This window comes from Manihot esculenta, chromosome 14 (genome assembly GCF_001659605.2).
Source record: "Manihot esculenta cultivar AM560-2 chromosome 14, M.esculenta_v8, whole genome shotgun sequence".
Lineage (NCBI taxonomy): Eukaryota > Viridiplantae > Streptophyta > Magnoliopsida > Malpighiales > Euphorbiaceae > Manihot > Manihot esculenta.
Genome location: NC_035174.2, coordinates 17,998,457 through 18,070,545, shown reverse-complemented (window position 1 = coordinate 18,070,545; position 72,089 = coordinate 17,998,457). Strand labels below are relative to the sequence as shown.

General features: G+C 30.9%; 5 protein-coding genes and 1 long non-coding RNA gene across 8 annotated transcripts; 3 read left to right on the top strand and 3 right to left on the bottom strand.

The window, feature by feature from the left end:
• Positions 1 to 4,683: 4,683 nt before the first annotated feature.
• Positions 4,684 to 5,819, top strand: LOC110600628 (auxin-responsive protein IAA33). Of its 2 annotated transcripts, none has more exons than XM_021737499.2 (2): positions 4,684 to 5,255; positions 5,545 to 5,819. In XM_021737499.2, the coding sequence occupies exons 1-2, from the start codon at positions 4,842 to 4,844 to the stop codon at positions 5,563 to 5,565; spliced, it is 435 nt and encodes a 144-aa protein (XP_021593191.1). In that variant the 5' UTR covers positions 4,684 to 4,841; the 3' UTR covers positions 5,566 to 5,819. The 2 variants fall into 2 exon arrangements, with proteins under 2 accessions (XP_021593191.1, XP_021593189.1); XM_021737497.2 differs by having other exon boundaries at positions 4,685 to 5,251.
• A 2,432-nt stretch (positions 5,820 to 8,251) lies between these two features.
• LOC110630690 lies at positions 8,252 to 9,431 on the bottom strand. The gene is made up of 2 exons (XR_002490409.1): positions 9,090 to 9,431; positions 8,252 to 8,960 (listed from the first exon to the last, which is right to left on the bottom strand). It is a non-coding gene; the product is annotated as an uncharacterized LOC110630690 (long non-coding RNA).
• An 8,485-nt stretch (positions 9,432 to 17,916) lies between these two features.
• Positions 17,917 to 31,168, bottom strand: LOC110630708 ((DL)-glycerol-3-phosphatase 2). Of its 2 annotated transcripts, none has more exons than XM_021778256.2 (6): positions 30,822 to 31,168; positions 29,270 to 29,549; positions 28,198 to 28,258; positions 27,942 to 28,089; positions 27,733 to 27,812; positions 17,917 to 18,284 (listed from the first exon to the last, which is right to left on the bottom strand). In XM_021778256.2, the coding sequence occupies exons 2-6, from the start codon at positions 29,529 to 29,531 to the stop codon at positions 18,152 to 18,154; spliced, it is 684 nt and encodes a 227-aa protein (XP_021633948.1). In that variant the 5' UTR covers positions 29,532 to 29,549; positions 30,822 to 31,168; the 3' UTR covers positions 17,917 to 18,151. The 2 variants fall into 2 exon arrangements, with proteins under 2 accessions (XP_021633948.1, XP_021633947.1); XM_021778255.2 differs by having other exon boundaries at positions 29,270 to 29,494; positions 30,822 to 31,159.
• A 10,968-nt stretch (positions 31,169 to 42,136) lies between these two features.
• On the top strand, positions 42,137 to 43,631 carry LOC110600557. Its single transcript, XM_043950101.1, has 2 exons — positions 42,137 to 42,697; positions 42,779 to 43,631. The coding sequence occupies exons 1-2, from the start codon at positions 42,434 to 42,436 to the stop codon at positions 43,583 to 43,585; spliced, it is 1,071 nt and encodes a 356-aa protein (XP_043806036.1). The 5' UTR covers positions 42,137 to 42,433; the 3' UTR covers positions 43,586 to 43,631.
• Positions 43,632 to 46,368: 2,737 nt separating this feature from the next.
• LOC110600556 lies at positions 46,369 to 47,965 on the bottom strand. Its single transcript, XM_043950719.1, has 2 exons — positions 47,698 to 47,965; positions 46,369 to 47,651 (listed from the first exon to the last, which is right to left on the bottom strand). The coding sequence occupies exons 1-2, from the start codon at positions 47,963 to 47,965 to the stop codon at positions 46,369 to 46,371; spliced, it is 1,551 nt and encodes a 516-aa protein (XP_043806654.1).
• Positions 47,966 to 64,030: 16,065 nt separating this feature from the next.
• Positions 64,031 to 66,428, top strand: LOC110599971. Its single transcript, XM_021736623.2, has one exon. It carries the CDS (start codon positions 64,312 to 64,314, stop codon positions 66,226 to 66,228), a length of 1,917 nt encoding a protein of 638 aa, XP_021592315.1. The 5' UTR covers positions 64,031 to 64,311; the 3' UTR covers positions 66,229 to 66,428.
• The last annotated feature ends 5,661 nt before the right edge of the window (positions 66,429 to 72,089 follow it).

The window sequence follows — 72,089 nt, the reverse complement described above, 5'->3', positions numbered from 1 at the left end:
TATTTTTTAAATATAATATAAAATTATACTATAAAAATTACTTCAGTATTTATATTTTCATAATATATATTTTATAATTTAATTTTAAAATAAAGTATTAAAATTATAATATTATATTAATATGAAAAAATAAATAAAGTATTGAAATTATAATATTATATTATTTGTACATATATAAATTAATTTATAATAATAAAATTTAAAAAAAATTAAAAAAATGGAGAGAAATATTTTAAATATAATATAAAATTATATTATAAATAACATATCAATGTTTATATTTTTACTATAAAATTATAATGTATATTTTATAATTTAATTCTATAATAACATATTAAATTATAATATTATATATAAAAAACTTAAATATATAATTAGTTCAATCAATTTCTAATTTATTATTTGTATATAAAATTTATAAAATAAAAAAAAATCATGTTTCCACTACAATTCCTAAAAAAAAAATAATCAATAAAAATTTAAGATTACAATTAACAAAAGAAAAAATAAAGAAAAAACATTTTTTTATCTTGTATGGACATATAAAAGCCTTTTGTTCCTATTTAAATTTTTTTTAGAATTTTTTTTTAAAATTAATGTGAAAGTGTTATGATCTATTATTTTGAAGAATTCATTTTCTTTTAGCGAATAAAAGAAAAAGAATTATTTGATCTTAATATAATTGATTTAATTTAATTTAGGGATTACAAAGATTACAATAAATAAATCTTATTAATTTTATAATTAATTTTAAATAAAAATTTTAAATAATAGTAAATTTATTTATTATTTTTAATCAATCAAAATAAAGATAATTTATAATAAATATAAATATGAGTATTTTAGATAATTTGATTATTTACTGCATTTCTCACTTTCATATATTATATAAATTATATATAAATTTATTATAGATAATAATTCAGTCAAATTAATATTTGATTAAATAATTTTTATTTTATTTCTAAATATAATTTTTACTTAGTATATTAAATTACGGTATTCTTTATTAATATTATTATAAATATTTTAATACTTTTCAAAAAAATCTACTTAATTAAAAAGAAAAAAAAAATATGGACCCGTTATAGTTTTAATGAATTAGACTCACTTTTTTCTTTAAAAAAAATGATTTATAATACAAATTTAAACAGAAAAAGATTAAGAATTTAAATTTTATATAAAGTATGCGATTAATTAATTCATAAAATTTACTATTATATGATTTTTTTTTATTTTTTAGTTATGATTTTCTTAATTTTTTTTAATTTTAATTATATCTACTGTTAATATAATATTTTCAGTACTGTATGATTTTTTTATTATTTATTATTATTATATATTTATTTCTAGGATAGAAAAAATATTGAACATATACCTTTCAACCAGAAAACTTAAAAATTCATAGTGAGACTGAATTATCGGAAAAAAAATTAAAAAAAATAGTAAAATATAAATAAAAAAATAACATTTTCTTATTGATTTGGAATAAACAGCAAAGAGTGAAAAATAAAAATAAAAACATAAATTTTTAAAATTTATTTGTGCTTTATTTAATTGTTATGAATAAATGGTGTATATTAAATTTAAGATATAGTTTATACACCTATTTATATAAGAAGAAAAAGAGAAAATATAATCTAATTAAAAATAATATAAAAATATCGTATTAAATTTACATTTAATTATTATATTCTATATAATATAATAATGCTATGATATTATAAAAAAAATTTAAACTATAAATATTATTATTTATTTATTTAATTAATTGTTAATAAATAAACCCTTTCAATATATATTTATAAAAATATTTAATTTCATACTTGTTGTGAATATTTAAAAATTTATTTTTATATTTATTTTATATTAATTTTATTAAACAATATAATTTTATAATAATTATATTATAGCTTAATATTAAATAATTTATAGCAATTTATACTACATATAAAAAGAGAAAAGACTTGTACAACAAAATCATATATATATATAATATTTTTGAAATTTAATCTTATTATATCTTGTATATTTTTGAAAATTTCCTTAACTAACTAAAATTAATATAAAAAATAAATTATTATCTATTTTAAAAAATAAAATAATTAAATATTATTATAAATAATTTAAAAGTTTTATAAAAATTCAATTTTATTATATTTTGTGTATGTTTTTTTATTTTTTTTAATTAACTAAATTTAATATAAAAAATAAAATATCCAAATATCAAAAATATAAAAAAAAATATTTTCTGTAAAATACGGAGCTTTATATCAATTAAATTATAATTATTTAAATATTTATGAATTCATTTAATTTTAAATAATTTTAATTAATATAAAGATGTATTTTCTACTAATAATTTATGTATTAAATTTAATACTCTATATTTTTGAAAAAAAATAGAATATATAAGAAATTTATTATTATTATCATATATATATATATTTAAATAATTTCTTATATAAATAGCTTTAGTTAGTAGATAATCAAGACAAAATTCGAAAATCACTTGATATAGTAACAATTATTAAATTTTAGACTCAAAAATATGATAAATCTGATTATATATTATTTAAATTCATTTTAATAGAGTTTAGTCAGATTAGATATATGAAAATATCTAAGAAAATTATATTTTTTAAATCATTGTAAAAATAAAAATTACTAATTTAGGTATAAGGTAGTAGCACTCAACCAAATTATTTTTCCTGAAAATTGATTAACTAATTAATTTTTTTGATTAATTATGATTACGTAATTCATGCACCATGATTTTATTATAGAGGGCCATAGAGAAATGTGAGTCTCCGACCGCCTCAGAGTCAAAGAAGCGAAGTGTTCGGCGACCGTAGCGCGGTCGTCTCCACAGCCCATGCATTTCAATTTACAAGATCTTTTATTTTTTAATTGATCTTGTTGTTTTTCAAGTACAATTTTTACATTTTTCTTTCAAGCTTTGCTTTTGCTTCACGCATTTTATTATGATTCCCATAAATATATGTATAAAATTTTTAATTTAAAATTTACTTTTAAATTATTATTAAAAAATTTAAAAATGTTAAATAGATTAAATAGAGTATACTAAATAATAATTTTATTTAATTATTTAATAATAATTTGAAATTAAATTTAAATTTAATATTATAGAAATACAATTTTAAAATTTTAGCCTTGATTTTTTTAATTACAATATTACCATGCCACTAGTTAATAATTAATTAATAATTCATACAACAATAATTTTTTAAATATTTTTTGGACAACCCTTCTTTTGCTTTTGCAAGCAAACATCCCTTTATTTTTTTTCTCTTTCTCAAAACACATATGGCACACCTAGTACTTCTAGCTAAGTATGGGATTTGTCGGTTTGGGTTATATTTCAAATTTCGCCTATTTTAATTTTTTAAATTATTAAATAAAAATTATTTTTCAATTAATATATAAATTTGAGTTGTTTTGAATTATATATTGTTTTAAAAAAATAAAAATAAATTATATTAATTGATTTTTGAATCAAAATAAGATTATAAATAAAAACTAAATTTAAATAATTTAATTGTGATTAAATATTATGAATTGTTAAACTATCTGCCAATTAGATTTATTTTATATTAAGTATGAATAATAATAAACCACGATTATCTCAGTTGAAAAAAAAAACTTATTCTTCCGGTCTCATGAAAAAAATATTATTTAATTTTTCTAATAGGATGAAATTCAATAGTTAATTCTTTTATTTTGAAAAGTATATTAAAATAATTTTAACGTTTTAAAAAGTCTATATTAATTTTTTTATTAAATTTTAAAATTATTTTATTATTTAATTTCTATAATTTTGAAATCTTATTAATCGATACCTTAAATTTTTAAAAAATTTATAAATTAATTTTTTTCATATTAAAAATATTTTAAATTTTTTTATAATATTTAATTGATAAAATTAACGAAATGACTAATTAATTGACGTTTTACGAGATAAATCAAAAAATTTCATACCTATATTCATTTGGTTAATGTGTTTTGGTTTTGTAATTAATTTTTATATTTTTTTGGCCCTACAATTACCACAAAGACAAGCAAAGTGCTTAAAGACAAAAAAAATAGATAAAATATTTTTTATTTAATCTTAATTGGAATCCAAGATCTAGATGATTCTAAAATTATTAATTAAATCAAATCAATTAGTAAAATCAAATCATATTTTAGAGTCAATAGATTCAAAATTTAAATCAATTGTTATATAATTATTCTTATATTTTTAAATAAATAGAATCACAAATTAACTATATTTCAAAAAAAAAAGTTACAAACTATATATTAAGCAGTATCTATTGAATGCATTTAACCTTTTTAATGTAAATAGTTTTACATGAAATTTAATTTTAACTTCAACAATATTAAATTGAAATTAGAGAATTTTTTTAAAAAATATATAAAAATTTAAGCATTCATAAACTTTTTCAATATTATTTTTTTATATAAATTATTTGATTTTTAAATTTAATTAATTTAAATTCGAGTCGACGAGTAAATTTTAAAAATATTTCATACTTAAAATTTAATTTGAAATTTTTAATTAAGAGAAGGACAGACCATCGCATCCTACCAATTTGTTTATACATCTGCTTGCGTGTAAGTTTTTTCCTGTTCAGGTTCTTCTCTTTCTCTCTCTCATTCATTTGTATAATTTCACCAAAAGCTCATCAAACCTCACACAAAAATTCCACCCTACACTCTCTCTCTCTCTTACACACTATCAAAGACCAAACTCTCCTCAGTTTCTTCACTAAACAGCATATTTTGTCTCTCTACTTCCCCTAGAGAGAGATAGAACAAACATGAACAGTTTTGATCCTCAAGAAAGATCACAAGAACAACAATCCCTGAAAAGGAGATGGCAAGAAAGAAGACTCATCTCGAACATCAACACTAGACCACCTTCTTCTCTCCCCTTTATCCCTCACTCAAAAAGCTTCCCAGGCCTTGACGACGATGATCTTGTTTCCGCTGTTGTTCCTCCGGTGACAGTCGTCCTGGAGGGCCGTTCAATCTGCCAACGAATCAGCCTCCATAAGCATGGAAGCTACAATAGCCTCGCTAAGGCTCTCCGGCAAATGTTTGTGGATGGTGCAGGTGGTGACGTAGCAGAGACCGCCGATCTTGATCTAACAAACGCTGTTCCTGGTCACCTCATTGCCTATGAAGACATGGAAAATGATCTCCTCCTCGCCGGCGACCTTAACTGGAAGTATGTACGTTTCTATTTTTTACTAGTGCTTTGCGTACATGCATCTCCCACACGTGTTTGAGCATTGCAATTTATATATTATTTATGTAGAGTGTGCGATTGGTTGATTTTCTCTAAAAAATCCAACTATTAGCGACGGATTTAGCGACGGTATTATTTACTTAAATGACTTCCTTCGCATATAGTTAGTAATATATTTTCTTATGTGATTTGCTTGTGTGTATTTTTCTTGAAATTAAAAGGTTATATGCTTATATTAATCAGAATTTTATTATTTATATGTGAAAATATAGGGATTTTGTACGTGTGGCTAAGAGGATTAGGATACTGCCAGTTAAGAGGAATTCAAAGAAGGGAAGAGAAGGGGCATAGGTCCATCAAAATCATGAAAATTAATTACTATTAAACGGTGTTTATTTTGCTAGCTGTGGAAAAAATTCTGGCAAACTAGCCAGCAGCCAGCCTAGTCTTTGCAAGGATTATATATGCAATCTTGTAATTGCGTACGTGTAAAATTCATCATTTTGTATTTTAATTTCTTATCTTTTAATACAACAAATTAGACTTCAATCTCCAAAATTATAATTTCTTATCTTCTCAATAAGTTTTAATTTAATATAATATTAAAATTATTTTAAATAAATATATAATATTATAAGTTGAAACTCTAATTAATTATATACAACCAATTAATTTGATTATGCGTAGAGTGAGTATTCGGTCGGTTCGGTTTAAAACCGAATCGAATCGAATAAACTGAAAATCAAAATTTTAGTGTTTATGAAAATCAAACTGATTTTGGTCAGAAACCAAATCGAACCGAACCGGTCTGGTTCGGTTTGATTCAGTTTGATCGGTTTCGATTTTTAATAATTTTTTTTTATTTTTTACATTTTATTTTTAGTATTTTAAAATTTAATTAAAATATTTTAGTTTTAGATTTAATTTCTCTATATTATTGAAAAAAAATACTATTATCACTAATCGGTTCGGTTCGGTTCAGTTTTTTCGATTTTTTCTAATTAAAATCGAACCAAACCGAAATAACCGAAATTTATGAAATTAAAAACTGAACCAAATCAAAATACATAAAAAATTAAATTAAAATTTTAAATTAATTTAATTCGGTCGATTTTTTCAGTTTGAACTGAGTACTGCGCAATTTTTTCCAAAATGGCTGACGGAAGTTGAACCGAGTACTGCGCAATTTTTTCCAAAATGGCTGACGGAAGTTGATTTAGGCTACACGCCTTGCAAGGCTTAGCTGTTTGGCTTAGCGTATGCCTATCATAACTCTTGCCTTAAAATGTACAAACACATGGCCATCTATTCTATTTAAAACATGTTTGTGACTTTGTTTACCTTTTCGCTTTTTTTTTCTAAGCTTTAAAATTTATTTTATTATTTTTATTTGATTTTCTAAAAATTTATGTTTAACTTAATTGAGAAAAATGAAAATTTCAATTCTATCGTTTTTTTAGCTCAATTCAATTTAGAACTAATCAGCACAATTGAATTTAAAATGGAGCCAATTGATTGTGCAACCTTACAAATAGTAATTACTTAAAAGGTATGAAAAAGACATTGACAAAAGCAATCTTGTAACCCTAAATAGAGAGAAGAGAGAAGAGAGTGGAGTTGGATAGAGTGTTTCGTAGTTCTCACGGACAAGTTTTTATTGGGATCCAACACTTGCATGCTGAGGCCATGGGAATTATATTTAGGATCATGTTATTGTCTGTATCCCAGGTTCAGCTTCCCATTTTATTTTATTTTATTTTTTAATAAATTTTATTACAGCTGCAATTGCATTATGTCTTTATGATATAATGGTGCTGTGTGTTGAGTAGTTTCAGGGTCTATGTTCATTGCCAAAAGCAACGCAGCGCTGTAATGCACATGCCTTAGCTTCTTTAGGCTTAAATTTACATCAGCAAAAAGATTAAATTTATTTTAAACTAAATAGCTAGAGTTAAAAATATGAAATTTATTTTTTAATTTAAATTTATTTTAAACCATGATTAAATAATTAAATAAATTTAAATAAAATAAAATAAGTCAAACTAGATAATCACATTTTATTTATGAGAAAATTAACATAATATTAAACTCATCGGACATCTTTGCTAAGATAAAGACCCAATTAGATTATCTAACGAAAGCCAAACCGATCAAGCCCATCATTCTTATAAACTTATTATTCGGAGGAACCAAAAAGCCCAAGCACAAAAAAATACTGCTTTGCAAGGGACTTACAAAGTAAGTTAGTATAAGAACTTGCAAATGAGCTAAGCATGTTAGTTTGTTGAGAAAGTTTGTTGTTTTCTCACTCTAAGACACTCTCTCCACTCTTATTCTTCTCTAATTCTCTCTTGGATTATCTGTAATTTCTTAATTCTTGGAACAAATCCTTTGGATCATTTCACAACTTGAAATTGAAAATGCAACTACATGATCAGAAGACAACAATAAATCCACTCTCTTGCAAAGATACTCATAATCGCTGGATCTCTTCCCCTCCCAGGCCGGGTCAGAGCCCATGATAGAGAAAGTCGACCCAGAGATCGGGGCACCACAAGGAAAGTCTGCCCACAGCAATGGACCGGACCTGAAGACATCAGCCGACCTGGGCCGCCTTCGAGCTCAGAACCTGCTGTATTGAAGTCAGCCCCGTGATGGGATCCAAGGATGGGTAGCAGGCCCGGTCTTTTCACAGCCCTTCTTGCACGCGTTCTGGAGGAATTAAAGAATTAAATGGCCATCTGACATGAGTAAGGGAAACTGACACAATTGTACGTACGAAACTGAATGATAGAGACAGACGTCAGTGTAAGAGAAAAGCCGTTAGACGTCACTAGCAAGCCAAGAGAAAAAGGATAAAAGGAAGGGGAGATCCTTTTAAGGTAGGTTTTTCCAATTATTATAAACCCATTTTATTTTGGATCTCAAGATATCAAATACCACTGGAAACTATATGTATTACAAGAGAAAAATGTTCAATGGCACTTGGTTAAATTACATGAGCATTTTTTATCCTAAGATATGAAGTTCATTGAGGAGAAGTCCAAGGCTCAAGATTACATTTAAAGGTCCAAGGCCTCAATAACAACAAAGAATCATAGGGCCCAAAAGATTAAAATATACCGTCCAAACACAAACCTAAAGAATCAAAAATCCACTTGATCCATACCTCGACCTGGTTGCAACAAACAACGGAGCCTCCGACTTTTGTCAAGAAACTCCATCACCATCGTCGACAAGAAGAAAAGGATTTCTTTCCAAACAGTAGCCTTTGAAAGCCTTAAAACGCGAATTGAAGAGCGAGGAAGGGACCCTTGTCGACCTCTAGCAACCAAAGCAATAGATACAAAGGGCAGCACCAAGTAAAGGAAATGTATGAAAGCCTTAAAACACGAATTGAAGAGCGAGGAAGGGACCCTTGTCGACCTCTAGCGACCAAAGAAACAGATACAAAGGGCAGCACCAAGTAAAGAAAATGTATGTAATCCCAGCAAGGTTGAGAGATAAATGACGAATGCAAGAAAAAGAGAAGAGAGATTTCTATGATCGAGTCTACCGACTACCCCTAGAGCCAAGGAAGGAGAATTCAAGACAAAAGCGTCGACTGCGAGATCGAAAAGTATGGATCTCCATCGTTTCCTAATAGTGGAAGAACAAATTGGGAACAGCACCGTCAAGGATCCTCCATCTGCAAAACACGAAGGAAGAAAAAAAAATAAACATACAACTAAACTATCCGGCAGGAAAACAAAAACTCCCTCACAAATAGCCACCTCCTGCCAAAAAACCACAGGTCAAAATCTATTTACACCTTCACCTGGAAGGGTAGGGAGGAAGAAACCCACTTCTGGGTGAGGTGGAGGGAGCCACCCCTGCAGGTCGTGACATGAGTAGCCGCGAACCGGCACGAATCGAGGCCCTTCGCCTCATGAAGAAAAGCAAAAAAACAGAGAAAAACTCTCTTAAAAACAAAGAGAGAGAGTTTGAAAAGAGAGAGCAGAATTACATGAGCATACGTATGAACATGTGCTAAATATACATTCTCTTCTCTAAGAACAAAAGGCTTTTAATCATAAATAGATACTAGTCAGAAACCAACTTCCAAACAATTATAATTTTCTACGCACAATGTAAATACCATTAAGAGGATAATTAGCTAGCTAGTTTATTTTCCGCCTAGTCTTACTTGGTTCAATAGTTAAAAATAACTCGCCTAATAAATTTAAGTTCAAACCTCTATTCCCCTAATCCCTTAGAAAAAAAAAAAAACTTTGTTATTTTCTATAGAGATAAATTGATCTTTTGTATTTTTAAGCATTTCTTGGCTCTTTTTAGGTAATGAGTCTTGCAATCAACAAGTATCTACAACTAGGAGCTTCAAAAGAGCATTTTTTCAAATCATGCAGAAATAGAGAAATATTTTCAAAAACATGCAGGATTCAAAAATATTTTCGGATTCTGTGTGTCAACGCAGCGTGTTCGCCAGTCATACTGGCGAACATGCTTGTTCGACACCCATAGTGTCGAAGAAGGAAGAGTTCGACACCATGGGTGGCGAACTCTGCCTTTCTGAGCTTGTTCGCCACTCTCTGCTCCCGTGGCACGCCAGCTTGGCGAAAAGAATTGTTCGCCACTTAAAGTGGCGAACAATTGTGCTAAGTGGCATGTTCGCCACCTTGAGTGGCGAACATGCACAGAAAGAGGAAAAGTGTTCGCCACTATAAGCGGCGAACAGTTTTCTGTTTATATCACATGCATGTGTATCACAATGCATGCACATGCATGTGTATCACAATGCATGTGATACCTCAGTTGCATGTGATACCACAAATTTGTTTGATAAATAAAAATTAAATATATAAAATAAATATAAATTTAAAAAATTTATAAAAATTAATAAAATATTATATTAAATTAAAATTTATTTATTGATATTAATTAAAAAAATATTAATATTAAAATTATTTTTATATTTAAAATTATATATTTTTTAATTATCAATCAATTAATAATTCATTTGTAATTTTATTATAAAATCAATTTTTAATATTATTTAATAATATTATTATTATAATATTTAAATTTAAATTATCTAATTTATTATGTAGTATTTTTTAAATTTAAATAGTTTATGAAAAAATTTTTTATTATTAAAATATTATATATAAATTTTTTTATTTTTAAAAATTTAAATTTATTATACATTAAAAATAAAATTTAATATTTTTAAAGTAAATATAAATTAAGAGATAATAAAATTTAATAATTATTTAAAAATATAATATTTTATTTTTTAAAAATATTTAATATATTTTATTTTTTTATTTTAAAATTATTTTAATAAAGTAGTTATATTTTTTATTTTAAAATTATTGTAATAAAGAAAGCTCTTCTGCCGAGGAGGAGCTGATGCATGGAGGCCTAGCCCTGCATGCATGTGCAGGGGTGCAGGGGCATTCAGCGGGCATGCACGAGAAAAGTGTTTGCCAACACTTTTCCTCAGTTTTCTGTGCATGTTCGCCACCTTGGGTGGCGAACATGCCACTCAGCACAATTGTTCGCCACTTTAAGTGGCGAACAATTCTTTCCGCTAAGCTGGCATGCCACGGGAGCAGATTGCACTACTCCCGTGGTCCGGACGAGCTTGTTCGCCATTTATAGTGGCGAACAAGCTCAGAAAGGCAGAGTTCGCCACCCATGGTGTCGAACTCTTCCTTCTTCGACACCATGGGTGTCGAACAAGCATGTTCGCCAGTATGACTGGCGAACACGCTGCGTTGACACACAGAATTCGAAAATATTTTCGGATCCTGCATGTTTTTGAAAATATTTCTCTATTTTTGCATGATTTGAAACAATGCTCGCTTCAAAACATTGAACTAGACACATTTCAATTCCTTGATTATTCATATCCCAGGTCTCTAAATGGCTAAAAAGCTAAATTTGTCTCTGAATTATATAAGGAGGATTAAAAAAAAATCATTTTTTGGTTCAAATTTACCCCTCAATTATTATAATAAGACAAATAAGACTATCAATTGTGAAGATTTAAAAGTACGAGTTGTGCTCTCCTCAATCTATTTAGCTTTATTTGATATTTTAATGATAGTTTAGAGATAAAATTAGACTAAAAAAATAAAATTTAGCATTTAGTCCGACTGTGTAGTTTAAAGATAAATGTGATCTTTTGTCAGCCTCTAAAACATACATTTGTATTCATAATTTTGTTCAATTGTAATTTTTTATAGAAGCAAGCTTTTATTTGATCTATTTTAAAAATAAGATCAAAATCAAATTGAATCATATTAAAATTATTTAGTATCGAACTAATATTGAAATTAAAATTCAATTCCAAGTCTAATGCCTAAAAAATTGAATAGCCGAACGTTTCTTAAGTATGACCATAGTGAAACCAAACCGAACGCACATACTATTTTGGGCATGTCAATGATCGATCTTGATGTATTAGGAGGCTGCAACCTAATTAGAAGTAGGGATTAGGATTAAAAATGCAGGAAAGGAGAAAGCTAGCATGATTATTTCTTCATAATCCTACAATTTTAGAGCATAAATTCATAAGCAAGTCTACTTCTAACTTCACATTAAAAAGGATTAAAGGCATATATATTAGAGGGTTGGTCCCTCTTTCAATGAACTTGTTAATTATTGACGTCTTGCATTCCGTGTGACCTATTAAATTAGTTTACTTAAAAGCAATGAAGCAACTATTTCTAACAATCCTGTTTGGAATAAAAAAATTTTTGTAAAAATTTAATTTAATTTATTTATTTTTATTAATTTTCTTATTTGTAATAAAAAATTTTAATTCTTTTAACTTAAAAATTTTACTATAAAAGAAATTAAAATCATACATAAATTGATAAGAATTCATTTGAATTATTTGAATCATTTTAAATGAAGGGTCAGAGTTCAAACACCTATAAAACTCAGGTAGCTTGCCTAATTAATTAATTATTATAATATCATGTAGACTTCCATGCCACCTTATGTATATATATATTGTAGAATCAAGGTCCGTCTACAGTTGCTACAGACTATGAACGAGAGTAATTGGAGATCAGCTATTGTCCCTAACTCATTTGTGATACTTTATTGTTTGATTAGGCATTTAGACTTTGTTTAATTTAGCTTGGCCCCATTTTTCTGCTCCCTTTGTGCTGCATGTACACTTAGCTTCACTTTTTTGTTTCTTTTGTGCTGCACGTACACCTTGTCCTTGATTATTTCGTGTTTCTCCATGTTTCGTGGTCTCCATTCAGAATGATGCCACTTCAGTACCAAATGGTGTCATTGCTTCTAAGCGTTTACATTTTGTCTATTTTCCTCCGGTGTTTATTTTTTGTCTATTTTCCTTCTCGCATGTATCGCCAAATTGCAGTGGTTTTCTTTGTGCTGATAGTCTCACATTTATGTCTTCTTGTGATTTTCTTTGTTTAGGCCACGATAGTCTTCTCCACTATTCATAGGCAACGATTTATGTCAGTTTATACTCGCGTTCGCCATTCCATTTTCATATAGTACTGTCGCTATTGAGTTCTTATCTTTGGTGTGTCTCTTTTCCCGCATGTCCTTAGAGAATTGAAGGATATAAAGTTGTCTCCACTTATCATAGGAGGTGAGGGATGGACAAATTAGGTTCTCTCAGTTTCAAACGTTATCACTCGAAATATCTAGGAGTACGTTTTTGTCTTGCTCTATTTTTTGGAGTTGAGTCCAAAACGATGTGTCATTTTTTCACAACAAATGTTCTGTTTCTTTCTTTACTGTTTTTGGGGGAGAGGGGGGAGATAATGCCTAAAACAATATTGTGCGATTAATGGTCTTTAGTCCATATCTCAAAGTGAAGTTATTTACTTGGATTGTACTTAGTTCTAATTTGAAATGGTGTTGTGTGCTTCAACTAAATTTACTGTATGTTGTTGTATTGTATCATCTTCATGTTTCTGTATTGACGCCATACGTGCGATGCATTTGCCTCTCTACTATCTTCTACTACTTATTTTGAGAATTTTCTTTTATGTTGTTTTTAGATCGGGGATAATTGTGGCAAGTTTATTGATTTTTAAAGAAGTCAATTGTAATAGCTATCAAATTATTATGTCAATCTATTTTTCATACGTTGCTTTGTTATTCAATAATATAATATTATATATCAATTATGATCAAGTCTCTTTAGTTTATTTTTTGTTACTTTTATTCTTTTCTATTCCAATATTTTGGAGATTAAGGATTGAAGTGACTATTTTGCAGCTTTTGTCATAATACTCTATTGTTTTTTATTAGATTATGCTTATTTAGTTATTAATATTACTATTTAATTTTTTGTGATTGTTGCAAATGGTGATCTATTTTGCTGAGCATATTTACTTTTTATTGAATCGCTTGCTCATGGATTGCTCCTACTCTTTACTTATTACACCACTTTTCATTGGTTCAAATTCAATTAAATTACGTCTTAGATTTAGAGTTAATATTCAATAACACAATTTTTTTCTTCTAAATAATAATGCTTTTTTTTTTCTTCTATAAATAGACAAGTAGCTTGCCTTTGTTTAAATATCTTACTTTTAGAAGGTAACTTCTTGTTGTGTGTTTTTTTTTTTTTTATTTACTCTTCTTCAACTTTGTTTTCTATGGCTTATTATTTATTCATCTTCTACCACTTCTCTTTTCAAGTATTAGTCTTTATTAATCGCTTTGGTATGATTTTTGTATTGCGGTTTATTTTGATTTGTGTGTCTTCTTCCTATTACTTCATATTTTGGTTAGTTTGTATTCCATCTAAATCTATCAATTCATGGGATTGTGCCCTTCTCAATTGTTATTCATTGATATCTAAATGGAATATGAACTTGATGTGTAATTAACTCCTATTTAAGAACAGAATACCTATCGAAGAATTATCATATTTATTAATTAATTTATATTTTTTGTATTTATAGTTAATAATTTAATCAATTAAAATTTAAAGTGAACATATTTACTAATTAATTAATTTTTTTTAATAGGGTATATGCTCTCTACTGTTTTGTGTGCTTAATCGATTAAATAAACTTTTTATTGTTTTATGTGATTAAATCAATTAAAATTTAAAACGAGTATATTTAATAATTAATTTATGTCATTTTGTTTATTTTTATTAGTTATAAACTTTTTATTTTTTTTTATTAAATGATATTTGTTAAAATTCTGTGACTGAGATATCAAGTATTATAGCAATTTGGCTTACCAAAACTCCACTTCCACACAAAAACTTCACAACCAGGTGTTTATATTGTTAATATAGCTTTTCCTCACGGAAGGAGCTAGGTTAGTTTTGAAATGAATTAGCATTAGCAATGTTGATGTTCGAGATGCCACGTATTACGTATAAGCAATGGCTTCTTTGAGAGTGCTAAATCAATTTGATGTAGTTAGTTCATTTCAAGTCAATGTATGAGTTATGGGTTGGGGTGAACAGTATTTGATTCAAACTGAAAAAATCGATGGAATCGAATTGATTTAAAAATTTGGTTTGATTTTTTATACATTTCGGTTCGGTTTGATTTTTAATTTTAGAAATTTCAGTTATTTCGGTTCGGTTCGGTTTTGATCAGAAAAAACCAAAAAAAACCGAACCGAACCGATTAGTGATAATAATATATTTTTTCACTAGAAATTAAATCATATTAAAATTAAAATATTTTAATTAAATTTTAAAATATTAAAATAAAGCGTAAAAAATAAAAAAATTAGTAAAAATCGAAACCGATCAAACCGAACCGAATCGAACTGAATCAGACCGGTTCGGTTCGATTCGATTCTCTGACCAAAATCAGTTCGGTTTGGTTTTCATAAACACTAAAATTTCGGTTTTTGGTTTATTCGATTCGGTTCGGTTTTGAACCGAACCGACCGAATACTCACTCCTAGTTATGGGTCTTTATTTTTGTATTTTATGTTGATTTTATTTTTAAAAAATAATTTATTTTTTTAATATATTTGGTTTAATTCTATCTTACAAGACTATATGGAATTCAATTCAATTTTAAATAAAATTTATTTAAAATGATTTCCATTATTTGATATGACACAAATTAAAAATTTTAAAATGCAGAATTCAATTCTAATTCATTTTTTGATTTTTTAAAATACCTTTAAGAATAAAATTTTAAAAAAAATTACTTTATCAAGAAAATTTTAGATGTAATAAATTTATAATAATTAACAAAAATATAAATTCATTAAAAATATAAAATAATTTTTCATGATTTAAAGATTTACGTAAAAAGAAAATAAACTTAAATATTATAAAATTTTAAAAAAATATATTAGATAATTGTTTATATACAATAATAAATAAATAAATAATTAGTTTTATAGTTTTATATTTTATAACTAATAAAATTTATAAGATAAATTATTGAGAAAAAATTATTTTAAAAAAATATTTTAGTCAAAAGATGTTAGTTATAATTAATTCCATCAAATTTAATAGGAATTAATTTTAGTTATAACTAATTTCATGAAATTAAGTTTTTAAAATTGAATTCTAATTTTTTTTAATCAAATATAAAATGCAATTTAATGTCATAAAAAATTTAAAAATTGAAATTGAACTATAAGTTATATTTAGATTAATTACATTAAACGAGCACTTATATATATTTTTATTTTATTTAAATAATATTATTTTTATTAATAATTCACCAATTAAATGAATTCATTTTATTTCAAATTTATATATCATTCGTTTGAAATAAATAATTTTATAGAAATTCAATTCAATTAATTTTTTTTAATAATTTTCTTATTTTAAAGGAAAAAATTCAATTTTTTTTAACTTAAAATATTTTTATTTTAAAAAAAATAAATTTTTATATAATTTTGTAATAATTTATTTAAAATTTTTTTTATAAAATAAATTCTGTGAAACGAATTCAATATAATTCATAAAATGGTTTGTTTTGTTAAAAAAAAAAACTAAATAATATTATATTATTAAAAATAACATTATATTATATTAAAATTTATTTATCCATAATAAAAATATAAAAATTGAATTAATCTAAAATTTTAAATTAAATTTATTGAGTAATTAAATACAAATTAAAAAAATTTAAATAAACTTATATTTAAAATGTTTTTTGTTTTTCACATTATGTTATATTTGCGTTACGTTTTCCCAATAACCAAACAATAAAATATTTTAAAAATTTTAACATAATGGATCATCGGAGCCATAATTTGAAACCTTTACTCCTCTTTTCCTCCTCCTTTGTTCAATTTTTTCTTTTCTATAATTAGCTTTCTGCTTCACTTGGAGAAATTTTATTTTAAAATTACTTTACCCTTTTCTATGGAAGGTCTGATCAAATTCTTTATTTTGATAATTCATTGAAAAAGAGTAGTTTGCAAGTAGAGGAGGCATAGTCATAACAAGGGACTGAGTTTTCAACGAATCAACTGGTTACCTGATTTGAATAGATGGAAAACTTAAATTGAAATTCAAGAACTGTCTACTTGGATAATTAAGTTACAGGTTTACACCTCTGAAAAATATAATTTATTAAAATTAAATAATCCAAATACTTGAAAAAATATTTATAAAAAAATTCAAATAAATTTATACACATGATATAACGGCAATACCTTGTTATTATTTGTATCGTTAAAAAACTAACAAAATCATCACCATACTCACCACGTCAATGTAATATTACTGTGCCATATTACTAAAATTTAAAATTAATTACTCAAAAAGATTTTATATTTTATTTATAATTTTACCTTATCCTTTTATTTCTTACCCATTAAACTCTGTATTTTAATATTCCATCAAATATATTCTACTATTATTTATATAGTTAGAAATTTACAAAATTTTCAAATTATTCTTTTTCACTATTAAATTTATTTAAAAATTACTATTTATATTATTATTTAATTTTATTTTTAATTTTTATCAATAATTTTATAATAATAATTTATTTTAATTTTATTTTTATTAAAATTATTATCGACCAATTTTTCTTGAATTCATATAATATACTTATTATTTAATATCACTTTTAAAACTATAGTTACAAAAATAATATTATTAAATATATTAATCATGAAATATTATTTAATATGATTCAATATAAAAATATTAAAAATAATAAAATATTTTTTTAAAATATTTTTTTAATTATTCTTTTAATTCTTAAATATAATACTAATCCATTATATTTTTTTAAATTATATTTAGAGTAAATTTAAAAAAATTAATAATATATAAATTAAATATTTAATTATCCCGACTTAGTTAAATAGCTAAAAGAATATGTATTTCATCTGAATTTTAATTCTTTCATCTCCTAAAAAAATAATTAATAAAATAAATAATTACTAAAAATTTCTATATTTTTAATTTTATTGTAATTCTAATTTAAAATTTAAAATTATTATTAATTTTAACTTGAAATTTACCACTAACATGAAATTGCGTGGTGGTGATATAACCATTCCGTTAATTTTTAAAGGCACAAATAACGATAAAATATATTTGAAACAATTTTAAAAAATTAAATTTTAATGGAAAAAAAATATAATGTAATTGCATAAGATTTTTTTACCATTATTTTTTTTTCTTTTCAACAAAATAGAAGTAAATGTAATATTTTGATAAAAAGGTGATAGGTATAGGTTTCCTAACATGTAGGCTTCTGCCCTTTGCAAGAATAGGAAATCTGACCAAAGTTGAGGAATACCACCTAGAAATGTAATATTGCAAACCAACAATGAGAAAATGCAAAAAACGCAACCAGAAAGGGCAGATGCCTAAAATGAGACGAATAGACGAGAATCTAAAGTGATTCGTTTAAAAATCTTGCAAATTTAGTTTTCCCCTTTTTCGAAAGAAGGCAAGCCCCAGTAACCTGGATCAAATTCCAACAATGAGCTCAAAACTTGATCTGCAGTTTCATGATGAGATCTGTCTAGCCTTGGATCTGGAACCATTACAACATTCCTACACCATGTATGCAACAAGAAAATAAAAATGAAATTAGTAGCCAAGCCATTGATTCCAATATTTAAAAACTTCCAATTAGAGAACGTAGCCACTCCAAACTATTTTAAAAATGTAAATGCTCAGACATCAACGTTCATATAACTATGTTTTCCAGCATCAACACAAAACCAACAAAAAAACATATTTCCTTTGACAAAAACCGGACAACCATCAAGCCTCATCCTACTCGCCTTTTTTAAAAATAAAAAAAATAAAAAAAATACTTGCATATTCAACAAGTTGTCTCAAATTAAACAAGTATATAATGCAAACAAACACATCAAATAAAGACAATGAATTCAAGATTTATATTCTAATAAACTAATGTAAGATATCAGTAGACCTGTAACAAATTTGCCAAAACAAAATTCAAAATTTAGGAGTTTAAAGTAGTTATTGCCTTTTTTCAAGGAACAGTTTAAAATCCTAAATACTCTCCTTAGGTGATTTCTTAACTTATTTCAAAGTGAATAGTGTACACACGCACTCACACGAGAGTTTACAGCAGTAAGTAATGAGATCTGCACTTACAGCTAAAATTAGAAAGGACACATGCTTTAATCACTTGACAGTTAACAGCCATTATGACTCAATCTTTTCTACCCATAATTTATAAGGGATAATTAGGGGGTGCACAGTATTCGGGTCAAACCGAAAAAATCGATCGAATCGAATTAAACTTAATCGAACCGATTAGTGATAATAGTATATTAATTTTGATAATATAGAGAGATTAGGCTATAAACAAAATTGAAATATTTCAATTAAATTTTAGAATACTAAAAATAATGTATAAAAAATAAAAACCTCATTAAAAAGGCCAACCGATCAAATCGAATCAAATCGGTTTGATTCGGTTCAGTTTCTATTCAAAATCAGTTTGGTTTTCACATATACTAAAATTTCGGTTTTCGGTTCACCCCTAGGGATAATATTAACAGTTCCTCAATTTTCAGTTAATAACAGATTGACTATAATATCATCACAAACCCTACCAAATTGACAATGCAAGTAATAAGAAAGTAGAACATCTCCATGAGAGGAAGGAAAAAAAAGATGATGAACAAGGAGATGAGACATTGGAAGGAAAAGATCGCAACAAAGAGTCGCAGCCTTCTATTGCCTCCAAATTACCAAACACCCTAAGATTTAGCATAATAACACTTGAGCTCCAGTTGTTTCAAAACATGAATCCATGTAGTACAATTGATCCAAAACTTGAGAATTTTTTAGAGTCTAGAATTAGTTCATTGCAAGGAATAAGGAGCAATCAAATTTTAAAATTTCCAGAAACAAGCAGTCAAATTGTAAGAGTGAAGAAATATAATGAAAACCTGTGATCTCATCATGTTTAAAGGGCTTTTTCTACTGGTGTTGTTTCTTCAGTACGAGAAAAAAGACATGAGAAAAATACTAGGTCATAAACAAAGGTCTTCAAGAATATTTTTTTCCAGATTCAATATTCCAAGTTCATTGTTGGAAGATCACTGTTTCCGCTAAGTTCATATTATTTGAAAATATTTTGTTGCAAGGCTCACTCCACAACTAAGATTGGCAGTAAAGTATCACAGTTGTGTTGGAACTAGGAAGGGTACTACAATGTTTAGGTCAACTCAAACACAACAGTGCCAGTGTGCTTTTAAAAAAATAAAAACTTAATTGTATTCGTTAATTGAAAAAAGGCCCAAGCACAAACACAGCAAATACATATAATTATCAGAATCTCTCATGTTCTCTGGATTACAGTTATGCTGCTTAACCCAAGCTATGAGTTAAGAAGTCTGGTAAACTATATTAGAATGATAGAATAGAATGAGAGGAGAAGAAGAAGAGAGTGAATGGGGATGAGAGATCATATCAAAATTGAGAGAGAGAGAATTGAGAAGGAAAGTTGTTATTTAGTAATTCCATACCAAACAGCTTTACAACTCAATCCTATATACCCGAATACCTCAGGCTGTCATTTAACAGAATGTGTCTAGAATCCCTATACTATCCTCCCAGCAGGTTCTAACAAACTCCTTCCACCAATTATTTCTTATTTCTTTAAGAAGATGTAACAATACCCTCCCCAGAAGATTCTTCTTGTCCCCAAGAAGATCTAAATTCAGGAAACTGCTTAAAAATGAAGTGTTGATCTTCCCAGGTAGCTTCCTCTAGTGGCAGATTGCACCACTTAATCAGGCCCTGTTGAAATCTTTTTCCATTCCTTAAAATGCTGCGAGTCTTTAAAACTGCTTCAGGCATAATAGTCACATAATCTTCACTAAAGGAAGGGAGATCTTGAATGATAATAGTCTGGTCCCCCACCTTCATCTTCAACAAGGAAACATGGAACACAGGGTGGACAATCAAATCTGAGGTCAGCTGCAGTTTACAAGCCACAGGACCAACCTTAGCTATCACCTGATAAGTGCCATAGAACCTTGCAGTGAGCTTAAAATTCTTTCTGAGAGCCCAAGAAGCTTGTCTGCATGGCTGTAATTTTAAGTAGACCATATCCCCTACTGTAAATTCTCTTTCAGATCTCCTATCTGCATATTGTTTCATTCTGTTCTACACTTTCAACAAATTTTCTCTAATGACATGGGACGTGGTCAGGTCTGAAGAAAATCTGCCACTGTTCCCACTGTATAATCCTCAACTGCAATTAAGGCCAGAGGGGGTGGTTTATACCCATATGAAGAATTTTGGGAAATTTTGGAGTATTCTTGTGTTTCACTCTTAATCTTTATAATTGGTTTACACGACTATTTATACACAAAGAATTATAACTACACAGGAAGCAAATAATCAAATAATAACTATAGAGATAATTAAGGATCCTAATCAAATCAAATCATAATCCTAAAATCAGCATATAAATCAACACTCCTCTCAAATTGGTGCATAGATGTCACACATGCCCAACTTGCAAATCAGAGATCTTATTGTTGAGCCTTTTAGTAAACATATCTGCAAGTTGCCCAGTAGAAGTCATATAAACTAAACTCAAGACACCGTCTGTTAATTTTTCTTTAATGAAGTGCCGATTAATCTCAATGTGCTTCATTCGGTCATGTTAGACTAGATTTTGTGCTATATTGATGGCAGCTTTATTGTCACAATACAAAATTATCTTGTCTCTCTCGGGCAACCTTAGCTCTTCCAATAACTTCTGCAACCACAAGAGTTCACACACACCTTGGGCCATTGCTCTGTATTCTACTTCAGCACTTGACCGAGTAACAACACTTTGTTTTTTGCTCCTCCAGGTGACAAGGTTCCCTCCCACAACTGTGCAGTAGCCAGAGATGGATCTCCTGTCATCGAGAGATCCTATCCAATCTGCATCTGTAAAAGTTTCAACTCGGAGGTGACCATGTTTTGAGTAAAAAAGCCATTTTCCTGGAGCAGACTTTAGTTATCTCAAGATGCAAAGTACAGTCTGCATATGAGTCTCGCGAGGGTCATGCATGAATTGCCTGACTAAGCTAATAGCATAGGCTATATACGGTCGAGTGTGTGAGAGATAAAACAACCTCCCTACCAATCTCTGGTATCTTCCAATATCCACAGACTCGCCAGTTCCTACTTGCATCTTGTGGTTACTTTCAATGGAAAATTCTACTGGTTTACACCCCAACATACCAGATTCTTGCAAAAGATTCAGAATGTACTTTCTTTGGGAGATGAAAATTCTTTTTTCTAATCTAGCCACCTCAATACCTAGAAAATATCGCAGTTTTTCTAAATCTTTTATTTCAAAATCTTGAACCAACAATCTTTTTAGTTGATTCATTTCCTCTTCGTCATCACCTGTCAGGACTATATCATCAACTGTCAGGACTATATCATCAACTGTCAGGACTATATCATCAACATACACAATAAGAAGGGTAGAGGACCTCATGCTTAGGAAGATTTTGAGTGAGAATTGTGTATGAGATTTGGAGAGCAAGGGTTGGAAGACATTGTGGAAGAATTCATAAGGGTTGGAAGACATTGTGGAAGAATTCATGAAGATGAGGCAAGAAGGGAGTGTAGATGAATATTAAGATAAATTTGAGGATCTCAGAATTAGAATAAAGAGAGTAATGCCTTATTTAGGAGAGGATTATTTTCTTTGTGAGTTTATTAGGGGCTTAAGGGATGAAATTAGACCAATGGTAAGAATGTTAAAACACATATATCCCTCTCATGCCTTTGAGATTGCTAGATTTTAAGAGCAACTCTTAGGTTATGCAAAGAAAACTCCTTATTTTCATAAATCTATACAGTCCTATTCTCAACCAAACACTTATAACCAAAACTTTTCTTCCCATAAAACCAACCAAACACCTTCAAATTATCCCCATCCACCAAAACCACTCAATCAAGACATTGGTAACAACCCAAAAACACTTACTATAACTCCCAGAAACCAATCAAACAACAACCAAAGCCAAACACCCATGAGCAATCAAGCCGCAGTCAACCAAACACTTACCAAAACCAATAATAATTTATTCCCAGAAGTAATAATTCAGGCAACCCAAACCCTATTATAGATGTAGAGAGAAGTATTTTCTAGGTCACCAATGCAAACAAAAACCTATAATGGCCATGCAAAGAGAGGAACTTGAGTTGGAGGTGGATAAGGAATGGCATGAGATGCTAAAGGGAGAGGAAGGAACTGAAAAAGGAAGAGATGACTTTGTCCTTAAATGCTATAGAGGGTAGTGAAGGAGAAGCAATTATGAGGGTTTTGGGACAATATAAGAATAGGTAGTTCATAATATTGATGGATAGTGGGAGTATCCACAGTTTCATGGATGCTAGAATGGCTGCTGAGTTAAAACTACCCTTGATAGAGGTTCCTGAGATGGCAACAACAGTGGCTGATGGTAGAAGGATGACCAGCACTCATATGTGTCTTAGATTTACTTAGTGGGTTCAATATTTCAAGTTTACATTTTATTTGAGGGTGCTAGATATAGGTAATTTTGATATCATATTGGGAGTAAATTGGATGAAGCTATTTGATCCTTCCTATTTGATTTTCACTACTCCACTGTGACCTTTAGGAGGAAGGAAGGCTGATTACTTTGCAGGCCATAAGAGATTTGTCTTCTACAACCAAGCTGTTGCTAGTAACAATTATGAGCTATTACTAAATTGAAGTGGGGCAAATTTTCAGTTTCTTCTTGTTTACATTGTTGTCCCATCAAGTGAGGAGAACAAGTCAGCTCCTGAAGATGATATACCCAATTATGAATTACAGTTACTCCTAAACAAGTACCAAGCTATATTCTAAACACCTTCAGCCCTACCACCTTTCAAACATTATAATCATTATATTCCATTGCTACCCAATACTCAGCCTTTCAACATAAGACCTTATAGATAACCACATTTTCAGAAAAAACGAGATTGAAAAATTGGTTACTGAAATGCTGAAAAATTCACTCATTCAGCCTATTTCCAGCCTTTCTCCTCACCTATTTTACTAGTAAAGAAGGATGGCTCATTGCTACCCAATACTCAGCCTTTCAGCATAAGACCTTATAGATACCCACATTTTCAGAAAAACGAAATTGAAAAATTGGTTACTGAAATGCTGAAAAATTCACTCATTCAGCCTATTTCCATCCCTTTCTCCTCACCTGTTTTACTAGTAAAGAATGATGGCTCATGGAGGTTTGTGTAGACTATAAAAAGCTGAATAGTCTCACAATTTAAGATTAATTTCCCACCCCATCATAGATGGTTTATTAGATGAGTTACATGGGACTAAGATTTTCTTTAAAATTGACTTGGCTAGTTATTACCAGATAAAAATGGACCCACCAGACATCTCTAAAACTGCCTTCAAAACTTATCGTGGCCATTTTGAGTTTAAGGTGATACCATTTAGACTCACTAATGCCCCAGCTACCTTCGAAGCTCTCATGAACCATATTTTTCAACCCCATTTTAGAAAATTTGTACTAGTACTTTTTTTATGATATACTAGTATGTAGCTCATGATGGGACAACATTTGCAACATTTGGCTGTTGCCTTTGAAGTTCTACAACAGCAACAATTGCTTGCAAACAAGAAGTGTTTGTTTTGGAAGAGGCAAATTGATTCCTTGGGACATGTCATTTCTGCTGAGGGAGTAGCTACTGATTCTGCTAAGATAAGAGCAATGTGCAGCTAGCCTCTGCCTAAATCTACCAAAGAACTTAAAAGCTTTTTGGGTTTGACTGCATATTATAGAAAATTTATGTATCATTATGGACTTATTAGCAAACCTTTAACCAATCTGCTAAAGAAGGAAGCTTTTCAATGGCGTGAGGAAGCCCAAACAGTCTTTGAAACTTTGAGGGAAGCTATGACCAAAACTTCAGTGCTACCCTTACCAGATTTCAGCTAGCCCTTTATAGTGGAGAGAGATGCCAGTAATATGGGTCTGGGAGCCGTTTTGTAGCAAAATGGCCATCTAGTTGCTTATGTATCCAAGGCATTTGATCCTAGAAGTCAAGGATTGTCAGTCTATGAAAATGAATTATTGGTCCTGTCTTCCATATGTACTTGCTTAAAAAGAAAATTGGGAATGATACTATTCCTTTGCAAGATTTTCAAGTCATGTCCAATAATTATTTTTTTGTGGTTTCAAATAAACTCATGTAGCAAAGGACCATTTTGAGGCAAGGAAGAAAAGTGCTCCAAGGCCTGGTCAAATGGTTCAATCTCCCTAGTGAAGATGCTACTTGGGAAGACTAGACCTTCCTCACTGCCCAGTTTCCAAATTTCTAACCTTCTTGGGGACAAGAAGTTCCTGGGGAGGGTATCGGTACGTATTATAGGAAGAAGAAGAAGAGAGGTAAATGTAATTAGAATTGGTGGAAACTAGGAGAGGGTATTCAAGGTATATTTTCATAAAGTAGTTATATAGCTGGTTAGTTTGTTATCCAGCTGTATTGTATTTTGAAACAGCATATATGGGAGAATCTCAATTGTATAGGGGCATTCTAAATGAGTTAATGAAATCTTAGTCTCTATTCCCTCTCAATTTTGTCTCCTTCTCCTCTTTCTCTCTAATTCTTCTACTTTCTCCCTATAGATTCTTTCTCTGTACTGTTTGGCAATCCGCCACAATAAAAACTCCTCATCCAGACCACTCCCAAAGTTACATAAATCCTCCTATGTCCAGCACCCTTAAGTCAAAGTAGAACTGCTGGCTTTGAATCTTTCAACAAAAAGACTGACACAGATGCTTGCAAGTTATTTTCCTTTCATCTGCACTATAGCAGAACATGAAATCCGAATGAGAGGCAGCACAAGAAATCTGAATGAGAGGCAGCCCCAAGTCCTCCACCACCTTCTTATCTATAAACTATTTGTACTTCCACTATCCACCAAAATAACTAATTGTCCATTCTTATAAACCCCTAACATCTTAATTGTTTCCATTTCATGAATTCCTTCCACAGCATGAATAGACAATGCGGCTTTTTTAAGTTGTTCCCATTGCTCCATTACTTTTGGAGCCTCATGCCAAACTTCTCCATTATCATCCAGCCCTCCCCCATGTACTGCCATCACAGTTTTAAATTTACATTGGTGCCATGGAAAATACCTTTCCCCACATTTATAGCAAGGTATGGAAGTGTTTCTGTTACTGGTATTAGTTGGTAAGGTGGTGCTGGAGGTGGCTAGTGTTGGGCAGTCACAGGTGTGCCGGTGACTTTGTGATTTAATGTTGGAACTGGAAGGTTTATGCATGGATGAAGTGTATGTGAGAGGCGGTTTAGATGGGTATGGATGTGTTTGGCTGAATTGAATTGAGTGGTTTTGTGGGTATTTGGATAAGAATTGGCAAAAGAGCTATGTGTTTGGTAAGTATTTCTGGGAGAATTTGGATAGGAATAAGGCTTGTAAGGGGTCTAGGCTTCTTACTATTCTCAAACAATTGCTCCAGCAATCTAACTACCTCAAATGATTGATATAAATTTGCAGATTTCATCATTCTTACCATGGATCTTATATCATCTCTCAACCCATTTATGAATGCTGACACGAAATATGCCAGTTAACTCAGGCATAACTCTTTCCATCCTCACTCTCAACCCTTCAAACACATCTTAGTACTCTACCACAGAATTCTCTTGTCTAAGTCTCATAAATTCCTCTACAACATCCTCGACTCCAGCTCCCCATATCTGTTGCAAATACCCTTCACGAAATTCTTCCCAATAATTGGATCCATTCTCAACCCAATTCTGAAACCATGCATCAGCACTTTCAAAACCTAGCAATATTCACCCTCTGTTCTCTCGAAACACTATACACCTCAAACTACTTCTCACATTTTCTAATCCAGGACCTTGAATCTACACCTTCAAATGCAATTAATTCAATTTTAGGCAGTAATTTGGACATACCTTCAGAATCTATAGTAGATCCAAGGCTCTCCTTATCTGGGGTGGGTAGAATACCTTGGCTCTCCCCATTTTTACCACTTTCGGCCGATGTCTCCCCTTCCGTCCGATTCCTTTCCCGTTATCTCTTAGCAGATGCACCAATAAGGATTGCAATTCACCCAAGATGGCATCCTTATTTTCTTTTGCAAATTGTTTGAATTCATTTCGCAGCTCCTGCAATTCACCACTGAACTTCTCGGCAGTTTTCTTAGAATTCTCTCGAAGAATTCTGAGCTGCTGCACCAATTCCGTGGTCCTCGCAACATTGGAACTAACCACCACTAATGACCTAGTCATATTCCACAGCTGAAAACACTCTGTCGAGTCTCAGCCAGCAATCCAGTAGGCTCTGATACCAATTGTTAAGGTAGAGGACCTTAACAAGAAATTGGATGAGGGAGAAGAGATTTGGAGAAGAGAGAGAGGGAGGAAGAGAATTTGAGAGAGAAGAGAGATTATATTTCGTTTACTCAAATTGAGCATGCGTTTACAGTGTGTCTCTCTCTGTTTATATTTTATAGTTATGGTTGTTATAACTAACAACTATTACAGCTGTATAACTAATCTAGCTCATACCCCTCTCCCATACATTCTGACCCAGCCTTTCCCATATTCTACTTATTTACTATTAACTGTGGCAGTAACTTCTGGACTCTACTTCTTATGCCACTTTCTCCTCTGATATGTGGCACCTAACTAGCCCTTTCTCACTTTTTAATATTAGCTAAAGATTTGGATAAATTTAACCATGTCACATTCTTTAATTACATGTGATATAAAAAAAAATTACGTTTCAAAACAAAAAACCCACCAGAGAGAGTCTACTCATATCAAAATTTACTCATTAAGTAGACCAAAAACCTCAATAAAGAAACTATTGCATATGTAGGATACAAAGTAAAATATTGATTATGATAAAAGGAAATCATAATCAATGCCTAATATATGTTGAAGAAAGGAATCCAGACAATGCACTCACATTCCAGCATTCTTAGCTGCAAGAACACCCGAGGGTGCATCTTCAAAAACAAGAATCTTCTTTGGATCTACTGGCTCGCCCTATAGTCACAGAAATTCATAAACTGTAAATTAGGTAGAAAAGCAATCAACTGAATCAAGTAAACACTATATCCCAACTGAATTTACAGCTATCAGTCACAATAACAGAAAAACCTCTAGGATATTTACCTCAAATCTCCTGGCTGCAGCAAGGAATATATCTGGTGATGGCTTTCCTTTTTTAACTTCTGGATCATCTCCAAGAACAATATGATGCATCAAGGAGAAAAGTTCACCATGTCTTTGTGTTTTCAATTGAAAATGCCGCTTGTGAGATCTGAAAAATATATCCTATTTAGTAGATTTCATAAACTTGGAAGGAAAATAACAAACTGAGATGAACTATACCATTCACAAACAAAAAGCTACAAGGAATGGAACACACCCAGTCGCTACACAAATTGGAATTCCTTTTGCATGGAGATGCCCGATCAAACGGCTAGCTCCTACAATAAGAATCAAATATGTGACTACATTTGGACTTACATAAGAGTAAAAGATTATTTAATAAAACTTTTAAAGTCACCTAGAAGAGATAATGTAAAAGCTTTTGCACAATTTGAAACCAACAGAAGATGACTGTTTAGTGTGTACAAGTATTTGAGAAGGAGACAATTACTTCAACTCATTTAAGTGCCTTTAATTTTATATGTTTTTAGTTGATGGAGTATAAGGTCACCTATTGGCTTGAATTAAAAATAAATAAAAATAAAATAAAATTGAGTTTGAACCTAATATTTGTTTTGCTAATAAAAACATATTTCAAAACCGAATCAATCACAAGAACAACTTAGTTTTTAAGGAAAAGGCTTTGGGGGGGGGGGGGTTCAAGCTTGTTTAGACCACAACAAAACAATGTAAGAGAATGTTGACAAATTTACAAATTGAGTAAAAAAAATATCAGTACATCTACTATTAGTATTAGCATTAGTTAATAGTTTACTATTAGCACAAAATTATAACATGACTATGATCTATAACTATTAAAGAGGTACAAATATTTTTCAAAAAGTAAATTTAAGGATGAAAAGTTTTATACCAACTGTAATTTAATTGTTAGACCTATAACAGTTTAGATCTTATGTTATAACTTATAACATTAAAATTTACGATAATTTTTTAGCCAATTAAAACTAGTTCTATTATATTCGTGATTACAATTAACAAATAATTGATAACAAGGTTTTCATTAATTATTAAAGCCATTATTGGCTTATATTTGATGAGTAATAAACATTTACTGACATTGTCTTTTATTTGTTTTCCTTTATAATCATGAAGGCAAAAAATTTTCAAATCTTCCATGCATAAGCATCATGAAAGAGCATTGTTCAAAGCATTTGGATTAATTATTAATCTTACCCTCCCCCCAACAAAAAATAAAATCACTTTATCAAACCCATAGCAAAAAAATCAAGAAAGTAAAATGAATATAGAAATGCTGCAGTAAATGATACCTGGCATCAGCTCACTTGTTGGAAACATGTGTCGCAGCATGTCTTCTCTTTCTACAAGAAAGTCCTCAGCTGAAAGGGAATCACTAATCCCTGTCTCGTGAACAAAAACCTGAGCTGCTTCTATTGCTTTCTTCCCCATCATTTTTGCCTTGAGAGACCAATCAAAGGTTTTATTATATCTAGCAAGTATTTTTTCCTGGACTTCAGTATAGAATTTCTCTGTGTCTGATACAAGGAGCAGTAGAAAGCTCATCACATGCATAGTTCATTTAATCATTTCCTAACAAAAAATGCAGAAAAGCAAGGGAAAAAGTCTTAGATGATTGATATATATATTACGTCCACAATATTAGAATTTGGCAAATAGAGGATCCCTAGTTAGGTGTACATCACCAACCTCCCAATCTATTATTTGCTGGGTGTAATTAAAAGGACTGTCCTCCCTTTTTCAAGAACCTATAAATTAAGGCCCTTGTCCAATTCACCATAAAGTTCAGCTCTTACCAAAACAAGCAGTGTTGTACTGGCTAAGGGCTCACTACAACTATCTAAAATAGGAAGAAACAATATAGGATATTAGTGAAACCTTAGGACTTACAAGATTTGGCATAACACTATCAAGTGCTCAAAAACATCAATAAATGAGCTTGTAACTAATTTCTCCAAAAGGACTTGTAAACTAATTTTGGCACAAACACAGGCACAAAAATAAACAAAAAAAAAACCCACAGCATTTCACCTGAATAAGTGTCATAAATGCTGATTATGAACTGAAAATAAGCTGAAAAAAGAACACCCATGGTACAGTAGAAGCAGCCGCTTTTCAACACGTACAAAAAAATGAATAAATAAAAAATACCACAGACAGTAAAACTTTTACTAACATTAGCAGAGTTGATACAAGTTATGAGCTTAATGCAACATGACTGAGGTTCCTTCCACCTATCAATTTACTTCAACTCCACCAGCCAAGGAAAGCAATAGCATAGCGCCTAGTAGCTCAATGACTATCCTCAAAAATCCACGCTCTTCTCCTCCTTCATGTGCTCTATGTCCTTTCACGTGATTCCCTCTACTCCCTACCTCTTCCTTTGTAACCCCTTCCCCTCCAAAAATAGGAAAGTCTGTAACACTATTATAAATCGTTCTTACTGTAGCTAGAAGATATTATATTATTAGAATTATTCTCCTCCGAATAAGCCAAGGGTGTTGAGGGATTAGTCTCCCAAATTGAAAAAAAAAAAAAATTCAGCAAATATCAACTAAGAAACTAGAGCATTCTACTGCAGCATCATATTCCATCTTAATCCCCATATAAATCAGTTCTCAATGTTTTAACAGCATTAGAAATGTATTAAGTCACCCAAAATCAAACAGACATACGGATCAAAGTCCAAAGAGAAATAAGTTCATTTTTGGCTCTGAATGGTAAAACAATCGTTCCAATATGACACAATGCATAAACAGAGCAATGCCAATCGAAGATACATAAGTGATGAAATTCGCATAGAGGCAGTCCAATGAACGAAGAGGAAGTGTTCGATGAAATTACCGAGTAAGAGACCATCCATGTCGAAGATTACGTGAGTGATGGGTTCTTTTACTGAAAGGGTAACGGAGGAATTGGCCATTTCAAAAATCGTAATTGAGAAGCAATGGGTGAACGGCCGCAATTGGATGGTGAACGTCGGCTTCAAATGGCTTCAGCTACCCTGGCGAAGAAACAAAGCTGCCAGCGCTGATCTACAATGAAGGAGAGCACCCTTAAAAAAAGGGCAAAATTGCAGCTTGCAGGCACAGATCGTGAAATTAATGCAGGGTTCGGGTTGTCTGTGGCAGTGAACAGTATGCAATATTTAACATCGAAGCATAGATTTTTTTTTTTAATTACAAAAACATCTTTTGGTATTTTTTTTAAGAAGAAAATGGGTGATAATGCATTAGGACCGAGAATTGGTAAGTTGGATTCAAACTAGAATTCTAAGTATTTGTAAAACAACAAACGGAATTTGAGAATAAATTGATTTAAATTGAATGAGTACGTAATTAAAATATTTTAATTTTAATTAAAATTTAATTTTTCTATCTTATTAAAATAATATAATATTATTAATTAATCAATTCAATTCTATTATGTTAAATTTTTTTTAATTAAAATTAAATTGAAATTATCAAATTTTTTAAAAGTTAAAATCAAAATATATTAAAAAAATATAAAATTAAATTAAAATTTTAAATTAATTCAGTTCAATCGAGTATTACAATTTGAAGCGAATGCTACTTAGTTCATATTGCATTAATTGATATTTCATTAATTTACTCAAGACCAATTAAAGAGTTTAATAGTAGGCTTGATTAGGCTGTTAGGGGCCAAAAAATTAATTAGTTCTAGACTCATACTAATTGAGAAACTCTAGCACCAAACAACAAAAGAAACTCTCCATCCTTGGAGTCTCCACTAGCCAACAAAAAAATCATTGCATTTCAGTAGAACAAACCTAGAAGGAAAAAAAGAAAATCATCAAAAAATTATCGTCTTATCACAAACCAACACATAATTTGAAAAAATCATTAACGTATCCAAACTTGAGTTGAAAAAATTAAAGAAACTTCAACTAAGCTCGAAGTGTTGTCATAGCTATAGGAAGGGGATTTAAGCAGAACTTTTGCATTATTTGATTTTCATTTCAAACTATAGCTAATAATTGGCAAGTTAATTTTCATTTCAACATGTCGTATATATAGTCCTTGAGACTGTATTTATCTTTTGAGTAGTAATTTGAGTTTGATACCGCTTATGTACTTGTATAATGTATGAGTATACAATAAGTTTTGACTTAAGTTAGTTGTACATGGAGTTAAGGGTTAGTCAAGACGGATTTATTACCTTGAATAAGCAGACAAAATCGTATCATTGGCTCAAGTCGGTGTGACTTACTTAAAAAGAGTTTTTAATGTAAATTTTGATAATCAAGAATTGGAATTAAGTAATAGTTATATGATCCATAGTATTGGAGTTTAACATTTACTGTGATCTTGATCAGAATTCTATAACGAAAGGATTTTAGTACATGATAATTTATGATCATATTTTAAATCGGATGAAATAATATAATTATTGTTAATTAAATAGTCATAACATGTAGACACTAACCATAATTTATAGAAACCGAGAATGCATGGGATGTCATTCAAAATATATAAAAAGGTCGTTTTCATTTCCGTTACTAATTAACTACGAACAATCTTGACAAAATTAATTAATTAAATATGCTTAAGTAATTAAATTTATTAATGAATTTAGTTAGTAAAATAAGTTGCAATTACCTAATATGACTTGAACTAAATTCAACCGTGATGAGTTAAAATTAAACTAATGGAGATAAAATTAAGTTCATCAAGAGATAAAGGATTTTGATCGTAAGTGGTGGATAGTGCCAAGATGAATATAATTGCAGACCTAAATTCTATCAAGCGAAAATTATATCTACGCTACAAGAAATAGGATCCTAAATTTTTTTTTCGAATAATTAATCTCTAATTTTTTTTCATATTGGCTAATAGGTTAATTTTCTTAGACATAATTATTGTATGATAATTTATTGATCATGAACCTTGAATTAATTAAATAAAATTAAAGTATTGATCATAAAATTATAATATGGAGGATTGTAAATTAATTAATTCTACTCCTTGAATTAATTAATTATTGTATCCATTAAATTTAGTTTTTCCCTAAATCTACATACCTCTTCTCCCAAATCTCTAACTCTTCTCTTTTTTCTAAATCAATAAACTTCTATTTCTCCTCCTCTCAATCATTCATCCCAACCGATTCTTTCCATTTCGAAATAAATTACAATATTATCATCCCAAGTATGGCTTTGAACTTTTTACTAGTTGTATTTCTTTGATTTTATATATTATGGTGATGATTTAGAAAATTTTCTCGGCAAATAAACGGAAAACCAGGGTTTAGGAGAAGCAAAGGGATGAAGAAGAGCTGAAGGGAACTGCACGCAGTTGACCCCTTTTATAATGGTTTTCGTTTTTATAGGCTCTTATAATCTTTGGGCTTATTATGCCACTCCTAACAGGACTTGGTTTGGTGATTACTATTTTTTTTTTTTCATAAAATGTTTGGGGTTTTTAAGTTTCATGAGAATAATTTTCTTGTGCAAAAGCAACATCAGTTTCCAAAAGCAAGAAACTTGGAAACTGATCTTGCTTTTTAAGCAAGAAACTTTGAGTCTATATATTAATGCTGTTGAATATGGAAACGATGTTGCTTTTGGCTTTATGAATTTAATTAAACACTTATTAAAGTGGAATTTGAGAAATACTATTGGTTTGAGTTGGCAAGTGTAGATATCAATACAAAAAAATTTTGAGTTTTAATTTAGAATTCTCTTATCATGAGAGGGATAGTTTATGATTTTGAAATTTCTCTCTCTCTATTTACCACAATTTTAATGCAAAAAGTAGGAGCAATTTTTCAAATCATGCAAAAATGGAGAAATATTTTCAAAAACATGCAGGATCCGAAAATATTTTCGGATTCTGTGTGTCAACGAAGCGTGTTCGGCAGTCATACTGCTGAACACTCTTGATAGACACCCATGGTGTCGAACAAGGGAGAGTTCGACACCATGGGTGTCGAACTCTGCTTTGGTGAGCTTGTTCGGCACTCATAGTGCCGAACAAGCTCGTCCGGGCCATGGGAGCAGCGCAACACTGCTCCCGTGGCTGCCAGATTGGCGGAAAAAATTATTCGCCACTTAAAGTGGCGAACAATTGTGCTGCGTGGCATGTTCGCCACCTTGGGTGGCGAACACGCACAGAAAACTAAACCCCGTCAGGAATCCCTGACGAGCGTTGACTAGGAAAAGTGTTCGCCATTATAAGTGGCGAACACTTTTCTGTTGCATGCAGAGCCACGCGGGCCTGCATGCACAGGAGAGACGTTGGCTTTTATTCTTCCTCTCCCACCCTCTCTTTCTTTTGAGCTTTCATTCTTCCTCTTCAGCACTGATTCTCCTTCTCCGGCTGTTCACTTCTCCTTCTCCGGCACTTCACTTCTCCTCCTCCGGCTCTTCACTTCTCCATCTCCGGCTTCTCCTCCTCCGGCTCTTCACTTTGGCATAGATCATCACATCTTCTTCAACACACCGTTCATCAGGTTTTTCTAAATTTTTTTTTTAATTTTATATATATATATATATATATATATATATATTATTTACTTTATATATGAAAATGAAATAATAAATTAAAATATTAAGATATATTTTTTTTTGAAATAGAAAATATTAAGATATATCAAATTTAAAATTAAAAAATATAAGATATTTCAGAATAAATAGTATTGTTAATATAATTTTTTATGTAATTTTTATAAATTTAAAAATATTATTAAATGAAGTTTAAAATTTTTAAAAATTAAATAATTAGTATTTTAATTTAAGGGAATAAATAATTAATTATTTAAAAAAATGTTAACCGTCCATCAATGATTTAATTAAAAAAATTATTTAATTATATTTTTATGATAATTTATCTGTAAAATATATTAAAGATTGCAATAAAGTTAAATAAAAATAATGTATATCTTTAAATATTTGTAAAGTAATGTGTGAAGAAATTTTTTAAATGATAGTTTAAAATTTTTTTTAAAAGAATATAATATTTTAAATTCAAATATTATAACAATATATAAATTAATGAGAATTAATTATATTTTATATTGAAGTTTTTGTAAATATTTGCAATATCGTATAAAATTTAATATTTTGAAAAGAAATATAATTAAAAAATAATAAACTTTTGTATTATTCTAAAATTATTTTTTTTTGTATTCTAATGAAATAATTTTTTTAAAATTAATCCGTTACATTTATTTGTATTAAAATTAATTTTTAAAGAATATAATAATTTAAATTCTTAAATTATTTCATCCGTGTATTTCGTTTTTAATTTTTTTGATATTATTATTTATTTTAATTTGTATATTATAATAGTATATAAATTGATTAGTAGTAATTTTATTTTATGTTTAAGTTTTTTTAAATAATTTGTAATATGTAATGAAATTTAATTTTTTAATTAAATATAAAAAAATGTAATAAAATTTAACAGTTTTTTAAATATTGAATTAAAATGTTTAATAAAATTATTAAATTAATTAATTAATTAAATATTAATTTAATTGTTTTGATTAATAGTGTTAAATTTGTTGTGAGTTTATGATAGAATATTTGTTGTGAGTTTTGGGTAAAATATTTGTTGTTATTTTAGGATGAAATATTTGATGTGATATAATATTTATTGTGATTTTTGGATAGAATATTTTTGAATTAGTAGTATTTATTGTGATTTTTTTATATAATATGTATATTATTGTAGTGATAAATTATGTTCCGTTATTTAGTGAATAAATGATATTTAAATATTGTTAGTGATTATGAATATAATAAAGTTTGTGAATGTGTATCTCTATAACATTTTATTGTGGTGTGATATTGTAAATGTAATTATAATTAAAATGATAATAAAATATAATAATTTTGTAAAAATAAAATAATTTAATTTTATAAAATATTTATTGGATATAGTAGTTATTGTGATATTTGGATAGAATACTTTTGAATTAGTAGTAATTATTTTTTGATTTTTTGATATAATATTTTTTAAATATGTATATTATTGTATTGTTAAATGAAGTAGTGTTATTTAGTGAATAATTGGTGTTTGAATATTGTATATAATTTTACATAATTAGGTATGGAGGAAAGACACAATCGCCGTGACCGCCGTAATTATATTTTACCGGGTCCAAACGATCCATCCTTGCTATATGCACAAGCCGATCATCGGTCTGAGGCTATATGGCAAGGAAGTATGGAAGTTGGGGCAATTGCTTGCAGAAGGACGGGAACAATTTTACATCTGGACGACATTCCGGATCGAATAATACCTTACCTGCGACGAACTGGATTTTATGGGGTAATACGGTTAGGATTTTTTGCATTGGATTGGCATCTAATTAATGCCTTGGTGGAGCGGTGGTGACCAGAGACCCATACGTTTATGTTTCCCGAAGGGAAAATGACCATTACCCTTCAGGATGTAGGGTTAATAACCGGATTGCCGGTCGATGGTGCAGCTGTTACAGGGCGTTCACGCCACCATTGGCCATCGGTGTGTGTAAAATTTAGCTGATATTGAAATGAAAATAGAGCAAAAATGTATATCATTGATCTGTAAATTCTCATGTTTATATACACATTTGGAAAACTGATTTCTAACTAACTGAGTCTTCTAGAATTTTCATGAATTTTCTGGAATTTCTTAGAATAAATACATCTTGTCCATACGGTGTCGTTTTGCATCTGGGTTTAATTTTGTCATTGCTTCTCTGTGGCGTCGTTTTGGCTTTGGCGCTTTGGCAGTGTCTTTTGCCTTTGTTCTCTGCGACGTCGTTTGGGAGAGACAGTATATAACATCTCTTCACGCCCCCCGCAAGATGGAGTTGCCCTAAATTTTGGAGAAACCCATCTTGGATAGAAGAGTCTGGAACTGCGCCGCGCTCCTAAAGACTTTGTGAAGAGATCAGCAATCTGTTGCCGTGAAGGTACATGTACCGTGGAGATGAGGCCTCTGGAGATCTGCTCGCGGACGATATGGCAGTCGATGTCCAGGTGCTTCGTTCGCTCGTGAAAAACCGGGTTGGCCGCGATGTGCTGGGCTGCTTGGTTGTCGCAGTGAAGAGGAATGGGAAGATGTGGATCGACGTGAAATTCTTTCATCAGGTAAGTTATCCACTTGAGCTCGCACACTGTGAGAGCCATACTTCTGTACTCGGCTTCTGCAGAGGATTTACTAACCGTGTTCTGTTTTTTTGTTTTCCAGGATATTAAAGATGGTCCGAGGAATATGCAGAAACCGGTAAGTGATTTCCGGGTCATCGGACAGGAAGCCCAGTCAGCATCAGAGAAAGCTCGGATCTTGAAATCATTCTGAGCTGGGAAGAACAACCCTCGTGTTGGAGAACTTTTCAAATAGCGAAGTACATGAAGTGCGGCGTTCCAATGTGGTTGGCGCGGTTGTTGCATGAACTGGCTGAGGTGCTGTGTCGCGTAGGATATGTCTGGTCTTGTAACTCCGAGGTAAAGTAACTTGCCTATTAACCTCCTGTATTTATCTGGTTCAGTTAAAATAGATCCTGTTGTGTTATCAAGTTTGAGTCCTTGAGGTAGTGGGTTGTCAGAAAGTTTAGCTTGCATACAACCTGTTTCTTGAAGGATGTCTAATAGATATTTCTTTTGGTGAAGAAATAATCCTGCCTCAGAACGTGCGATTTGTAGTCCCAAAAAATACTTGACATATCCCAAATCCTTGATAGTGAAGGCTTTATCAAGGTGAGATTTTATTTCTGTTATATCCTTTTCTGATTGACCTGCTATAAGAATATCATCAACGTAAACAAGTAATGTTAAAAATCTGCCTTCCTTTGTTCTTGTGAACAGGCAATGGTCAAAAGGTGATTGTTTGAAACCAAACTGGGTTAAACATTGGGTAAGCTCCTTATTCCACATTCTGCCTGCCTGTTTTAATCCGTAGATGCTTTTGATAAGTTTGCACACTTGTCCTGGTTGAGCTTTGTCATAGCCTTCCGGAGGTAGCATGTATAAATCTTCTTCTATATGACCATGTAGGTATGCATTGTTAACATCAAGTTGATGTATAGGCCAGTTCTTAGCTGTAGCAATTGCCATGAACATTCTTACAGTAACCAATTTGGCTACTGGAGAAAAATTGTCAGTGTAATCAATTCCAAGTAATTGATTAAAACCCTTGGCCACTAGCCTAGCCTTGAACCTGTCAACTGATCCGTCTGGCTTATATTTGATTCTAAAGACCCATTTAGAGGCAATGGCTCTTTTTCCTTTGGGTAAAGTTGTTAAGTACCAAGTATTATTCGTATCTAAGGCTGTTAATTCGTCTTGCATGGCTTGCACCCAATTGCTATCCTCCTTAGCTTGTGAATAAGACTTAGGTTCATAGTTTATAGATACATTTGCCACAAAACTCAAGTAGTGAGGGGTAAAAATAGGTTCAGAAGTAAAACAGGGGTAGAGATATGGAGAATTACCTGTGGTGTTGTTGGAGAATGCGCCAGGATTAATAGGACATATAGAATTTGCCACAAAGTCATTTAGCCATCTTGGTCTTGTAGGTAACCTTGTGCTTCTCCTTGTGTGTGTAGAAGCCCTTTCTTCTAAAAATTCTGGGGCTGGTTCAAGATTAGCAGATGCTTCTCCTTCATCTTCAGTAAATGCTTCTCCTTCATCTTCAGTTGTAGAATTTCTATTGTATGGTTCATTCTCTTCTGTTATTCTTAAAGGTTCATGGGGAGGGCTGGTATCTGTATGTGGTGTTATTGGTATGGTTGGGCTTAAGTCAGGTTCAGGTATTATATTTGGCAACATGGTTTTATGTGGGTCATAAGTGTCAGGTTGTGATCTGAATGGGAATATGTCTTCATAAAAGATGACATCTCTGGAAATTATGGTTTTGTTTAGGTCTAAGGCATAAATTTTGTAAGCCTTCATTCCTGGGACATATCCAAGGAATACTCCTTTGAAGGCTCTTTCTTCAAATTTGGTTTTGTGGGGTAAAGTATTGGTTGCAAAACATAGGCATCCAAAGGTTTTGAGTGAGTTTAGATTGGGTTTTTCCTTATGCAAGCAAGCATAAGGTGTTTCCCAATTGAGTACTGGGCTTGGTAATCTGTTGATGATGTAGGTGGCTGTGAGTATGGATTCTCCCCAGAATCTTTTTGGTAATTTTGATTGAAACATTAGAGCTCTTGCAACTTGTAATAAATGTTTGTGCTTTCTTTCCACTACTCCATTCTGTTGTGGGGTGTATGGACATGATTTCTGATGAATAATGCCCTTTTCCTTTAGCCACTTACTGCAATCTTGATTCACAAACTCTGTCCCATTATCTGATCTCAAGTTTTTGATTGGCTTATGAAATTGATTGTCCACCATAGCTATGAACTGTTTTAACACAGCAAATACAAGTTGTTTATGCTGTAGTAAATATGTCCATGTAGCTCTAGTGTAATCATCGACTATGGTCAATACGTATCTTGCATTTGAGACTGAAACTACTGTATATGGGCCCCAAAGGTCCGCATGAATTAACTCAAAAGGTGCTGTAGATGTAATTTTGCTCTTATTAAAACTCAATCGTTGCTGTTTTGCAATAGGACAAATGGTGCACACATGAGAATCACAGTCATTAGCTCTTATTACATTTAGATGCAATAGTTTGTTTTTTGATGCATGACCTAATCTTCTGTGCCAAACTTCATAATTGCCTTGAAGTCGTTGAGATGCCAATGCTGTGTCAACTGTCTTTATTCTGCTTTCTTGATGGCTAAATGATTCTTTATTTAGTCTATACAATCCTTGGTGCATTCTCCCAACAGCCAATAGGTGTTTAGTCACTAGGTCCTGCAAAATACATTGGTTATGGTAGAATTGTATAGATATTTTGCTGGTTTGGGTGATTTGGCTAACAGACAGTAAATTGTATTTAAAAGTAGGTATATACAGCACATCTATCAATTGCATATTCTGGTTTAAAGGCACTGTTCCAATTTTGGTGATACTTTTCATGCTGCCATCGGGTAGGGTTACTATACTTGGTTTATTGAGAGTTCTGAGGTTTAAAAAAAAAGATAGGTCATTACACATGTGAGCTGTGGCACCTGTGTCTATAATCCATTCTCCTATATTTCTATTTTCATAAACCTTAGAGTAGCAAGAAGATGTCATACCTGCAAAACCAGTATAGTTCACACAATTTGCCTCATTGCTGCCGGTTGTAGTCTGGCCATGACTCTTCATGTATTTCATCATCTCTTGCATTAGTGACTCCATATTCCAATCAACTTTGCCTTGCGTGTAATCATCATTGCAATCTAGAGGTGTTTCGGACACATAAGCTGCAACATTTTCTTTTCCTTTGTTTCTTTTTAACTTGAGTTCGTTGAACCAATCTGGATATCCATTGAGTTTAAAGCAGGTCTCCCTCACATGGCCTGTGGTTTTGCAGTAAGAACAGGTTCTGTCATCCTTCCTTTTGAATTGAGTTTTCCATGTTCTGCCTTTATTGATTCCTGAAGTGTTTGCTGTCATTGCACTGTTCCCAGCTTCATCATTTTGTGCTTCCCTCTGCTTTTCAATTCTCAAGATCATGGAGTATGCTTTATTTACACTAGGCAGTGGTTCCATGATGAGAATTTGATTCCTCACATGATCATAAGACTCATTTAAGCCCATCAAGAATTGCATTAATTTGTGTTTGCCTTCTATTTCAGCAAATAATTTTGCTACACCACATTCACATACTGGAATTGGCTCTAGACATGCATATTCATCCCATAATTTTTTTAATTTTGTGTAATACATCATGATATTGTTGTTTGCTTGACTGACATTGCTGATTTCTTTCATTAATTGGTACATCAGGGGACCATTACTGTCTCCAAATCTTTCTTTTAATTCTTCCCATAATTCATAAGCATTTGTGGCATATAGAAAAGCCTCAGCCAATTCTTTTGAAAGAGCATTCAAGATCCAGGACATTACCATATTGTCTGCTTTCTGCCATTCCTCGTAGTTTTTGTCATCTTGATTTGGCATCTTGCATTTTCCATTTATGAATCCTAGTTTATCCTTTGCTTTCAAAGCTATGACCATTGATCTGCTCCAGGTGAGGTAATTGTTGCCATTTAATGGAGAGCTGACGAGGGTCATACTGGGAGAATCAGAGTTCAGCAGCTTCATCATTTTGTCATCTTTCTCTGCTTTCCCTGGCACATTTTCCCCAGCAATTTCTGCCATTGTAATTGTTGAACAGACTGTGTGATTTGGGAGAGAAAGAGAGAAAGAAAGAAAAAAAAAACTGAATTCTCTCAGATCTAGATCTGAGTTTGTTGGGGTAGTTTACACAGGGTGTGCTCTGATACCATGTAAAATTTAGCTGATATTGAAATGAAAATAGAGCAAAAATGTATATCATTGATCTGTAAATTCTCATGTTTATATACACATTTGGAAAACTGATTTCTAACTAACTGAGTCTTCTAGAATTTTCATGAATTTTCTGGAATTTCTTAGAATAAATACATCTTGTCCAAACGGTGTCGTTTTGCATCTGGGTTTAATTTTGTCATTGCTTCTCTGTGGCGTCGTTTTGGCTTTGGCGCTTTGGCAGTGTCTTTTGCCTTTGTTCTCTGCGACGTCGTTTGGGAGAGACAGTATATAACATCTCTTCAGTGTGTGAGGCACTATTAGGTGTTGTTCCACCTAATAGTGCCATAAGAGGTTGTTACTTGAAGATGGTATGGCTAGCTGAGGAGTTTAGTCAGCTTCCAGATGACCTCGATGAGGAAGTTGTGTAGAGGTTCGCACGCGCATACATCATGAGGGTTATTGGATCTATTTTTAGTGATACATCAGCTTCACGTGTGAACCTTATGTTTTTACCTCTGCTAGCCGACTTGGATGAAGCCGGCAATTATAGCTGGAGTGGTGCATATTTGGCATGGCTGTACAGACAGTTATGTAAGGCGACAGATCCTAAAGTTATGCAAATGGCAGGTCCATTGTTCATTCTCCAGATATGGGCATGGGACCGTATCACAGCAGTTTCGCCGACACTGTTCGTACGAGTACCACATCATGATGCTCCACTAGGCAACAAGTATGTGTTATTAAATTAATATTTTTTAATTTCTTTTTTACTGTAATATGTAAAGAAATACTTGCTAATACAATATATTGTGCAGGTGGAGTAATGCCAGGCAGATAACGGAGGTCATCACCCACGTACTCGTTGAGCTGCGTTATCAGCTAGATCGTTTATTACCCGAGCAGGTAATATGGAAAAAAGAAATTTTAAATAATTTAAAGCTACATTAATTTGTGTATAACAATTGAATGTTAATTTCAGGTAATTTGGGAGCCATACAATGATGCGCTTATTGAGTCGTTACCTGAATATTGTCGGCAAGGACGACAAATTTGGAGAGCTGTAGTGCCATTAGTATGCTTTCATATTATAGAGTGGCATCAGCCTGATCGGGTCATGCGCCAGTTTGGTATGCAGCAGCATATTTCCGTTGAACCTCAACAATCTGCTGCACTCCATGATGTTGACCTGCGTAAGAGCGACACAAACTGGGCTGAGGTGCACTCCCATTGGATTGCGCGCTGGAACACCCGAGATAGACGAATAATTACTGCACCGCCAGTGACAGGGCCACTCCATTTTCATTCAGAGTATATGGAGTGGTACCGAAGGGTGTCCAGACGCTGGATTTCAGTTAAAGGAGCGGCATTGGGATCAGGGGTAAAAAATTAATGCTGTTTAAAGTCATTTTCAATAATAATTCATTATTAGATATAATATAATTGAATACTTTTATTGCAGGAGGATGGTCTGGAGCATATGCACGTTATGGCGACAAATCCGACCACGGGGAGCATGGCATCTATTTGCGACCTCCTACAGTCTGTTTCATTCTGTATGATGGAAGAGAGGAGGCAAACACAGCTCCCAGCTCCATATCCAGCACCTACTCCACCACACATCACTGTTGACCAAGATGACCCACCCATTCCAGATTTTGTTTCACGTGGAAGACGGGGTAGAAACCGTGGTCATGGCAGAGGTCGTAGAAGGGATCATCCAGAAACAGTAGAACGTGATAGCGATGTGCATCCAGTGCCTCCCCCCATACAGTATCACCAGTCCCAAGATGAATACGAACATGCACCGAGTTCCTCTAATGTGCCACCCATGTCTTCTCATGTACCTTCAATGTATTATCCTTCCCAGAGTCAGTTCATGGGATGGACGCCTGGTTCAAATACGATGCCTTCATTCACTCCCGGTGCGTATGGTGTACCATTTACGCCGATAGGATCTATGTTCCTTGCATTTCCACCAGAGCCTACGCATGATGCTTCTACCTCTAGGCCGTTTCACACGTCAGGCGGCTCTACAGAGAATGTGTTTGCAGGATATAATCCTGGATTAGGATATGGCCAGGCTGGTGTTAGTCATTTTGGTCAGTCTGATCCTTCTGGTTCAATGGTGCAACATCCAGATGTCAGTGCGCCGACACAGGAGGATCTGGAGCATCAACAGTTCCTCGCACCGGGTCCATGGCAAGGTCGATTACGGGCTCCACATGAGAGGAGACATCGAGGGTGTGGGACTGGTGATCATGACTGACTGCGAGTTGAACATGTATGTATGAAGTGTTTCAATTAAAATCTTTTGATCATGTTTATGATTCACTTTCATTTTTTTCATTGCAGGTGTAAATTAAACATCACCCCTATGGAGCCTATGGAGGCACTGGAGGATGCTGATACTTAGTTTATTCCACATGTTAATTGGGTGAGTTTAATTTCTTAGTTTCACTATCATGACCTTGTTTGCAGTTGTTGTACAAGTCCTTTATTGTTTTTGTTGGATAGTTAGTTCATTATATTCTATGATATTGATTGAGTATTATGCTTCACTTTCATGTTGATCAGTTCATGTGTTAATTATACATGATATGTTCTTGTCGGAGAAAAGATAAAGCTGCTTCTGAGTTAAATACACATATCACTTTGGTACGTTAAATTAATTATCTTGATTTAATTATGCTTTAGCAAGATTTTGCTATGAGTTGAAATTGGGTTGATGTAAAAAGATGTGTATGAGTTAAGGTTGAAGTTTATATAAGTGTGATGTTTCTATTAACAGGTGGAATTAAACCCATATTTCAGGGGAAACTCTGCCGGATTTTTGGTATAAGTGGCAATGATTTACATTTCAACAGGTCAGCATTATTGAGGCACTTTTGATTTTAACAGTCGTTGACTCGTTGATTTGTTTTTCCTCGATAGGTTCTTGGTCATTACTCATCAGATGATAGCCTTTTGAAGTTGTAAATGACTACAGATGATAGAATAAGTTACGAAAAGACTGAAGTTGTCGGTATAGCATTGGAATTTTATGCTTCATAAGAGCAAATATATGAGTGGTTTCTCGTATAAAAAATTTATGTAATTGTTGTTTGAATTTGTAATTATTGGTGCGAATTTGTAATTAACATGTGTTGACTCAAGTGGCGCTTTGATTTCATATTGGGTTGATTTCATAATTTTTGTTAATTTATGGTATGATTATTTAGTTGAATTTAGTATTGAATGCATAATTATTGAGATTTTATATTTTTATTAAAGAACAAATATTTGTACACATCAATTAAAAAAATATTTCTTTGAACTAGAAATTAGGGGAGCACAGAAACTTGCATGATACAAGATATTGAATTTATTATTCAATCTCCATTTATATTATTTCAAATATTTTTTGGGTGAAAATTCTTAATAAATAGAATCAAGGAAGAAATTAAAATATTTTTTAAAAAATTATTTTTTTATAAAAATAAAAGTAATTTTTCATAAAATTTTATTAAGACTTTTATAAATATATTTATTAATATATTTTAATTTTTAATTAAAATTTAAATATAAAAATTAAATTATTTATTTTTATCTCTATTTATTTACGAAAACATACTTTATGTTGTTTGACTTTTCAAATTTTCGTAAAAATTAGTTTATATAATTTTAAATTATTTTATCAAAAAATATTTATTTCTTATTTTTAAAAAATATTATTAAAACATTTATATATAAATATTTCAAATATATTTTACTTTTAAAAAATTAAAATTAAATTAAAAAATAAATAAAATTCTATTTGTTTTAAATAGTTTAATTAACTAATAAAATTTTATGATAAGTAAAACTTAAGTTATCCACAATCATGAGTCATGATTCCGTCATATTCGGCTGACCAACTGTGAACTTTTACATCAACAGCAAAATTCTCCATAACAACCAATTTTAAAATTATATCAAATAATTTATAATGTAATTAAAAATTTTTGATAATGTAATAATTAACTGAATTTTGTATAATATTTATCTACTTGATTCCCCACCCATATAAGTTTTTTTATTGTGCCCCACCCTGCCACAAATTGAACAATGGACTCTGGACGTTTCTTTAATTTTGTTTGACCTCCAGTCCATCTCATTACGTATTCTAGAGAACCTCGGTCGTCCCTTCTTCCTTGTTCTAGAAATGTCAGGCACGAGAGGAAGTCCATCTGCTGCAGGCCAATAGTCAGGATGTCCAAGAGGATGGAACGTGTAGCCGTAACATTGGATTGTACGATCCAATTTATAATAGTCAAATACAAATTGTTCGTAGTCAATTGAATGTGACATGCATGCAGCAATAGCATGAGAACATGGTATTCTTATCTCCTGAAATTTGCCACAAGTGCATGTTTGATCCATGAGTTTGACCACTTGCTTTTGCCTCCCATTTGCAGTTATTATTTCGCAAACCATTATCTGACTATTGAATCGCCGGACTCTATGTCCATTTGCTTTAATTGCATTAGCACGCAGTGTGTCACTACAATACTAACTGAAAACATACCCTCTGCTTTGTTGTTCCAAAAATATTGTCCTCCGCGTATCAAAATAATGGACACATTGAAAAAATATTTTTTCAACCATTGTCGTTATTGGCAACGCCCGAAATCCTTTCATCATGCCGTTTAGCGATTCTGCCATGTTCGTTGTCATCACGCCATACCTCTGTCCACCATCATGCGATCTCGTCCATTTCTCTAAATTTATCTTAATTGCCCAATCGTATGATTCTGGGTGCACCTCCCGAATATTGTTCATTGCATCATAAAATTTTCTCTTCTGATTTTCATTTGCTGATATCCATAACAAGTTTATAAAAGTTAAATTACCACGAGTCATAAGTGACATTAAATTTAAAATATTAAGTAAACTTCGTATTAAAACATGACACATACCTGCCTTGCGCAACGCTTCCTTTATTGCTGCATTTTTGAATGTCTTATTATAATTACTCAGAACATGTCTGATGCAGAAACGATGATGACCAGATGGAGGTTGCCACCAATCTTTCTACATCGCCTTCAGAATTCCAGCATGGCGATCTGAAATTACACATAAATCTTCTCGATTGGTCACGAAGATCCTTAAGCAATCCATAAACCATGACCAATTGTCACCGTCCTCCTTATCAACAATGGCAAAAGCTAATGGAAATAGTTGATTATTTCCATCAAGTGCGGTTGCACACAATATACACCCGGTATATTTTCCGTACAAGAATGTCCCATCGATTGAGATAACAGGTCGGCAATGTTTAAATCCCTCAATCGATTGCTTAAAAGCCCAGAACATACGGTCAAACACACGACACATCGGATTTAATCGCTCATTTATCCAATGTGGATTATCTTCGATCATGTATACTGTTTCTGGGTTAAAATGATGAAGAGCAGTCATGAATCTACGCAAACGACTGTATAATTCATCCCAATCCCCATAAAGCTGTGCAATTGCCTTCTGCTTAGCTTTCCATGTTTTCTGATAAGACGGCTCGTACCCAAATTTATCCCGCACTTCAGCTTGTAGGGCAGCAATTTTTATATCGGGCTGTTGTTCAATTAATGCAAATATAAATGAACAAATGAAATTCTCATCCAATTGGCTATGGTTTTTTGTTACCTGAGGATTTGTACACGTGTGCGGTCCATTGTATCTCGTAATTTTCCATACATCCTCCCCTTCTTTCTTGGATGCTCGAAGCCTCCATGCACATCCACTGTCTTTGTCTTTGCACTTTATAGAATATGTCTTCTCCCTTATTTCATGATAATAGAATTGATGGTGATGTCTTAGATGATATTCTTTTGCAGCAGCAACCACTGCATCTCTCGAAGAAAATATCATCCCAACTGAAAACTCTTTAGAAGGATCCCAAAAGTAACGACCTTCTGGCTTATCATAAGGATCCACCCTCAGCAAATCGAAGTCTATTTCTGTATATGGCGGAGGATGAACAACAGGCACAATAGGATTAGGAAATTGTGTGTTGTAATATCGAGACTCACTCCCAATATCCTCCTGTCCATTATCATCATCATCATCCTCAGTAGACATCCATGAATCATCGTCGTCCTCATCCTCATCCTCGTCCTCGTACTCGTCCTCGTCCTCATTCTCTACTGTATTAGATAAATTAAATGACAGCCCTGCAAGACTATCACATAAACCATAATCATCAACTACATTATGCTCTTCACATGGTTCATCATTTGATTCAACGGCAGTTCCAGATGGACCAATATCAGCATCCTCATTTGTAGTATCAACACAACGAAGTATCTTAACATATATTTCTATACCAGGTATACCACCAATTTGATACTAAGTAATTAAACATACTAGACACATCATCTTCACCCCATATCTCCATACATTCAAATTGTAAGGATCCATCCACAACTGTAGGCTTTCTAAAACTAATCGTCTCTATAAATTCATTATTTTCGGATAATCCAATTGCACGAGCAATTTTACCGACCAATTGATTAAAACTTATTCGTTTACCCAATTGAATAATTTTTGAAAAACCTCCATCATAATCGTAACCATTACAACTATTTATAACATTACCATCCCAATGAATATTAGCATATGCAGGAACTGCCATTTCTCTGCAAAAAATAATAAATAATAAATAATTTTACCACCATTTACTATATACATAAAAAAAAATAAAAATTTAGAATATAAAATATTTAAAACTTACATGCGTTTCTTCTTTTGTATTCGAATCGATAAGAGTAGAAATAAAATTTTTGTGAGATACAATGTAAATTTTGAGTAACTTATGAAATAATGGATGGGGTAATTTATAGAGAAACCGGAAATGGAAGTGATGTATAGAGGGATAAAGTGATTAGTATGAGTGATTAGTAGGAGTGATTGTTGATTGGGAGTGATTGGTGGGATAATTTATAGAGAGACAAAAAATGTGAGTGATGAATAGAGGGATAGAGTGATTAGTAGAAATGATAGGCGATTGGGGGATGATTGGTGGGATTGGGGGGTGATTGGTGGGATAATTTATAGGCGGGAGTGGGTTCTAGTTCGACACCAACACTGTCGAACTAGACTCACAGGCTGTACAGAGCCACCAACATGCATGCAGGGCCACATGCATGCCCCTGCGTGCATGCAGGGCCACATGCATGCCCCTGCATGCATGCAGGGTACGGCCCTGCATCAGCTCTTCAGCACAGTGCCGAAGAGCTGATGCTATTAAAATAATTTCAAAATAAAATAATTATTTAAAATAAAAAAAAATATAATTACTTTATTAAAATAATTTTAAAATAAAAAAATAAAAAAATAAAATATATTAAATATTTTCAAAAAATATAATATTATATTTTTAACGTTATAATAAAAATAAAATTAAAAATGAGTTATTAATTTATTAATGGTTAAAAAATATATAATTTTAAGTATAAAAAATAAATTTAATATTAATATATTTTAATTAATATCAATAAATATATTTTAATTTAGTATAAAATTTTATTAATTTTTATAATTTTTTAAATATATATTTATTTTATAAATTTTATTTTCACAATGATGCTGCCGAACAAATTCCTGTAATATCACATTCATACATGCATGTGATACCACAGGAAAGTGTTCGCCACTGTAAGTGGCGAACACTTTTCCTGGTCACGCCTCGTCAGGAATCTCTGACGAGGCTTGTTTTCTGTGCATGTTCGCCACCTTAGGTAGGTGGCGAACATGCCATGCAGCAGAATTGTTCGCCACTTTAAGTGGCGAACAATTCTTTACGCCAGGCTGGCGGCCACGGGAGCAGATTGCACTGCTCCCATGGCTTGTTCGGCACTCAAAGTGCCGAACAAGTTCAGCAAAGGAGAGTTCGACACCCATGGTGTCGAACTCTTCCTTGTTCGACACCCATGATGTCGAACAACCGTGTTCGGCAGTCAGACTGCCGAACAGGGTCCGTTGATACACAGAATCCGAAAATATTTTCGGATCTTGCGTGTTTTTTAAAATATTTATCCATTTTTGCATGATTTGAAAAATTGCTCCAAAAAGTAGTTGAAATTGAATGAAAAAACTATTTTATTCACGGAAAGAAAATATGGTGACGTTTTAATAAATTTTTGAAAATACAGAAAATGACTTATAAATAATGACAATATCCATGAACTAAATAGTAAATTTTTCAAAAAATGAAAAAGGGTAATAATTGGGAAATTGCCCTCTACTCATAAATGTGGCTTCACCACTGATCAGCTTCTTCTGAGTTGATTTTTTTTATTTTTTAGATTAACTTTTTAGATAACCACTAATCAGTTCATCTAATTTAATTTTTTTTTTTTATCTTTTAGATTAACTTTTTTAGATATAGGTTTTAGTATTTGTGCAAAAAGTGACAATGAGAGAGGAAATGCGATAGTCATAGATTCAAAGTGATTGTGATGCATTGGTATATGTGTTTACAATTACGAAAAGAGCAATCTCGAATAAGAACTCATGGTAGATCAAATTAGGAGAGAACACTTTTCAGTTTAAGTCAAAAAATCGAAACAAACCAAATTTATTCAATTGGTTCGATTTTTCGGTTTGATCGGTTGGTTTGATTATCTTTTTAGAAAAAAAATTGATTTTTAGTTTGATTTATTTATGTTAAAAATTCAAAACCGAAAATAAAAGAAGTTTTCTCTCTTAGCCCATATAATTAACTAAGTAATCCTATCCAACCTAACCCAAACCATCCCACCCACCCCAATCCTAACTTAAAAGTTAAAATCTCAAAATCTAAACTATCTAAACCGTTCCTTATAATCTTTTTACCAAAACGCACAAAGCACCTCCACCCATAGCAGTTGCAGGCCTTCCATGACCATCGTCCCCTCTATGGAAGCAAGTTGTCGCCCCCTCTAACAATGCAAACGCAAGTTGCAAACGCAAGTCGCCACCGCCTCTCAATACTGTTCCAATGAGTTGGTGATAATAAAGGTTGGAGACTGTGTACATATCATTGTGTTGAGATGTATTGTTTTGAGATGGGGTTATTATATTTAGATGTTAAGCTTATTTGGATCTGTGAATTTATTGATTTGAGGTGTTTGTATTTGGGACTAGAGATTGAGGATTTGAGAATTAAGAATTTTAAAACCGGAGTGTAATTGGTTGAAATTATAGATTTATTTCTTGTAAAATTTACAGGTTTGAGATACGTTGATTTTTGAAATTTTAGGCGATGATTATTATATAATTTTTTAATCTACTTTATGTAATTTGTTTGGGATTTATAGTATTCCAATAGATTGAGAACTTATATATAAATTATAGGCTCTAATTCTATTTGTTATTTGTTTAACCTCACTTTGAAAACTCGTTGCAATGGAAATTCAAGGGATAGAATAATTGAGAATGAAATTAATATAGTTTTTGATAATTTTGTATCAATTTGATTATTCTTGCATATTGATTTGGTTTGGTTTAGATATTTAGGTGATTCAACTTTTTGATTTTTCAATTGCAAAACCAACTGAATGTTCACTTCTAAATCAAATAGGAGGTTGCGAGATATGTCTAGTGATTTTGGAATGGAAAAAGCCAAAAGGGGAAGAAAACCAACTTTGTTTATGGACATCAAATCTTCATAGAGTACAGGTTGATAAACAAAATTAAGCTTAACAAAACCAAATTGGATGCTCTTTTAAATTGAATAATTTAAATGAATTATAGAAAAATACTTAAATAAAAATTATTAATAATGAAATTTCCTCTTATTCCCTCGTATGGATTTCTTAATGCTTGATTTTAAAAAAATATATATAAAATAAAGTGAGAATAATTAAAAATTTATCGAGATGGCCTAATGAAGACCATTTGATATTCAAGTTAGAATTAACACAGATTAAAATTTTAATAATAAGAAATGCCAAGAAAAATAATATGAAAGAAAAGAAGAAAAAGAAGCTAAGAAAAAGAGAGGGGAGGGGATGGGAACCCTCTTATCAAGGTTTGCTGACCTAGGAAAAAGGAGGCTCTATACTTTACCTATATGTTTTGAGGCCTTTATCTTACCTATATGTTTTGGTATATTTTTTGATGAGTCTATTTTTTAGTTAAAATAATATTATAATTTTTATATATTATCCGTTATTATTTAATTCTATTAATTATATTTTTTAAATCATATAAAAATGAAAATGGAACTAAAAAAATATTTTTATTCTAAAAGGAATAACACAAAAAGAATACAAAATTAACTTTTCAATGTATATTGAGGGTAATTTTCTACTCAAATGAAAAGAGAGAGGGAGAGAGAAAGAATCAAACTTCTCTCTAACTTTAGATCTATCCTCCATCTACCATATTTAATGAATTGTTCTTTTGTCCCATTTGAGATCTTATTCAAAGAGTGGGTTTCACTCCATCTTCAAGTGAAATTGTGTATAGATTTTGATTTTCTTTGTGGCTAGATATGGAGTTTTTAATTAAACCAGGAGATTAATAGAATCAACGAAATAGCTTCTCATAGTGAAGGCGAAGGCTCTGCATATGGTTTTCTTTGTGTTGTTTTGTTGTTTATTCGTAGCACTTGCATTTCATGGAGATTATCTTTGGCATTGACACCTTTTAAGGATGTCTACAATGTTGTTGGTTGTAGAACTCAATTCCATAAAGCCTGTGAGATTGAGAAGAGTAAGAGCTTTATCTTTCCCCTTGACGAGATTCTTCATTCTTTGTTATTCTGTGCATTTTGAGAGGATGGGTAATTTAACTTCAGCAAGAGATTCATCTTAATGTAATCATAAGCTTTTGGGTGTCTATCGCTCTAAGATCTCTTACGTTTTTGCTTTTTTGTTTGTGAAACATTAGTTATGACTAAAAAAGCTGCTAAACAGTGAGAACAATGTTGTAAATGGTAAGATATCTTTCGTCATGGATCAATCCAACAGTATAGGGTTTATTTTACTGGGTAATGTATATTTTATAATAAGATATTAAAATTATAATATTATATATAAAATTAACTTAATTAGTTTTTAATTTATTACTTGTAAATAATAAATTAATTTATAATTATAAAAATTAAAAAATATAAATAAAAAACAAATCACTAAAAAAATAAATAAACATATAATATTACATATTCATATCACTTAAAGATAAAATATTCTTGTTAGTTTTATAGCAATACACAATTAGGAATGAGCAGTATTCAGTTCAAATCGAAAAAATGGACCGAACTAAATTAATTTAAAAATTCAGTTTAATTTTTTATTTATTTCGATTCGGTTCGGTTCGATTTTTAATTTCAAAATTTTCAATTATTTCAGTTCGGTTTGATTTTTAATTTCAAAAATTTCAGTTATTTTGATTCGATTCGATTTTAATTAGAAAAAATTAAAAAAATCAAATTAAATCGATTAGTGATAATAATATATTATTTTTAATAATATAGGTAGATTAGATTATATTAAAATTAAAATATTTCAATTAAATTTTAAAATATTAAAAGTAAAGTATAAAAATAAAAAATTTATTAAAAATTTAAATCGATCAAACCAAATCAAATCGGACTGATTTAATTTAATATTCATAAATTTTAAAATTTTAATTTTCGATTTATTCAATTTAATTCAATTTTAAACCAAACCGATGGATGTTAACCCCTGTACACAGCTCCTTTCTTCTTCTACTTGTAACCCTATGATCTTCTGCTCCTCTTACAGAGGCTTATAAATCTGATGAATTTTTTTGTTATAACTCACCTTCTGATTTAAAACACTAAAATTATAAAAGTAAAAATATTAGGTAGAATAATTGTTATATGGGTATTTATATATCAGAAAATAAAGATAAAAATTGATATATATGAGAATAATAATAAAGTTGATATGATATTAAAATAGGTTATTTTAATTCAAATATAGAATTAATCTAATTTATAAATTATAAACATTACAACTAATAAATTTATTATATTTTATAATTAGATTTAAATAAAAATTTAATTAAATTAAAATATTAAATAATAGTAAATTTATTTTTTATTTTTTAATTAATTATAATAAAAATAATTGTGAAATTTATCTCATAAAATTTCAAATATAAAAATTATTTTTACAATTAATAATATAATTTTAATTTATATATTATTAATTTTTTTACAATATAAAAAATCTTAAATTCAAATGAAGAATTACTTACAATATAATAAATCGTAACAATATAAATTTAATTTAAAGTTTTTAAATATTAATAAATTCATATATTTTATTATTTTCTTAACTATTTTTTAAAAATAATTTAATAAATAAAAAAATTCCTCCATTCAATATATAGTATAGATAAATTATAAAAATTACAAAAGTTAGATATATTTAAGTGAAATGATTTTTAAATTATTAGTTCACTAAAAAATTAGTGATTTATTGTACTTTTTATTTTAATTTTTTTATTTCATTAATATTTTTAATATTCATTAATTAAATTTAACTTCTTATTTTAATTTATACTTCAAAAATATAAATTTATTATTTTAATAATCTTCTTATTCTTTATTTAATATTTAAACATGTTATTTTAATAATTTTTATTTTAAAATTAATTTAATGATATTTAAATTAATTTAAATCTTTACTTTAAACTTTCTTAATAAACTTTAAAATTAATTTAAAATAAAAAAATTATAATATAATATATATCCTTATTTAAAAAAATTAATCTTATTATATTTTTTTATATTTTTAAGATTTCTTTAACTAACTAAAATTAATTTTTAAAAAATATAATTTTCATCTGTTTTAAAAATTAAATTTTAAGTAATAAAATTATCAACTACTTAAATTATTAAATTAATTAATTTATAAATAATTTAAAGTTTTAAAGGCATTATAGGAAATTTCATTATTCCCCTCTTCCACTTTTATATATAATATAAATATTAATTTTACATAAATAATTATAATTAAAATTTTTTTAAAATAAAAATATTGACATTAAAATTATTAATATTTATAGTAGAAAATCTATTAATTATATTCGGTCATTTTAATAAATTAAATAAATTAAAATAAAAATATAAAATAATATAATTTTCATATGTGAGTAGTTATTATTCTTTTCATCTCATAATTTTTATTAATCTTTTCTTTTTTAATTATTTTAAAATTATTATTCATTTCTTTATATTATAATAATATATAAATGGACTATGATAACTTTATTTAATTTTATTTTATTAAAAAAACTTTTTAAAATATTTCTTAATATTTAATAATTTAATATATTTAATATGAATATAATTAGAAAATTAATAAAAAATTATATATTTTTTAATATATATAAAAAATAAAATAAATAAAAATTATGAGATGGAAAATATTACTATTATTATAATAATGTAGTATTTTATCATACTTTTATAATTATATATATTATATCATATAAATAAATAAAAAAATTTAATTATTTTTTAATAAAATTATATTTATAATCATGGTCTTACAAAAATTCCAATCCAATAGTTTTATGGCTTTTTTTAATTAGCTTAAAATTATTAGGAGTTCTATTTATAAAAAATTATACTTTTATTAGGATTATATTAAATATACGTAAAATAATTTTAAATTTTAATTTTTAATTTTATATTACCACTTAATTTTTTAAATATTAAAAATATAACGATATTTTATTCGATTTAAAAATTTACCTCTCAATTCTACTTTTATATATATTATAGATAAAATTGCTTTAAATTCAAGAATGAAAAGTACTAAATTTAAAAGTATATTATAAAAATAATCAAAATATAATTTTTAATTTATAAATTATAAATTTCAATTAATTAATTGGGTTGACTCAAGTTTATATTTTAAATTTTAAAACCTATAAATATGGTCTATTTTTAAGAAAAACTTTTTTAGAGACGAAAATGAAATTTGACATATATAACGTTCTTTTTAAAGATAATTTTCTATGAAGGATTTTAAATTATAGGTTATAACATTTCAAATAGGATATAAGTTGTAAATTTATAATTTAAGTTTTTCCCTATAATTTTTTCAAAGACAAAAATGAAATTTTATAAATGAAGTGCTTTTAAAATTATTTTTCAGCATAATAAAAAATTTTAAAATGTAAGTTATAAGGGTTCAAACTGATTGAAATTTTGAATTTTGTAGGCTAAATTATAAATTTTTAAATATTTAATAAAAAAATTTTACCCCTTAAATGGACTTTAGATGGCAAAAGAAGAGAAAAGGGGAGACAAAAGTACTTTTCAACGGTAAAAAATGGACTTTATGCAACTGAATATCTGTTTTATAAGGGTTTGAATTTCTTATCTCTAAACGTTTTGGCATCTGAATTTTAAAGTTTGGCTGTCGAATTTGAGTACTTATAAAAATGATATAATGGTTATTTTAGTACATAAATGACTTATATTAATGCACTCTCAACGGTTATATTTATGTTAGAATTATGAATATAATGTGCTTTTCACATTGAAAAAGTTATAACAACTATTTGAACATATATTTGAGATTAAAAGTACTTGTCATTCTTTCCTCTTAAAACGTTGAGTCATTGCATTAATTTTTTAAAAACTAATTTTTATACTATAATTACTTTTTGCTTTGAGATTGAAAGAAAATTATTGAGTGAATTTATTATATTAAACGTGATATAGATCATATATTTGCTTTTGTGAGAAAAATAGATTATAAAGAATAAGAGCTTTACTCTAAAATTATAAGAATATTTTAATATTCACTCAAAAAAGATTTAACAATAACGTTGAAGTTTCAAAAGAAGAAGAAGAGAATGTAGGCATGAGATAATTGAATCTCTATAAATTATTGTGTTTTTTTATATTTCATTTTCTTTCTATTTTTTTTAACCTGTGCCTTTAACTTTTAAATTATTTATAAATTCAATTTATTCTCTTTTGATTTTAAGGTTCAATTAAAGTATTTCAAACTTGCTAAGGTCAGATTTTCCTATACTTCCAAAACAACGTATTAGTGCTAATTAATAAATTTGATTTACTTTTTAATGATAGTTGAGTCTCTAGTACTCGGACCGCAGTCAAGTCCACATTGAAAGACCATGTCGTAATCCATCAAAATCCAATACACACATTTGTCTTCTAGCACACAATTCAGGCCACGCTCGAACAGGCCGGACAGAGTAGAACTCGAGTCCAATGGGAAGGGATCCAACTTAAATGATTTGAGGGCTTTTTGTAAAAATAGGGTCGGGGCTACTTTTATTTGTGAATTTGGGGTTGAGAAGATTTTATTTGCGATTTTGGGGTTCGGCTGCCACGTGGCAGCCGAAAATGACGCCTGGCACCTCTTTGACAGGCGCTAGAGCCTGGCGCCACTTTGACTCTTTGACAGGCGCCAGACTTTTTTTTTTTTTAAATGTGGTCTGGCGCCACTTAAAGTGGCGCAAGACATTTTTTTTAAATATTAATATATTATAATAAAATATTTATATTATATTAATTTTTTTATTTATATTATATTTTTATAATAATAAATATTTTTTTATAATTTTAATATATTAATATTTAAAAAATTTTATTATTAATATTTAAATAAAAAATTACTGAAATTATATTTCAGGATTATAAAATTGATATTATGTTGCGATTAGGTGGATAAATTTTTTTATTATTTTAATATATTAATACAGTAATTCTATAATTAAATAATATTAATATTTTTATATACGTTTAATGTTATTTTATAATTTTATAAAATACTAAGACTAGTTATAAATAATTATTATATTTTATAAAAATATTTTTAATATGTAAGAATACTATAAAAATTAATAGTAAAGTGATTCTACACAAAAATATTTAGAATTATAATATTATCTATTAAATCTATATAAGATAGCTTTATTGAATTAATTACGTAATTTAGTTATTTTTTATTTTAATAAATTATAAACAATTTGTATAAAATATTTAAAAATATTATATTATCTTATTATTAAATGTTATATGAGAACTGAGTTGTTTATAATTTATAAAAAAAATAAATAAATTAATTAATTTAATTATAAAATAAATTAATTAGATCTATTATATTTAATAAATTATAAATAATCAAGTGATCGTATATAATATTTAATTATTATTTTTATTAATTATTTAAATTACATTATTGTTTATAATTATAAAAATAAATAAATAAATATTAATATTTAAAATTATAAAAATTAAATTTACTTTTTATTAACTGCTATTTAGAATTATAAAATATTATTATAAGCCACTTAAATGTTGCATGCGATCACTTGATTGTTTATAATTTATCAAATATAATAAATTTAATTAATTTACTTTGAATTAGATTAATTAATTATTTTTTTAATAAATTATAAATAACTCAATTCTCCTATAACATCTAATAGTAAGATAATATAATAATTATTTATCCATCTAATCGCAATATAATATTAATTTTATAATCCTGAAATATAATTCCAGTAATTTTTTATTTAAATATTAATAATAAAATTTTTTAAATATTAATATATTAAAATTATAAAAAATATTTATTATTATAAAAATATAATATAAATAAAAAAAATTAATATAATATAAATATTTTATTATAATATATTAATAATTAAAAAAAAACAATTTAAAAAAAAAATTGTCTGGCGCCACTTAAAGTAGCGTCAGATCACATTTAACAAAAAAAAAAAAAGCCTGGCGCCAGGCTGTGGCGCCTGTCAAGGAGGCGCCAGGCGTCCTTTTCGGCTGCCACGTGGCAGCCGAACCCCAAAATTACAAATAAAATCTCCCCAACTCCAAATCCGCAAATAAAAGTAGCCCCGACCCTAATTTTACAAAAAGTCCATGATTTGATGGGTTAGCGGGAAAATAACCCTGCACGTCCAGAATCACGACAACTCATGCACCAAATGGAATTAAATAGTCTGACGTATATCTATATGTACAACTCTGTATCATAGCGGTTACACGAGGAAGGGGTATTGAAGAGGGGACTCACACACATACCCTAATCCTACCCTTTATTGGATATCAGCTTATCACCTTTAATTATTTTTTTTTAATAAAAATCAAACTGAATTGAATCGAAATAACTAAAATTTTAATTAAAATCGAATTGAATTTAAGTGAATTGAATATAAAATCAAATTGAATTTTTGAATTAATTCAATTCGATCGATTATTTCGATTTGAATTAAAAACTGCTCATCTTTATATATTTTTTATTTTTATTAATAGAATTTAAATTTTCTAAAAAGAAAAATTAAATAAATAAAAAACTCATATATATGAGTAGGGCCCTATAGAATTTTTAGGTTAGAATTGAAGGATCATATTAAAATTATAGTATATAATATGTTTTTCTTCTCTCTTCCTCTCCACCATTACATATCTTTAAATGATCATTTATAAGTTTCATAGTTGTAGCCATTCTTATTATAGGAAAAATAGTATTGATATAATTAGCATAGAGTACAACACTTATATAGATAGGTTACAGCTAAGAATGCGTAAAATATGGAATACAAATTACAGCTATACAAATTACAACTAACCTAGATAGGATAAGTAGTTAGAGCTAGGCTTTATCCTTAATACGCCCCCGCAAGATGAAGGTTCCATCGGAAACGCCAATCTTGGATCGAAAATACTGAAACTGTAATCGTCCAAGAGACTTTGAGCTAATGTGTTGTACTCGAAGCTGTCCAGCTTGTATACGTTCCCTGACGAAGTGGTAGTCCAATGCAAGGTGTTTCATCTTGGTGTGATATATTGGATTGGCACAAAAGTATGTTGCTCCAATATTATCACAATGAAGAACTGGAGATTTATTAATAGGCAAATGCAAATCTTGTAACAAATTCTGAACCCAAAGCATTTCGGCGGTAGCATTGGCCAAGGCCTTGTATTCGGCCTCAGTTGAAGATCGAGAAACAGTCTTCTGTTTGGTAGATTTCCATGAGATAACATTAGACCCAAGATACAAGACATATGCAGTAGTGGACCGACCTTGCTCAAGAGTACCACCCCAGTCACAATCGGAAAACGCAGTTAATGTATGTGAAGAGTCCGAACGAAGATATAATCCATAATAAATTGTACCTTTCAAGTATCGCAGGACACGCTTCAATGCTTGGAAATGCCTCTGTGTTGAGGCATGCATGAACTGCGAAAGTCTATTAACCGCAAAGGAAACATCAGGACGAGTGATAGCTAAATATTGCAAGGCACCAACTAGTTGCCGATAAACTGTAGAGTCTGCCGATGGTGATCCATCACATAGTTCAAGTTTCTCACTAGATAAAGGTGTACTAGCCTCCTTAGCACCAGCCATAGCAAACTTAATGAGTAAATCATGAATATGCCGATGTTGAGAAAGAAACAGCCCTGTAGAGGTCGGAATAACCTCAACACCTAAAAAATGATGTAAAGAGCCCAAGTCTTTAATAGAAAACCGAGCAGCCAACTTGGACACACATTCATCCAAAAACCTCGTGGTATTGCCAGTTAACACAATGTCATCAACATATATAAGAAAATAAGCAAGAACATCTTTGGAGTGATAAATAAAAAGAGAAGCATCTGCATGCGATTTTCAAAAGCCTTGAGAAAGCAGGAATGTGGTAAGTTCAATATACCAGGCTCGAGGAGCCTGTTTAAGACCATAGATCGACTTACGTAATCGACAAATATAATTTGGAAAATTAGAATCAATATAACCTGGAGGCTGCTCCATGTATACTTCTTCATGAAGAGTGCCTTGAAGGAAGGCATTAGTAACATCAAGTTGCCGTAAAGTGAACAGGTTGGATTGCTGAAGAAGATAATAAATCAGTGACTGGCAAAATGCTTTGTAAAGTAATTACTGAACCATCCTCAGGCGAAGCCACCGAAGTATGTCGCTGTCCAGAATTGAGAGGTACTACCGGGGCTGCCACAACAGTATCAGATAAGTCTACTGATTCTTGGAGAATAGAACCCACTGGCTGTGGCGAAATAAAAGAAGAAACCTCTTGAAACCCAGCCGAAGTACCTGTGCAGGGGGCAGCAGAAAATAATGTAGAAAATTGAGGAAAATTAGTGCAATCTTTGGACAGAAAAACATGCTCAACGAATCGAACATGACGGGAAAGATATAGCTTCTTAGTGATGGGATCGTAACACCGATAAGCAGATTGAGTAGTAGAATATCCAAGAAAAATGCATGGCTGAGATCGAGACTGCATTTTAGAAGAAACATAAGGACGCAACCAAGGGAAACAGAGACACCCAAAAGATTTTAGACGAGTGAAATTAGGAGATCGACCAAACAATTTAAAATACGGTGTAGTAAATGAAATAGCAGAAGAAGGCAAACGATTTATCAAATAGACAGCCGTAAGAAAAGCATAGGACCAAAATTCAATTGGCAGAGAAGAAAAATATAATAATGAAAGACCTGTTTCAACAATGAAACGATGTCTTCTTTCTGCTGTTCCATTATGTTCCGGGGTGTGTGGTGGAGAAGTATAATGAGATATTCCGCAGGAAAGAAAATGAGGCTTTAATTTTTGATATTCCCCTCCATTGTCTGTAAAAACAGAGATTATTTTTGTTTGGAAATAATTCTCAACAAGTTTCTAAAAATGAATAAAAAGATCATGAGCATCAGACTTTTTCTTCATTGGATATAGCCATGTGTATTTGGTATAATGATCAATGAATGTAATATAATAAATATAGCCATCAATGGATGGTTTCGTTGGTCCCCATACATCAGAATATACTAGTTGTAAAGGCTTAGAACTAGTAAGAGAATTAACAGCAAATGGCAACTTATGACTTTTATTCATTAAACAAGAAACACAATGAAAATTTGACACAGACTTAGACAATGACTCATGACCCATATTGTGAAGAGCTAAGCTAAAAAACTTATTGGAGGGATGGCCAAGCCTGTGATGCAAAGCCGAAAGAGAAGACACACTAGCAGTATTCAATTGTAACTTAGAACGACTTTGAGAAAAATTTGCACTGTAAATGTCATCAATGTTCTCGCCCCGTAGAAGAACCACCCCCGTGCACAAATCCTTCACAAGAAAATACAGTGGAAAGAATTCCACAGAAACATGATTAGTCCGGCAAAGTTTAGCAATTGAAATTAAATTCTTGCGCAAATTCGGCACACAAAGCACATTTGAAAGAGACAAATAGTGATTTTTAGCTGACAGAGCAGTGTAACCAGTATGAGTAACAGGCAAGAGTTTACCATCACCAAGTTGAATTTCATCTGGCCCTCCATAATCCGTATAACCCTGCAAGGAAGACGGATTAGAAACAATATGGTGAGAAGCTCCACTATCAAACAACCATTGTTGAGGTGATGTGGTAGACATAGCAGTCGTAGCATTCACCGACGAAACAACATTGGAAGCTATGGAGGAATTTGTGGAATCTGTTCGCACCACAATATTGTTTTCCCGAAGAAAACGTGCTAGCTTACGGCATTCAGCAGCAACATGCCCAACATTCTCACAAAACTGACAAACAGTAGGAGATTGATAAGAACCTCGTGTATTGTTCTGAAATTGATAAGAACGACCTCCACGATTTCTGCGTGAGGACTGATTGGAACGACCTCCACCATTCTGTTGCAGTGAACGATTTCCAGTCCTAGCAGTATAATTAACAGTAGCAATAGAAGGAGATGAAACAGGTGGATCTTTGTCTTTTAAAGATCGTTCATGATCAGTAAGCTTTTCAAACAAATCAGAAAAGGAGATCGCCAATTCTCTAACCTTTAAGGCCGCAACAATGGAGCTATAATCATCACCAAGCTGTGTAATAATATGAACAATCAAGTCTTCATCACTAACAGGATTCTGAGTGAGAGCCAATTCATCAGCAATGGCACGCATCTCATTCATAAATACTGCAATAGATTTCGAACCCTTGGGATTTTGAGCAAGCTTTGTCTTGAGTGAAAGAATACGAGATCGTGAGACTTTAGCAAAGCTCTGGTGAAGCCGATCCCATGCCTCTTTTGCTGTGTTCGCTGAGGAAATTAGAGGCTGAATAACCTCAGAACAGCTACCAAGAAGAGCACTAACAAGGATGTGATCTTGTCGAAACCAGAGAGAATATTCTGGGTTTATAGTTTTGTCTTTATCAGTAAGAAATTCAGATGGCGATGTTTTAGATCCATCAATAAAACCAAGCAAATCGAGCCCAATCAATGTTGATTGAACTTGTTTTCGCCAAATAGGAAAGTTTTCCTGAGTGAGTTTGATAGGGAAGTGTGTAGGAGCATTGAGTTGAATAACAGAAGAAAGAGATGAAGAAGCCATAAGAAAAGAGAAACAACTGGATCTAGAAAAACCTCGTTAGAGTATTGTTAATGGCTCTGATACCATATAGGAAAAATAGTATTGATATAATTAGCATAGAGTACAACACTTATATAGATAGGTTACAGCTAAGAATGCGTAAAATATGACAAATTACAGCTATACAAATTACAGGATAAGTAGTTAGAGCTAGGCTTTATCCTTAATACTTATATCAGTTTTCTTTTATATATATTTTTCTGTTTTTTATATTTTTATATATTTTTTTTACATAGTGCTCAATCTCGAAATCCTGCAATTGAGCTTCACCACTCCACTCTCCTTTGTTTAAATGTTTTAAATACTAAAAAGCATGGTAAAAAAAATTTACTTATAAAAATATATAAAAAATAAATTATAGTATAAACATTATGATTAATTTTATGATCTTTACTTAATAAAATGTTACTTAAATTTCAATTAAATACTTAACTTTTTACTTTATCGATCAGTTAATTGGACTGGATTGATTTTAAAAATATTAATATATATACATTTGAGTGTATTTAATAAATTTAATAATATTCGGTTTAAATTGAAAAATTAATTGAACCGATTAATTTTAAATATTTAATTTAATTTAATTTTTTATTTAATTCAATTTAATTTAATTTTAAATTTTTAAAAGATTAATAATTTCAATTCAAATTTATTTTAAATAAAAAAAAATTTTAATTAGACCAAATCGAACCGACTAACTCAGTTTCTTACCCTAATCTAAAAGAAGTCGCTAACTCGCTAGCCGCTATGCCTCACCTCACCTCAGTGTCTCTGACTTTGAGCTCCAGCAGTTCGCCTCCGGTTTCTCTCTCCACACATGTATCTTGCGCCTGCGCCTTCACTCTTCTCCGGTCTCCTTTGAATTTCGACATTGATATCGTCACATCGACTGCGCTGGGCTAGAGGTGAGCAATTGGAGCCCTACACAGTTCCACTCCGTACTCTCATATCAGTTCAATTGATCGAACCCATGGAATCGAACTGAATTAAATATTCAGTTTGTTTCAGTTTTCAATTTGATTTATATAAAATTTTTTAATTTAATTTTTAATTATTTTAATTTAATTTAATTTTAAGTTAAACTAATCGAATACTCACTTATACATATTTTAAATTTTATTAATTATTATTTAAATATTTATAAAATATATATTTTTATTTTATAAAATTTACAAGACAATTAATTTAAAGTATAAATATAAAAAATTAAAAGTTTTTAATAAAAATAATTAAATTATTATAAATTTATATTTTCAACCATTTTCGATTTTAGTTTAACGGTTTAAATTGAGTCGATTTAAAAGGGTTACACTCGGGCCGGGTCAAAGACCAATCCGGCTGAACAAATTGGAGCTTTGATCTCAACCCATAGTTAGCTTCTCCTCCGGAGACTTCTTCCTTCTTCATCAACTGAAACAGAAGAAGCTTCAATCTTCACTTCCTGCAACAACTAATACATACACTGAATTCTAGATCCCCACCCGTTCAAACCCTAGAAACCCTAAGAAAGAAACCCCACAAATTCTTTGAACAGAACCACTCTGGATCGCCCCCGCCTCACAATTTCAGATCCACAACATGTCCTGCCTGGCCCTCGCTCTCCAACCCGCCAACGGATCCGACATCCTCATCCAGACCCGAGAGTGGTTCCCGCCTGCACGCGCCCTTGTCGCCACCTCCGCCTTCCGGAAAACTCGCTTCGCATTTGCCGCTTCCAAACTTAACCCTAACAACCCCAATCACTATTCCGACGATTCCGCTGCCGACTCCATCGGTGATGACCCCCTTGCCGCCTCTAGCGGTCAGCTTATTGTTGGCGTTGAGAGCCGTTACCGTGTCGTGTACCGACTAGTCAACGGAATCTACGTGCTGGGCATCACCACAGCCGATCAGGACAATTCCATCAACGTATTCGAGTGCATCCACATTGTGAATCAATCGGTAAGCGTCATTGTCACTGCTTGCCGCGGCGTGGATGTCACACCTGAAAAGCTGAATCGGAAATATGCGGAGATCTATATGGCGTTGGATATTGTACTGCGTGGTGTGAGCAATATTAGGCTTGCGGCTATGCTCGCGTCGATGCACGGAGATGGAATTGCTAAAATGGTTCACTCTCTTTTAGATACAGAGAATAAAATTCGAGGGGCTGAAACTTGGCCTGCAGTGGAAGTGCACGCTGCTGAGCATCAGGCCAGCATAGAGGCATTTTCCAATGTAAGATTTGAGTTGCCAGCAGAGACGATTGCAGCGGGCGATGAGGTTGCGGCAAGTCTTGCACCTGTGGCAAGTGAGCAACAGGATCAGAAGCCAGAGAAACAGGAGGAACCTGAGGCACCAAAAGATCCATTCGCGGCAAGTGATTCACTAAACAAACAGGAAGATTTGGTGGGTGAATTTAAGAAGGATAAGAATCAATCCACTGATTTATCACTTGCATTGGCGGGGCTGGAGGTGACGACATTGCCACCTGCAGAGGCAACACAAGCTACACATATAAATGTGGAGGGATTTGAAGGGGATTATGGTGGTATTGAGTTCAGCAGCGAGCAAGCTTCTTTAGGAGAAACTTTTGAAGGGTTCAGTGATGCTTGGGGTGGAGGATTGGACGCATCAGAGTTTGTTGGACCAAAGAAAATTCCAAAACAACAAGGTCTTGGTGGACTTGAATTGCTGCAAACTGGAGATAGTGGTGATAAGGCTGCTGCAGCAAAGGCTGCAAGTGGAGCGGCAGGCACTCCTCTTGAGAATCTTTTGGTTCAGAGAACTGAAATGAAAGGTCCGGAAATGTACATTGTTGAAGAAATTAACGCAGAGTTTAGGGAGTCATTGCTTGCAAGAGTTGGATTAATGGGTGTTGTTTACTTGAGAACATTGCCGCCAAAAACTGCAGGTGATAAAGAAACTGAGTTTTCATTTCGGGTTGATAACACAAGTGCAGTTAAAAGATTCATTATGCAGAGTTCAAAGGTTAGCAGCCTGGGTAATGGGATGTTTCATGTGAGGACTGCACCATCTGACGAGCCTTTACCAATATTGAAGTATAGTCTGCTACCTAGGTTAACCCCATTGCCATTGAGAGTTCGTCTTATACAACGTCGTAGTGGGACTTTACTTTCCATGATGATTCAGTATGCTTCAAACCCAGACTTGCAAGTGCCACTTAGTGATGTAACATTTATTTTGAAATTACCAGTTGACCCAACATTGTTGAAAGTTTCGCCTAAAGCTGTGTTGAATAGGGCTGAGAGAGAATTAAAATGGCATGTGCCAGAGATTCCACTCAAAGGTTCTCCTGGGCGGTTGAGGGCAAGGATACCTGTGGATTCTAGTGAGGGAGAGGGTGATGAAGAAATTGAGGCATTTGGTTATGTTAATTTTTCCATGCAAGGGACTACGTTATCTGGGGTCTGTCTACAGCCTGCTACTGAGGGTAAAACAGACTTTTATGAGGTTAGTCACACATATAAGAGTGGGGTTTATATGTGCAATTGACAAATAAAATGATATGGACTCTTGGTTACAGATTGTGCTTCAATTTCTGTTCTTTCTGTTAAAATAATTTTTTTTTTGTGGTTTCTGTTTGCTTGTAGCATTCTTTGATATTTTGAGTTTGTAACTTAGATTGAAATTTACGTGAAAATTGGTGACTATATTAGCTGGTGATTTTTGTTAATGAAATCTTTTTCTTTTCCCCTCTTGTGCCCTTTTCTCCTTTTTCCCTCAAGTTCATTAGTGCTTATGTGATTCAAACAATGGCCATATAATCATTTTGCTCTGAAATATGGATATGTCGTTGGTAGCTAGCTACCAAATGAATTTTGCCTTCCCTTTTTTCCTTGGAGAGCAAAACGTGAGAAGTGATCTAGTTACTTGAATGTTGGTCTTGTGTAGCTGGATTCACTAGGTTACTTGCTGAATGATGTAACAAGTCTGGTAACACAATCATGTGCTAGTTTATCAGTAGAAGATTTATCTACTTTTGTAAAATAACAATATTATTGTAAGAGTATAGTTACAGAATCTGGTATTTAAATTTATTACTCGCAAGAGATATTAAAACGTATCATTGGATCCGCACCTACAAATTTGAGCTTTAGGGTGAATGAATCTTTGATTATGAAAGCCTTATAATTGGAAGGTATAGAGTTTAAATCATAGATAAATCCCTGGTATTGATTGAATTTCAGCACAAGGTAGTGGTGAGCTGTGCTTGTCCACTCTTCAACCCTTTAAACTTGTGATGGGCTGTTGGAAAGATTGAAAAGCCCATTCTCCTCCTTCACCTATAAGCTTGAGTGTTAAAGTTGAGTGGTTCCTTAACTTTATTAAAGCAATGCTAATTGTATCCATCATGTATTGTCAAGGAATATAGTTTGGAAATCCTAGAGTGGCAGTGTTTTAGAAAGTTTTTTTTTCCATAGTCATTAAAGGTGCTCCTTAGGCATGCCTAAGGCTCACCAGGCTCCAATCCCAGTGTCTCTTAGGGGAAAGTTAGGTGATAGTGAGTCGGCTCTTCCCTTATATGCCTAGGTAAGTGCCTGTCTCTAGGCTTAAGGCTCTAGAAAGGCATGCTGTTTCTATTTCCACCTTCGTCAAGCATTTCCATTGGTGAAAACACTACCATTCGATCCTAAATTTGCTAATGTACCATAATCCAATATTTATGCATTTAGAAGTTTTTAGAATTTAGTATATTTGGCATAGTTATTAAAGGCTCAAGGTGCACCAATGGGATAAGAGGTTTTGGAGGTTCTAGGTGCAGGTGTGCACTTGAGCGAAGCGAGGCTCAAAAGTAATAAATAAAAATAAATTATTTAGTACTATAAATTTATTTAGGATATTTATGAATTATAAATACCACAAATTTAGCTAATATATTATTAATTGCATATAAAAATACATGTATTTTATTATTTATTTTATTATATTTTGCTATTTAAGTGCACTATTATTACCATTATCGAGTGAAAATGATTATTAAAATGCATTACATTAATTTTATTTTTAATAAAATATAATGTTAAAAAAGACAATTTTGATTATCTAGTATATTAAAATTGTATGTTTTACTGTATATTTAATTTTCAGATTATTTTATATGAATTTCATAAATTTATTATGAACTATATATTTAATATAAAAATAGTTTTAACATTTAATTTATAAAAAGAATTAAAAATACATGAGAATTGAAAATTATTTAGTACTTGCAGCCCATTCCAATCTATTGAAGAAAATTACTGTAGGGTTAGGCACTTTTGCTTGTTCTACATTATAGGTGGCACCTTTGCATGTTAAGATAAGAACTGAACTGAACTGAACTGTAGAAGAAAGCAAAGAACAACATATCACTTGCAGAGAGCCAGAGACCACAAAAAGCAGAGGAGGAAATCAAGACTTGAAGAAGCAGAAAAACAGAATGGGTAGATTGTCTTCAAGAAGGAGCAGAAGGGCAAGAAGGAAGAGAAGAGGATAAGAAAGAAGAGAAGGGAAGAAAAAACCTAGATGATGTCTTCAAGAAAAAGCAGAAACACAAGATGAGAAAAAGATGAAGAAAGAAAGTAAAGAATCTGGATTTTCTTCTGCCCATGCGAAGTTTGGACCGTTTCTTCTCCTTCTCTTTCTTTTTGTTTTTTTTTTTTTGCTTGTTCCAATGACTTCGATCGCATGGGAGTGCCTTGGCCATCTGGGCTCACCTTAGGGTGATTACTCCCAATCTGAAGCACCCCTTTTCCCTTCTGCATAGAGGGTGTTGATAGCTGGAGATAACTAGTCACCAAAATCTCATTAAACCACTACACCCATGATCACAAACTTCCCATATTTCCACTTTCAATACTTGTATTGTTTACAATATTCTCTTATTATCTTTCTCATCTTAATTAGTTTTTGGACTCTTTCTATTTTATCTAAAATTGTATTTTAATGTATCACTGGCAATGTATGTGGGTTCTTTATTTCAATACTTTTTGATATTTCTTCTTTGTTTTTTTCCAGAAGAAACTAACATAATATTTAAGTAATTTATTCCTTGATTATTTGACATCTATTTATAAAATAATATTATCACGTTTTTAGGTCCTCTATTTGTAGGTTATACACTGCTTTTTCTCATTTTTTGACACTATTAGGGTTATTTGGATTGGTTTGTGAATAAAAAAACCCTTAAGGTGTTTTTGATTGTCCAAAATTAATGTTTATTTTATTTTCTAACAAATTCTAAAAAAGGATATTAATGGTAAATTTTTTATTTTTATGTTTTTATACTTAAGTTTGGTTAAATAGAGCTGTAGTTGTTGTTATTTTTTTTTATTTTTTTGCGCCTCATCTCATTCAAGTATGCACCTGCACCTTAAGCTTTGCACTTAGACTCCAAGTTCCCTTTGTGTCTAAATGCGCTTTGAGCATTTAATAATTGTTCTCTGTCCTTTTTTTCCATTTTCCATTCTCATGTCTTGTAGTAAATCTGTCATTATAGAGTAATGAGGATTGAGGAGAATAGATTGTGGTGTTGTCCTAATTTTAACATCTTTTAGAGCTTGAAAGTTTAGAAGTATGGGTACCATAGTTATTAACGGCGTGCCTCAGGCTCAGGGCTCACCAGACTCCAACCATAACGCCTTATGCACCTAGGTGTGTGCCTTGTTCCATCAAGGCTGAAGAAAGGCGCACCTTTGTTCAATCTTCAGCGGGTACTCGCATAGCAAAAAAACCTACCTCGATTCATAACTTGCCTCTACCTAAATCTAATATTGATGACTAGTTTTCAGAAGTATCACTAATGATAACTGGTCACTTTTAATCTCTCTCATCCTAGATTTATTATCTTTCTCATCTTATCTCACTGTGGACTCCTCTAATTTATCTGAAATCATCCTTTCTAAGTACCATTAACAATGCTGTATGCATCATTTAGTACAGTATTATTGTAATGTTGCTTCTTTATTTCTTTTTCATAAAAGACACTAGCACTATTCTTTTTTGTACGCCATGTATTTCTAAAGAAAATAAATATTAATATCATATTTAGGTCCTTTGTTTCTTGATTATCTTAAATTGTTTTTTTATTAAATTTTATTTTTTTGAACCTCACCTCATTAAGGCACGCACTCACGTAGCTTCCAATATCCTTTTCATCTTAGTGTGCCTTGAGTCTCATGTTGGATGGTGGTGGAAATCGTGGAATCATGATATCTGATTCTCACTGTAAATTGTTTCCTTCAGTTTATTGTTGACAGGCTTAAGAAGCTTTGCTATTGTTCCTTGAACCAGTGTCTTGGGTTCACCTCACATGTCAAGTTCAGACATTTTGTAAACCTATTTCTTTTTCGCATATGATATCAATTCATTGGCAAAAATTTGGAAATTTGAACCTTTATCCCATACTTGTATGCAGTTTTCAAAAAGTTTCTTTTATTGCATGCTCAACATGGATAATACACCTGTTTGAATGCATATGCTGCATCCAAACAAATAGAGTTTTTGTAGGAATGCCCTTAATTCTCTTTTTAATTTTGTGTAGTGAGCACTCATTGTTAGTGTTTGATAAGTTACTTGGCTTATTTGAGATGTTTGTGTGTCGCAGCCTTGTGGTTGTTCTTCTTCTTTAATGCTTTTGTAAAGGTTGCTCTTTGCCGGTAACTAATGACTTAAGGGGTTATAAGGATCCAAATATCCCTCTGGAGTTATAAGGCTGGATGCCATGTGCTAGAGCTATGGAGAGATAAGGTGTATTATTATAAATATATTTAGTTTGAATAAGTCTTAGTGGTTAGGATCCTACAGGTAATGGGTTTGATTACCTGAAATAGCTCAGTCATTTTCTTCACTTTCTCTGCTTTTTCCTATTTAATTGCTACAACAGTTGTTATTATTTTTTTATTTAAAGCAAGTGTATTATAGCTCATTAGATTATCAGAGCTACATTCAATATTATATTATTCCAAGCTACATTCAATATTATATTATTCACTTCTTCATAATTTCTTGCTGTAACCTGCCTGGCTTTCAAAATAGGGAATTGTTATTCTGTTACATGTGCGCATTTACTATGTAATTATGTCATATATTTGAGGTATGGTTGGTGACCATTGAATAACAACAAAAGATAAATGGAAAAAAAAAATTGAATTGAAGATTACTAGTTAACGTGGGCATAATCTGATTTTTTTTTCACCCCTATAAAATAGGGCTAAAACATTTACAGTAAATTATTATTTTTTATATTTTAACTATAATTATAAATTAATAGTAATAATTTAAAATTTATTGCATTGCATCTACCTTTACTATGGAGTATAAAATAGCGATTAATTTATTTTTAATAATGGATAAAAATTATTATTAAAATTATAATTTTATTAAATATAAAATAAATTTTTTATAAAAAAATATTATTATATATATAGTAAAATTTTTTTTATAACAAATTTAAATTGCTGCCAAAAATTATGACCTTATGAGTATTAAAGTAATAATTTCACTATCGCTACTAAAATCTAGTAATGTCTCTCGAGAAAATTGCCAGAGTCAAGATCTTTAGCATAATCTTAGGGATGCTCCGATATCGTAATTTGCCAACCAAAGAACAGACTGAATCCAGCTTGTTTCATTGCAGTTCTCTTTCTTCAATCCCAATTCATGAAACTCCTTGCCTAATAAGGAGACAAGGGTATCAGCGCTTCCCAAGTATAAAGCCACAATTGATGCTCTAATGGTTCTTTGTGTTTTGTTTGTGTTGGAGATAAATAGGTTGCAATAGCATTCTCATGAAGAGACCTTTATCTGTAGATGCAGGCAAGGAAGCTCTACATCTACATGATCCCATTTATATCCAAGAATCCAAGGCGCGGTTTTTTGAACTACAGGGATGTTGATATTGGCGTGAGAAAGCTGGTAAAAATAGCTATAAAGGAGGTAGTGTTTACGGGTATAAGTATTTTAACCAAAATCTTGATAGATTGACGGAAGTGAAGGATCCCGAGAATTTCTTTAGGAATGAAAAAAGTATCCCTACACTTCCAACAAAGGCATGGAAGATTATACTGGTGATTTTGAGCACAAGTACCACAAACTTATGATTACTTTTTTATATAAATATGGTTGATTAATCTTTCATAATATTAATATATTATTTATATTATTAATTTTTAGAAAATTTTATAAATGTACTAATTGGATAAGCTATTAATTGAAATTTTCAATTTCTAAAATAAGTTAATAGTACGTATTAAAGGGTAAGTTTAACTAGTAGTGTATGTATTCCATCACTCTAAAATTGTCATATATGTTAAAATTAGTCAAACATTGACGCATTACGTTTCATTGTAATATTAATTTTTAAGAAAACAGAT

What these genes read in the sequence shown, in the direction of transcription:
- LOC110630708 (XM_021778255.2), bottom strand. Translation starts at nt 30,900, where the DNA reads ATGGCCAATTCCTCCGTTACCCTTTCAGTAAAAGAACCCATCACTCAC. An exon ending in CATGGATGGTCTCTTACTCG is followed by an intron (nt 29,495 to 30,821) that starts GTAATTTCATCG and finishes TCCTTGTATCAG; the next exon opens with ACACAGAGAAATTCTATACT. An exon ending in GCAGCTAAGAATGCTGGAAT is followed by an intron (nt 18,285 to 27,732) that starts GTGAGTGCATTG and finishes TACATGGTGTAG; the next exon opens with GAATGTTGTAATGGTTCCAG.
- LOC110600557 (XM_043950101.1), top strand. Translation starts at nt 42,434, where the DNA reads ATGCGCCAGTTTGGTATGCAGCAGCATATTTCCGTTGAACCTCAACAA. An exon ending in GAGCGGCATTGGGATCAGGG is followed by an intron (nt 42,698 to 42,778) that starts GTAAAAAATTAA and finishes CTTTTATTGCAG; the next exon opens with GAGGATGGTCTGGAGCATAT.
- LOC110600628 (XM_021737497.2), top strand. Translation starts at nt 4,842, where the DNA reads ATGAACAGTTTTGATCCTCAAGAAAGATCACAAGAACAACAATCCCTG. An exon ending in GCCGGCGACCTTAACTGGAA is followed by an intron (nt 5,252 to 5,544) that starts GTATGTACGTTT and finishes GTGAAAATATAG; the next exon opens with GGATTTTGTACGTGTGGCTA.
- LOC110599971 (XM_021736623.2), top strand. Translation starts at nt 64,312, where the DNA reads ATGTCCTGCCTGGCCCTCGCTCTCCAACCCGCCAACGGATCCGACATC.
- LOC110600556 (XM_043950719.1), bottom strand. Translation starts at nt 47,965, where the DNA reads ATGGCAGTTCCTGCATATGCTAATATTCATTGGGATGGTAATGTTATA. An exon ending in GGGTGAAGATGATGTGTCTA is followed by an intron (nt 47,652 to 47,697) that starts GTATGTTTAATT and finishes TACCTGGTATAG; the next exon opens with AAATATATGTTAAGATACTT.